The sequence below is a fragment of the Cupressus sempervirens genome, chromosome 3 (genome assembly GCF_028749045.1).
Source record: "Cupressus sempervirens isolate cs-2001-9-10 chromosome 3, ASM2874904v1, whole genome shotgun sequence".
NCBI lineage: Eukaryota > Viridiplantae > Streptophyta > Pinopsida > Cupressales > Cupressaceae > Cupressus > Cupressus sempervirens.
The window spans coordinates 707,305,974-707,378,062 of NC_143120.1; the positions used below are offsets into that span (position 1 = coordinate 707,305,974).

The window sequence follows — 72,089 nt, forward strand, 5'->3', positions numbered from 1 at the left end:
TGACATAGTCTCTTCTAGACCATTGAAAATATGTTTTTTGATAATTCGATACTTATGATTTCTATGCAGAAAGTGTCTATTCTCATCGAACACCTACTTTCTTAAACTTTTTGAATGATGAGATTTTGTCTTTGGACCACAAACTGGACATGCAAATTTTTCCTTTGTTTGAAGACCTACAAGATCATGTATAATTGGATTAAATGTGTTAACTTTGACATACCAAAAAAGAGGTGTCAAGAAGAGAACATACCACAAAAATGTGTTAGCCCAGGGGTATCATGTATTGTCCATACAAGCATTGCACGAAATTGAAATTGTCTTTGTCCTATTGGTCTATAGATGTCATACATAGTAACCCCATTCTATAACACCACCAACTTGTTGATAAGGGGTTCAATATATACGTTGATATCTTTAACTTGGTACTTACCTAGTTGAATGAACAAAAACATTACATAATTATTATGACCATTTGATGGATTAGTAATAATAAATTAATTTAGATGACCACTAAATCAAAAAATACGTAGAAAAATCAGTCTCAACATTATGTACTCTCTCTTTATGGACAAAAAAGGAGGTATGTTATTGTTAATAACAAAAATAGGCCACACCGAGTAAGTAGATCTCATCTCTCCCAAAGGATTGACATTGTTTGCTACCAATGAAAGCTTGAGATTATGAGGTTCTTCTTTAAAGTGTGGCCATTTTTCCTCTATTTCCTTACATGCCAAACCATATGTAGGCATTCGCATAATGTCATCTTGACTTCTATTGCATACATGGTAATCCATAAATTGTGCCAAGCTATTGCACCTAAATAATCATTGCAGACATGGACTAATGGGAATATGCCGAAGAACCTTGCGAGGCACCTTTTTTGTTAATTGATTTGATTGATATCTACTAATATAACAAGTAGGGCATTGTGTTGCAAATTCATGTTGTTTATGATATATAATATGATCGTTCAGACATGCATGTATTGTTTGATACTCCGTTCCAATATCTTTCATGATGGCAGATAATTCTCGGTATGAGTGAGGTAGAATGTTTGATGGTGGTAACAAACACTCACCTATCAACCTATGACCAAAAATGTAGTTTGTTAATTTAAAGAATATTAATTGCTACACAAACCCAATGTTTATTGTAAGGGAACTACGAGTAAAATAATGAAAGAAGATGGCATACCTTAACATACATGTCATTGCTACATTGGATAAACCATTCATAACCTTCAAGTTCACCAACAACAATACAACAACAAGAAGAGTTGTTTTGGAGCCTTCATATAGGGACTAGTGTGCCTTCTCAAGTAAAGGCACATCAAGCTCTACATCAGCATCATGATCATCTTGATCATCCTGATCATTTTGATCATCATGATCTTCATCATCCTAGTCTCTTCCATGGTATCATTACCTTCTACTTCAATATTCGAACCTCCATGTTTACTCGTTTAGAAATCCACATTCTTCAAATTTTCATGGTCCATAACATGAAACAGGGACATTGACCTATATGAAAATGATGACCTTATATTAACCATGACCATGATGTCATCATCAAATCATGTCTTATGTAATTTATAAACTATTAAAATACATATCAATGGGTGATACTCATTTCCCCCTTCAATGTGACCATGTTGCCTACAATGTTGCTCAGCTATTGTGATTAGATATCTTCGAGTCTTTAAGCCCTTACACATTTTGCAAGAACAATAACATTTTCCATCACCTTTTATTTTTAAGTTAGACCACAGTCTAGCAATTGTCTCCCTATTTTTTTGTATATTGATATTGTCAGATATGGTCTTTCTTGAATGGAATGACTCGTTGGTGGAAGAAGGATGATTTGTTTGCAACCTACAGATGGAGTAGTAAGAGAAAAGACACATATAGAAAGGAGTTAGGTCTGTGAACCAAGTAGGAGTTAGGACATGCTGGAGTGGGGTCAGCCCAAGATATTTTGGAATCTTGAAGAACCTGGTAAAGGGTATCTAGAAAGGTGAAAATAAAAAAGTATTTTTACAGCTACAAAGGAGGAATCGAGAGCATTATAAATAATGAAGAAGAAACTTAAATCCATATAGCTTCACCTCTATTTACAATTTGACCTTTCTACATGTGAAATATGACAATATACAAAATTTCTAATCACATTTTCACTTAAGAAAGAACACCAAATATACCTTTGCTACAATATCTTCTTCAGATTCTTCAAAACTGCAAGCTCCTGTGCAGAAAAAAGATGAGATGTACTAAGTAATTTTTGATGGGCAATATTTAAACAAATCAACTATCAAAAAAATAATTTATGAATTTTAGTTACTTTATTATGTACTGAAGACTTGACAAGATGTTCCCACATCTATCTATAGAATGCCTATCTGCATGGTTGTTTGCAAATAGTCTAGTATGGTGCTGCTTTTGAACAACAACAAATGTCATTGGGATTGGTAATTTGGCTCAAGAGATGCACAATCCTATTGAAACCATAGAAATTTTAGTTTATATAGCATTTAGCTATATTCTTTAACAAAATCCAAAGAGAATACAAACAAACTAATGAGCTATGTCTCAATTGAATAGCAAGTACTATAGTGAGTATTAGGAAACTGACCTTGCAAATAGCATCCAGTTCATAAAGTAGAACTTGGTACAACTGTCCTTCACTTACACCAACTCTAAAAAAATACCAAAGAAATCAGGAGACATAAGAAATGCATAACTAAATCTCACCACAAAAACCAATCAAAATGAAATAAATTACCTATAAAATATGATTCATAGAGGCTTTTGTCTTGTTGCTCTACGAAAAGAAATTAGTAGCTCCCTACAAAGAATCAAATTGAAATAACCATTCAAATTTCCTAATGATCGAGGAAAAAATTATGCTCTAGAGGGTTTTCTCCTCATCATCATTTAGTAATTCAAAACACGTCCCTAATCCATGGTGTGTGAAGTTGTAAAATTTTTCCCCAAGTTAATTCTTTGTGACTTTAGGCCAGTCTTGGGATGCAACCACCTGACATTTGCACCAAATTCCCAAATATTAAGATAAGCATTTCTCATATGAATTGTGTGAACCAGAACAACAATAAACAATGATCTATATTGAAAACCTACTACTGCTATTGATGGACTAGAATCTTCTCCAGGGTGTGGATGTCTAACATTTGCCTCACATGAGTCTAAAAGACATTGTGAACTTTTTAATCAAGTAATGTTTCTTACCTGAAAGAAAACCTCAGAAACACAAAAGTCAATAATCTGAAAAGTTCTCGATAATTGCACATTAAATAAATAGCAACGAATTTGCAAAATAATAAAAAGGAAACTCAACACCAACTTGTATCGAGAATAATTGATCAAATTTGGATCACCTCAACATGAAAATTCATTTAAGATATGGTGATTAAAAGTTGGGTTTTTTTCTCAAAATAGTTGCAACTCAGAGGACCAAATCTTTATTGATTAGTTTAACATAGATTTGTGAACAGAAAATTCATAATAAAAATCTAATTTTTTTCCACACTTGTTCAAACCATATAATGAATGACAAAAAATGAATTGTATACAAGTCACTCCAAATCCTTAGCTTTTAATACACTTCATAGATGAGATTGCATTATATGGTTTGAACAAGATGTGGAAAAAAATGAAATGATAGAGTCACTCCAAATTCTTAGCTTTTAATACGCTTCACAGATGAGATTGATCATGACTCTGTTGATGATTTGGAGTGATAAGGATACAACTAGAGTGTAGTTGCTTTGTAAGCTCATGGTTGAAGGTCACTAAGTTGGAATAGTCAGAACCAAAGGAGTGTATGGAATAGTCAGAGCTTTAAGTAATATATGAGATCTAAAATCACTTGTAACATTAAACAACCACTTTGATATGGCTTAGATAACCTAAAAATCCAAACATTATAGGGAAGCATCCAGCACAAACAAAGTATTTTTCACATACTTCACATGGATGATAATTTTACCAACTTGGAGACAAATAAAGCTCACTTAACCTTGAACAAAACTAATATTTGTTCTTCAAAAGTAATGAAGATAGTAGAATACCCAAAAAACTTAACTTAGATTTGGTTGAATTTAACAAGAAGGTTCTAAAGACCATTCATTAGAGAAATCAATTCAAAGGTGATGTCTTGTTGGATATGGTAAGAGAATTTCACTTTCTAAAAGAAATAGAATACTTACTAGCTCTGTGACACATTTTGATACAAAGAATTATAGTGACTAGTCAAAATATCAATATGCTCAATTTGGTATTATATGTCAAATTTTATAGTGCAACTTGAATTCGAAAGGCATAGGTACTATCATCAGTTTTTTAGTTCCTATTATTTAAGTAGACTTTGATGCAATGAAGCTTGAACTCTATTCTGAAAAGAAAAGAGTTATTGATTATTTAACTTCCACAAGTGCCACTTATCCAATTTATATAAAAAGAATACCATCAATATTTGATTATAATTTCCACGATAAGTTGATGTAAAAAGAAGTAGAATGAAAGTATAGTAATAGTTCAGATTGAGTTGAAGACAAATTTATGGTATTCATTGATTGTGAAGGATATCAAAATCATATATTATAGATTCAAAATTTTGAAATAGACAAAGATGTGAATGTTAATTTTAGTTCTAATCCAAAATATAGTTCCAGATATTTTTAATGGTTATATACATACTCTTGTCAAGAAATAAGGTTATTACTTTTAAAATAACATTTAATTTTCAAAGCCACCCAAATGAAAACACACAATATTTTGGTCTTTTTGTTTCAATAATCCACTTATCTAATGATAAATCATATCATTAAAAGCTTCATTACAGTATTTATAAAGGTCTTAAATTTTGTTAATTATAATTTTCCATAGAAAGAAAAGAAGTTACCAATTGCCCAGCCTAGATAATTTTGTTGAAGGAGATCTATGTTGTGGAGCACTTCCAAGAAATTTAAGCTACACTTCAAAACAAACAAAGAAACACAAAGTCAGATGGTACTTTTTGCTTCTATAAATTCCATTAAATCCTAATATTAACATAAAATAGAACTAGTTTAAATGACCATAAACAAATTGTCTTTAGAAACTTTCATTAATTCTTGGAAATTTTTGAAACATTTAAATTGAAACCCAAAGTAAAATGAATATTTGGACTTAGTTATCAAACCTTATTTTAGTAGCATACAGAGGACTCCAAGAGCCATACAGCAACCAAGGAGGGTGGAAGTAATCCACCATTGGTAAGAAATAAAGATTGCATGTGCATATAGCCTCAATCAGAGAGGATGATCTTAATAAGAACATCACATAAGAAATGAGATTAAATATCAGAAACATCGATAAAAAACTTCAGACTGGCCAATATATCAAGCCATCATTTGGATAAAAAAGTGGGTCATCACATACACAAAATTGATGAACATCAGAAACAGTGATGAGCATATTACTTTGAGATTGATTTACAATTCTATATTTGATTGATACAATATAGAAATAATATTCAACAATATAAAACCCTTCGCAATTAGCAGTAAAAACTTCAAGAGATGATACCAAACCTTGCTGTAGCCCTAGGCTTCTTATAATTTTTGTTGAATTTTTTTGTTCTCAGATTCAATTAGGGTTCAAATACACTTTTCTATTTTAGTGTTAGTTGTCACTCTAAGAATGATGCCATCAATACTTCTTGATATTGTAGTCAATGTCATGAATCTCTCTTATTAGTGACTTGAAAACCTCACTTTTCTTTTACAGATGCCTGTTATGTTGCTGAAGTTTACAAAACCACCTTAAAAGTGCATATAAACAAAATAGTCAATTCAACCTGTTTGATGTACCTAAGAAGAGAAAAGTCATCAATCCTTAGGCTCAAATTTAAAAGATCGAAAGAAAATTTTATAATATGCAAAGTCTTGCCTCAAGAAAGTCTATCATTATTTACTTAGAATGCTTCAGCAAGAGAAATCGCTCAAACAATGAGTGGTTTATAAGATGTGTAGACTATCAATAATTGATAACTTATTATGAAATATATAATATAAACTACCAACAATTATGCATAAATATGTATAATACATAAAAATAATAACCAATGTAACCTACAACATGTGCCTAAGGAAAGAAATTTTCATCAATACATGAGAACATTGTAATGTGCAAAGTCTTCTATCAAGAAAGTCTATTCCTATTGCCTAAGTATATTTTCAAAAATCTAGCAGTTTACTAAACAATGATTGGTTATAAGAATGTAGTTACCAACAATAAAAAAGAATAAAGACATTTGTGAATGCAATAAAAATTTGATTGAACATTAAAGATCACGATGATGCATAAAACAAACTACAGTCATCTCTCACAAAATTGTGTCATCATGTGTGTGCAGTGTGCATGCCTGCACACTGAGACAAGGAAAATTGTTTGATAAGAGGTGACTGCAATTGTTTTATTCATCATAATATTCTCCAATATTTATTCATCACTTTTATTATACCAATTCATACCTGTATATTGTCGATGGCTATATTAAATATTCACTATTTGATGAAAGAAACTAGATATATCCATCGTGATGTTGGAAACTAACTAACTAACTAACTCTGTGTGTGTGTGTGTGTGTGTGTGTGTGTGTGATAGCTTTCTCTTTGTTACTGTAGGGAAAACCCCTACTTTCCATAGCCTAGTCCCGCACGAGCATCAGGTTCTGGTCTGTACTTGTATATAAAGATATATAAATACACTAAGTGTATAAATCATGAAAGGCCATTGCATTTTGTTTACTGCATCATTATGATCTTTAGTAATCATTTAACATTCTTATTTCTCTCATTCGTTGCCTTTTCCTATACATATATCTATGTTGATTACCTATAAACTACACACTAATTAATGAACTATTTCTCTTCTAAGCATGTGTGGACTATTTCTATAGTTGATTAAAATTGATATGTTTACCAGGAGCTATTGGGTGCATCCAAAGACTTATGATATAGAGTACTAGTTCCTTTTTTGCAACAATAACCAAGGTTCATATACCATTAGTGTGATAAGATAATCCCAGAGAGTATGTGCTAAAGTGGTAATGTAATGTCAAACTCAAGGTAAAATTACACTATTAAGCACCAAGTTTCTAACATAACCATCTATATGACATTGATCATAAGAAGAAATACTTTCATCAATTTAGAGAATCAAGTCTCCAACATAAGCATCTATATGACGTTGATCATAAGCATGTATATGACATTGATCATAAGAATCTAATTAATTTTGGAATAGCTTAGATCGAATTCCAAGGGGCAAATGTAAACAGATCGATACCCAAAGTCTCTTAACTTTTTAGTCTCTTCATTGATCTGATTATTCCATGAAACTAAGGGCCCATTTAGCTACAAATAAAACATCATTGCAAATAGTTTAAATAGATCAAAAGGTAAACATGGGCAACTTTGGTTAATGCAAATATATCGTACATTGGACTCACCCTACCAATCACGGTCAACACATTGGTGGGTGAGTCAAGGCATTTTATGGAGACCTTGCTCCAATTGCTGTCTACAACCAATACTGGCACACTGACCATATTAATTTTGTACAGGTGATTATGCCTTCTGAACTTGAAAATAACACTTATTTCTTTAATCATAGTATAGAGTATGAAGGAAAATTAACATCTTAGTTAATGATACAATAATACATTTGAAGTAATAATCAATTGAGTGAGAGTTCTGTGAAATGGAGGTTAAAGGTTTAAATTGGTTGAGATTAAACCTAAAGTGAACTTGTTCATAAACATTCAAACTTAGGGAAAAGAATTAAAAGATAAATCATTATCCTTAACAATTCCTTTTAACTAAAAGAATTTTTACTGAATTCTGTCTTGAAAAAAAATCTGCGAAAAGCTACTTTGTGCCAAGAAAGAAAAACATAAAGAATTTGTGCATGAGCAAAGGAAAAGGGAGAAGGAAAAAAATATGCTTTTGATTGAGTCAGGTGTAAGGAATGATTTTACTCTAAAGAAAGACCTTAATAACGTAAGATGAACAACTTCAAGTTTATCTTGGAAACAAGTAATCAATTAGGCATCTACCTTCCATCTTGTCATACTGATGTAATACTTCCAATACAAGAATAAGAGTTCAATATAGAATATTATAATCTATAATCATATATCGAATAGTAAAACAAAGCTATTTATAATATAAAGTCCAGCATAAAAAATGGCCTCACTATGCAAGAATGAAACTGAAGGCAAGTTACTTTAAATATACATCATGTAACCTAAGAAAAGCTTGGATAAAAGAGATGCTTTAAGTAAACACTAAAGACATTACAACATTCAATAATCACCTTTATCAACGATTTGATATGGCTCTATTATCAAAGTAGAAAACAAAGCTTGAAGGATATGTGCTTTGTGTCTATACAAGTGAAAAGACATTGAAAGGAATTAGATAGCATGTTCTTTTTGAGTAAAGGTGCTTAAAATCTTGGATAAAGAACAATTTTTTTAAGCTCTTCATTATAGAAACATGTGAGGGGGGTAAAATCTTTAATAAAGAATAGTTGTCTAAGATTTTCCATTATAAACCCATCTGAGTTACTTAAACTCATGAGGTGAGAACAATTTTTCAAGCTCTTCCACTATGAACCAATCTTAATGTACCTAGAATCTTCAATAAAAATCAGTTTCTTATGATCTTAAGCTATTAAGCCATCTTAGTTTCTATTTTTCTCTTGGCTATCCCTAAACCCTAAACCCTATCGCAACCTCTTCTATTGCATCCTAAGGACCTAAGGATGGATACTTGGATAAAATTCCCATGGTCTTGTGCCATATACCTTGCCTCCCCACTGGAATCAAAATATTCTTGACAATGCCATCTCCATTCAAATCAAACACAAACACATAATCCACTAAAATTTTTACTTGTTACATCCCTACACAATGTCGAGTCCTCTCTTGTAGAACCCCCCTTGAAAATCTATGCCCTCATGCGAGCGAAATGCTGGAATGCAAAAACATATGTACTAAAATCATTGTGAATTTGATGCTATATAATATTATTCTAAATTTAAGAATATTAAAGACCAATGGAAAGGATTTATATTTCCTCATCAAATTTTTTACACATTACTAGGAAACTAGTGGGAGCAAGCTTTTATCGCTCAATAGAGTAGAAGGAATTGAAGGAGTTGTATTGCCCTTGGATTGATGCAGGCGGAACCATATCAAATCTCTAGACATACCATTAACTCACTCAAGAGTAGAGCTTTCAATTAGCAGAAGTTTTAACCTGCATATATTTTGACTTTGCAAATACTTTGGAACCCTTGACACCAAATGAAATGTGATATTTTAGCCCATTTTTTTTTGGTTTTATGCTGCGGTGTGTATCGCAATTACGACCAAAATAATTGGTCACAATTGCAACCAACATAGGCATGTTATTAAAAAAAAGAATTTTCTTTATAAATCGACCAACCAACCCATTTAAAAGACTTAGTCAAAATTTTTGGTCAAAATTTTTGGTCAAAATTTAGGGTAAAATGCACTAGTGTCATCACCATCTTGATGTACTTTTTGTGGGTGCCATGTATTGAGCGTTGTTTATGCATACACTTGAAGTATAATTGTAGTCTTATTTTTTTTTTATAGAGGGTTCACATCCACAAATTTGGTTTACATATTTCGAGCATGAGCTTTGGCTCATCCCAAATGAACATCTTTTTTAATGTTGGATTCTTACACTCAAGAAGACTGATCCTTGGTAGGATCATTAAGAACCTTTCAACTTTAGCAATTGACTAAGTGCCCATTGCTAGTAGTCTTAATTTTGATTATTTTGTCAATAAAGATAATATTTTCTCACTTATTGACTTTTAAATATTGATAAAATTAATATATGTCTAATCCATTAAATTGAATAATTTTTAAATTTAAATTTAAACTATTTTATTTTATATATTATGAATATTATTTCAAAGTGCAACTATTGTTATTTTATACATTATTTAATTATAATTATATAGACTAAATAGAGTAAATAATTTGGAATTCAAACCATATATTAAAATTCAAAAGAATTGTATGAACCTTCTCTTACTCATATAAATAGTAGACATATTCTTTTTAAGTTGCCTACTGATATTCATAATTTTATTTCACAATGTCTGACAAACATTATAGATGAATTGGTCTTCAAAAAGAACTCTAAAAGAAATTTAAATGATTAGTCAAAGAAAGGTAAACTTTTATCTTGGGACTCTACCATGTTTCTTTTTAACGAGTCAAGATAATAGGAAGAAATTAGAATAATCTATAGGACTCTACTATGCTTGTTTTTTTTAAGGGGCAATTATAATACTTTTCTTGTCCCTAAGGAGCTCTCTAGGAACCCATGAGTACTTTTTATTGTCCCTAAGAAGCTCCATTACAAATTAAATCTCAACTTCCATTTGTTGACATTTCTCCAAATCCTTCTCTCATTTCTCTAGAAGACTCTAGATTTCAAATCCCTTTACTATTGTTTCCCATTTCAATAAAATAAGATCACAACTAATTTGAATCTATAATTAATATTTTTCCACTCTTAAAGTCCTAGTTTTTGTAGCAAAATCCACAAGAATAGTTGTAAATTTTCTATGATTCCATATTTTGTAGATATAGGGTAGATACATGGAAAGATTATTAAAATCTATCTTATATTATTCTATTGAAATGGGTTGAAATTTTCTAAAACCTTTTCATCAAATCGAGTTTGTGCATAGTTTACATAGGTGGCATCTAGGTGATGACATATTTGTTAGCGTATTGTTAAACAACCCTTACACCTTATTTGTGTTCCCAAATCTTGGTTTTGAATGTGGTATCACTATAATAAATCCTCTATATTCTATTCCAAGGCTTCAATATTGGTGCATGCAGATGGGTGCTGCAAAAGGTTGGTGGATTTGGCTATACACCAGCTACCAATGTAGTTGTTTGAATAGCCATAAAAACCATAAATGGTCTTGCCTTATCCTTTTAGGGAATAGTCAACATCCATGGTTGTAACATTCTTATGACAAGCATTTAAAGTATGAATAAGTACATCTTTAGTCCCAATCTTGTCACCCTTTCTTATGAAGTCTATTAATTTCTTGACTCTAGGATGTGCACACACAACTAACACATACTAGGTATATGGTGGGTAATCTTTGGTAAACTCTATGTCAATGAAAAATAAAAGTTGGGAGCACTATCTGGTTATGTGAGCCTAAACTAGTGGGATATGCTCTTGATGAAAAATCCTTTCCGCTTATAAGGGAATAAATGTATATGAAAGACAAAAAATGAACATATAAGACAAGAGTTGTAGGGAAGCCAAGTTCTTTCCAAATAGATGGCATGGATACTTTGCTTTTGGGTCGATGTTTAGAACAATATTTGGACACATTGCTTTTGGGTCAATGTTCAAAATAACAATAACACTTTTACTACTTGTTCGATAAAAGAGCACATCATCTTCTAGCCTTGTAGCTATTGCGAGCTCTTCATTAGCAAGATCTTGTATAATTTAGTTGTATTAGAATCTACAATTCCTAATAGAAACTTGACCAAATCTAACTTGAGAAGACTACAATTTTTTTTTGGAATGCATCCCGATTATCCTTATTACCAGATGCGAGATTAACAATGGTGTAAAATGTGGTAAAGTAATTTCATTGTGAACAATATTTGTACAATAAATAAAAATATGTATATCTATATGTATATGTATATACATGAGTTTTCTTTATTAAAAGTTAATCATGCAAAATTATTTAGATAATTCATAGCTATTGACATAATGCAAATAATCTATTCTACTATCTTACAATTATCTTCTTAAAAAATAGTTATAGAATAAAGAATAGACCACAACCATGTTTAAATATATAGAATTAAAGACAATAATTTACTATATGAAAATATTTGACATAGTAGGGTGATGAAACCTAAATTGTTTAGAAATGAAAAATTGAGTATCACAAAGTTGGATCTCATTCACTCAGCTAAATGAATGCCAACCAAAAATAGCTATACACTTAAGAAGGATTTAAGTTTTTGTTAAGTCTGAATACATCATGCATCCTTCTCACATAGTTTTTCCTTGAAAATTTGGTTAATGGAAAACTAGGCCCTCCAAAAATATTTTCTCTAATTCAGAGTCTAAACATCATGTATGCAAATATGTCAATGATACCTTATTTTACCCTTTATCTTAGTTCATATTGATCTCTTAAGCCATGAGGTACCCAAGGATACAATAGGATAGTGTTACAAATTACATAGATGGACACACACACACACACACACACACACACACACACACACACACACACACACACAGATATATATATATATATATATATATAATGATATAGGGTGTTCTTAGTTGCTCATTAAAAGTGGTCTCCAACCGGCCATAATCCTAACATTTATTTGCACTAGATAGGCATCTAAACTTTCTTATACAAATGTTGGGATTTGACACAAGTCAAGAAATATAATAAGCTTAAAAATAGAAAAGAATATATTGATCCTTATAATAGACATAGAAAGAATTAAGCAATACCTCTGTTTATTTACTTTAAGAAAGAAAATACCTATTTACTCTAACTAGGATAGATTAAAATTCATTACAAGAGAAAGAAAAATAAATTAATAGTTATGAATGAATTTAATTTGACTTGACATATTCTTACTGCTACAGTGTTGAATAAACCAAGAACTAGAGCTTTTGCATCTTGAGTTGAGGTAAGATTGAGTGAAAGTTGAGTTTTGTGCTTGATGCAACTAACAACTCCTTGTTTGTAATTCAAAATCCTAATCATCCCAATCAATTTCCTATTATTCATGTATTAATTAACCAACTTACAAATTATATATGAAAATAGGCATGCAAGTTAGAGATGTACATAAACAGACTAAGAATGCAAATTTTCTATGAATACTTTCTTGAAACAAAATTGATCTGCTAAAGTTTGGTGTTTTCATTTTGTACTAGAATATCATATATATTTAGTAACAAGGGATTTGATCAATACAAAAAATTGAAAAAGGTCAAAATTGTTCACTAGAATTAAATTTTTTATAAAGAAAATGATACCAAATTTTATTTTTTTAGGAAGTGGCATTCATCAAATAACTTTTGAAAGGTAGATCTTCATACAACATTGACTATGATCATCCTTTTGTGTGTGGAAGATACTACCAAAAAATGTAGGATTAATTCAAATTCCCAAATATATCCTAAAGCCTTTGATATAAAAACTTTCAATGTTCACTTTGGTATAGAAAATATTAATATGTTGGCATCAACAAATGCAACTAATATAGCTAAACATGAATGCTTTTTAAAAACAAGTCAAAGTATGTGGCCACCTATTTACCTAACTTTATCAAAGCTGATTTACCTTTAGTTATTTTCCAATGGGAATGTACAATATTGTAGCAATAGTAGGTGTGAATAGTCATCAGGTAGGGCATAGAAGTAAAGTAAGTCTATTAATGAATGTTTTGGCAAACAATGTTAGCATGCCAGATCATGTGAGGGCTTTTGTAAGGAAACTTGGCAATAAAGAATATAACCGTTTCCACATAACCCATAATAAATCTAAAATAAACACGGAATTAAAATCCACATGCAAGAGAATAGACAACATACCCACAAAATTGTGACACAAGATATACCCTGGGAAACCTTCATTGAGGGAAAAACCCAACCTCCAAAAGCATCCATCACCATGTATTATTCAGCAAAAATACCATTGCCATACAACCATGAAAGCCTTCATGGCCATAGCCACGACCGAGCAAACTATGTGAACAAGCATGAATCCACACATCCCATGCCATGCTTCCAACCTTCACAAATGCTCCCTTGGCTAACTTGTCAAGCTTTGTCTTGCTCGACTCTTTCCTTTTGTCTTCTCCCTGTCACTCTCTCTCTCTTGTCTATAACAACTACCCTTGTGGCTGCTTATATAGTAGCAAGTCCCACAAAACCACCAAGTGGTATTACATAAACCATGTGCTACCTAACCCACTGACCCCACATTTAATATTGGGCATTTAATTCTTTTCCCCAATATTAAATAATTACATAAAATATTTTCACAATGTTACAATACAACTCATCAAGAATATTCCATGAGAATCTTTACATGTTGCACGTCCATCTAGGCACAACATTAATAAAATAAAATAATAAAATAACAATATTATGCAATGTGTGCAACACCCATTATCTTAACAATCTCCCACTTGTTGTATACATTGCATAGGGTCAATCTGTAGCCACATAAATGAACAAGGGAACAATCCCTCCCAGCACATCCACCATCATGGATAAAAAATACACCAAGTACTCCATCCTGGTACCCGCAAAAAAATCAAAGTATCCAGTATCTCAATCATGAATGATCTCACCTCCTATTATTCCACTACCACTAGACATACATAAAAGCCATCCAAAGAGAAAGCCACCCAACTTGTCACATTAGAAGATCATAAAATCCTGTACCAACTGAAATGCCAAGCACAAAAAAACCTGATCCAAAGGTAATCACATGTATCCGTAGTTGTCAAAATATCCATAGCTGAAATAGCACCCACAACAAAGTGCCAAATCCATCCAACTATCCATACCTCAAAGGTATAACAAGTGAATCTCATATCACCGACATATCTAATCTGCAAGCTGCAATCACAAGCCTCAAGAGCAATACCTACCACATATATACCAAGAAGCTCCCACTGCAAAAGGTAATGTCAAATCTATAACCAATCCACTCACAACATCTCAAAGAAGTGAATCCATGTAGTATCAAGGACATCCACAATACATAAACTGATATCCTACAAGAACAACTCTTGTAACAAGTCTCCAATAGTCTCCAAGTTCTCCACAACCAACAGAGGAAAGAGAAGGAAATAACCATGTCATCTCTCACATGACATACATGAGCACAAACCAGTGATCATAATCTCTAACCAATCTCAAATCCAATGTAGGCAAAACTGAACATCCAAGAAGATAACCAAGACTGGAGAAACCATGCAAATCATAACATGTATCATGTCCTTCTACACACACCTCTAGATGTAAACTGTGCAAGTATGATCTCCTCCATAAAACCCCAACAAGAAGCCTCAACAACACCCAAACCATACCATATAACTCATTATGGATGTAAGCATCTCACAAGAAGATAAAACTCATAAACCATTCCTAAATCAAGGAATAACCATTCCTAATCCAAGGAATATGCCCAATATAAAACCATCTCCCAAACTCAACTAGCATAACAACATATGCACATGGAGATAACCAATGCTTAACCATCTCTCAAATGAACCCTCCAAAACTAACTCATGTACCATAGCTCAAGATCCATATCCATGAAAGACAAGCATACATATAATGCAACTGAGAGAAACATTGGGCTATACCTCTCAAGTAGCAAACCACCGAGTAGACCAAGAGTGGGGAATGAGAATGCTCATCAAGATACCCAAGTCTCCAACCAAGACTCATCTAAGAACAATCTCCTCTCAAGTCCATATCAGGTGACTGCCCCTCGAACTTCTTGCTGAAACCATCAACCGTCCTAACAAATACTTCTCTAATCCAAGAGAAATGAACATCACCACCATCTCTAAGTATCCATGAGCACCTGTAACCAATCAATCCATGCCAACTCCAAATGCAACATAGAAATATCATGAAGTATCCAGCTTATGATCAGTGTACTCAATACCAAGAAACTAAACCAAGATCAATGTCAAAGTTCCAACCATGGCCTTAGGAACATAAACATGACAACATGATCTTACCATCTCAACTAAAGAGATAACATGCTCCATATGAACACACCATAACATGTCACAACTCTAAACGCGTATCAAGAGTATACCATGACATAATAATGAAACCATCCTCATACCAAGGATAACATGCCAAATAAAAAATATAAACCACACCTTTGCCAAGAACCCTATGAGTCCTCAAGATGCAACCATCTCCACACACCATGAAGAAAACCATCTCCACATACCAGGAAGAACCATCTCCATACACCATGAAGATAACCAAGAACTCCATGAGTCCTCAAGATCTAACCATCTTCAAACACCATGAAGATAACAAGTGCACCATGCAAATGTCAAAGACACTTCTGCAACAACAGGATCTAAGACAAACCTCCAATATATGCAAACACTCAATAAATATATCAATGCCAAAAACTCCCACTCAACTGTGGTACCAAGTCACCTATGGCATCATAAAATCCATCTTCTACATGAAGATCTAAATCAAACCAGGAACTAATCCTGCACTGTCACCCCATCACTGTCACAAGCTCCCACTAAACCGTGTATCCAAGCTATCCATGACATATGATGAACAAATCCATCCTCTAACCATGAGAATCAACCAAGGCATTAAACTATCAAAGAACTCAAAGTGCACATCATGAGCTCCTCAAAAGAAACCAAATAACCATGATCCTCAACCAAGAAGATATACCATCATAACCAAATCAGAAAATCCAAGCTAATGAACATCAAGGATGTACCTGTATAACCAATCATGTCATGCCAAAATCCATGACACCATGATCACATCCATGAACCAAGCATCAAGCTCTCAATATGTCTAACCTGTCAGCATAAAATAGTCAACCACAATCCTCCACCATGACTGTCCTTGGTAACAACATCTCATCCCTTCTACATGAAGAAAATAGTAAATCATGTGACTTAGGGCATAGACAACCCAAATCCAAGCCACCAATCTGAATATGCATCAGTAATGAAAGATCAATGGGCAAAGACAACCCATAACAAGCTATAAATGCAACCTGTAAGTATAGACTGCTTACAACACTACATAACTTGTAGACCCAACAAGTCATCATGCATATCCAAATCCAAACACTAATAACCATATCATCATGAGACCAATCTAAAAGATGAACTGAGTATACAATGACATCACAACTTAAATATCCAATGCCATAAACTCACAATGTTACCATAGTCAAAATATACTTATAAGCTGTTCAGATCAATATATCAACAAATAAATCATGCCAAACCTACACCAAATCTGAACCAATGTGTAGAGCTCTCGAAGAGCTTTTCGTTGACTACTCAAAGTCCAAAATCTGACTCCGTATGCCCAAGTTATGCCCTAATCCGTGCTCAAAATAAACAACATCTGAATTTAGGGCTCTCAAAAATTGACAAAATATCAAAATCATAGAACCAAACCTACATCATCTTGTAGTGCTCTGAATTAGCTTTCCAACACCTATAAGAACTCTGAAATCCGATATTCTGAGAGAAAGTTATGGCCATTTTACTAAGACAGCCTTTTTACCATTTTCAGTACAATTTTTCATTTTTAATTTTTTCAGTGACGAAAATTCCGACGGGATTAAATTTGATGGCCATCATGGGCTGAAACCAAAAAACTCTTTCATTTCCTCTGAACATGGCCAAACTAGGGCATATTATATATTAAAATTTATGGAAATGTCAACCCAAATCCAATGGTGAGGTCTGTTTTTACCCAAGAGGTCATTTCTGCATGCTACCCCCCAAAACCCTCATTTTAAATGAAACATCCAAAAAAAAATCCTTTTGTCCAAAAAATTTTACATGCCCAAATATTTTAATATCCCATCATAACAACAAACCCAAAACTCTCAGATTTGCAATAAATCATTCATATATCTTGCCCTTTATATTATCCTCTCATGCATTCCCATGGATTCAATCTAGGGTTACAATAATAAAACCATAGCTCTGATACCACTTGTAAGGAAACTTGGCAATAAAGAATATAACCGTTTCCACATAACCCATAATAAATCTAAAATAAACACGAAATTAAAATCCACATGCAAGAGAATAGACAACATACCCACAAAATTGTGACACAAGATATACCCTGGGAAACCCTCCCAGCCTCCAAAAGCATCCATCACCATGTATTATTCAGCAAAAATACCATTGCCATACAACCATGGAAGCCTTCATGGCCATAGCCACAACCGAGCAAACTATGTGAACAAGCATGAATCCACACATCCCATGCCATGCTTCCAACCTTCACAAATGCTCCCTTGGCTAACTTGTCAAGCTTTGTCCCGCTCGACTCTTGCCTTTTTTCTTCTCCCTGTCACTCTCTCTGTCTCTCTTGTCTACAACAACTACCCTTGTGGTTGCTTATATAGTAGCAAGTTCTACAAAACCACCAAGTGGTATTACATAAACCATGTGCTAAAACCATGTGCTACCTAACCCACTGACCCCACATTTAATATTGGGCATTTAATTCTTTTCCCCAATATTAAATAATTACATGAAATATTTTCACAATGTTACAATACAACTCATCAAGAATATTCCATGGGAATCTTTACATGTTGCACGTCCATCTAGGCACAACATTAATAAAATAAAATAATAAAATAACAATATTATGCAATATGTGCAACACCCATTATCTTAACAGCTTTGTGCTAATATGTACAATTATGTCCCAGTTTGTGCCCTATATTAACCATAAAAGTATAGTTTTAAAAATGAATAGAATCTACCAAAATTAGGGTAAAAATTGAATATAGAGATATCTCACAATAACAATCATTTGGGAGAATGATCAATAAAATGTATAATTGAATGCATGTACTATTTGTTTAACTTCAATTCAAACATGTAGACCATCATGCAAGTAACCATTAAATCATTAATGTCAAGTGTTATCTTCATGTTGCAATCCTTGGAAAGTGATGTTCCCAATACTTACTTTCTTTTTTGAAATTTACGTTTTCTCTAGCATTGGGAAACTCAAAATACCTGACAAACATCTGTAACTGTTAATTCGAACCAATGATATACAACCCAACTTTTGTTTGCTTAACTTTCAATCACATTATTATTTTTATTTCATAAGTATGGAATGAATTATGAGAAAAGTAAATGTTGATTGGTTGTAGTAATGAAGTTTAATCACAGTTTAAGAAAAGGCCTTGGGCAATAGTTCTTTGTATGGCAATTAGAACCAAAAAACTCGAACATAAAGACTGCTTTAAAGAAATAAGATTTATTAACAATAGAGATCTAAAGTAACATCAATAGTTCTTATTCTTTATAAAAATTTCCTTTTATCTTCACCAATAGACAAAGAAATAGGCAATGCTAGTAAAGAACCTTGTTGAAATCAAATCATTTAGAACTAACATCAAACAACTAGATAAGAACACCAATGATTGGCCACCCATAAGGTTTTGTAGGGGAAAAGCTAGAAGGAGACACATATGAGTGGCCTTAAATAGGCTAGGATGCACACTTCTACCTTTGATCCCTTTGGCTACCCAAGGTTGAGCAACTTTATTATCACATGTTGTGATCTTGCCTTAATGGAATATGTTACAAGGTGACTAATCCTAGGAAGAGGAAGGGACCTTTAGCCACATCACAAAGGTATTCCCCCATTGACAAGTTTTCAATAATTTAGAATGAAAATTCATGAAATATGGAAGCAATAAAGTTCTCTATAGTGGAAAAAAACCCCAAGAAACTTGGATGTAGATTAAATGCAAACAATTTTATAGTTAAAGTACTTTAAAAATAAAATTTTAAAGTGGCAAGCCTAAAATCATATGTATTGGTGTCCAACGCATGTTTTTACTATTGCAAAATAATTAGTGTAACTAATAATTAATAGCAACCAAGGCTACAATCGTGTTGAAAACAAGAATGTAAACACTACTAAGAGAAAGTAAGAGCAACAACACCAAAATGATAATTAGATCGCAAACAAGACAAAAGAAAGAGTAGTTAATTATAACTAACATAACCATGAGTGAATAAGTCGCCTTAAGAAACATTAATTAGTAGTTCACTAAAAAACACTAAAATCATGCTTCACTAAAGAAGATATAATAATGTTGAGCTTATAAAGAGTTTCTGATGCATTAGTATAATATATTATAACTAACAACTTTGTATTACAATGAATCAAAATCACACAAAATCTCATTAATGCTCTATATATCACAGAGCAAATCATCCTTACCTCTTTGGATAATTAGTTTTAGACGAAATGTTTAAAGATGATTGATTTTCTAAGTAAATTCAATTAGTCTTATAAGCTATTTTAATGTTTTATCAAAAAATTATGACAAAGAATACAATGAGACAATTTGGAAAAAAAATATTAAAGTTTAATATGATTTTAATTGTATAGAGATAACATAATAAATACATGTAGCATGTCAAAATCAACTTAAAAATAGAAACAACTTTATGTGCATTTTTAAGATATAATTTTCATATTAATAATTTAATTTTGACTAATTGATTTCTTAAATCTTCAATCATTAATAAAATCTCTACCAAACACCTAACATCCTACAAGTTTCTTATCTAATTAATTCATTTCTTGATTGACCTCAATCATCAACAAATTCTCCTTAAAAACCTAACTTCTTAGAAGTTTCTTACCTAACTGATTCTTTGATTGATTGACGTCAATAGAGGCTGCAGTCAATATTCAAAAATTAATTTAGAACCCATAAAAATCTTCTAATATTTATTAATTAAATTAATAATCTGAAACCACTATATTAAGTGTTTCAATAGAAAATGGTCAATTCTGCCGGCTGGATATCCATTTTCTGCCATTCATTTCCTACCACAATAAGTAACGTAAACATTTAAGTGTTTTTTGGAGCCTAGGTAAATGTTGACTAACTAGCTGTGCAAGACTAAATTCAAGAACATGGAAATGGGGCAGATTATAATAATTAGAAACGTCCAAGAAAAGAATTATGTCTGAACTGTCTGTACAACTCAGAAGGTTTCCATTATCTTCTTCAAGAAAAGCACAAAGAGGATGGCCGAAGAGGAGAGAGTGAAGGGGATATTAGCATATCCGATAAAGAGGACTTCAAATTACTGTGTAAAAGCAATCCTTCTCCTCGCCCACAAAATTATTCAGTTGCAGAATCGAGTTAGGGTTAATTTGGCCACAAAGATCAAGCCCAGACAGAAACCAGCCCAGATCAGTCTACCCCACAAAATAGCATTAAAAAGGTATTGGTTTTTTTATTGGTAAATGGTCGAAGTCTTATTAATTATTGTAATTAATTATTTTTGTGTTAAGCGAATTTGAATTCAAGACCTTCCACATGAAAAACTCACAAATTACCATTGTGTTGTAGGCTCTTGCCTATTAAAAGAATATTGTTGTTTATATTGTGAATGTTAGAATTTCTCATATAAAAGTATAGATAACTACTGAATTTCGAATATGTTTTTCATTCGTTGGTTTTATTAAAATTATAGATAACTTACAGAATTTGGTCCCTTGCCTGTTTTTCACGGTGCGCAGGACTGTAAAGATGTTGAGGATGGTGGATTGGTCGACGACAAGTGCAACGAGAATTATAAAGAAGATAAATGGTCTGCTCACAGTTCCTCTTTTACATTTTGAAGGGGGGAGAAAGCTTGTGAGGAAATTACCCCCTCGGAGCAGCAACTATAGAGGTTTCAATAGCTGTCGGTAGGTACCCAATTGCTTATACTCTTTCTTACACAACATAAAAACCTAATATTACTATGATGATGATGCAATTTTAATGTTTTATTAGTACTCTTTGAATGATATAGGGTAAAGTAGAATATGAGCTTATGAGTGTTATGTTAATAGCATCAACGGGTATGTTCAAGAATGGATGGCTTAAACATTACATATTAAAAGTGTTAAATAGTCAAAGTTGAATTTTTTTTCAAACTTAATTTCTTCCTTAGTGTGTGATGTTTAAGGGTGGCCGTTAAAGAAGTGCCGAAGGTAAAATAGGGAAAATTTTAGATTATTTGTGTGATATCCATGTCAGTTGGTAGACTATTTAAAAAGTGATTTTTTTTCATATAAAAAATGTATCAATACACGAATGATAGCTTTATGACTATATCCAATTATAAAGATGCAAACATGACTAGAACAAAGCCTCTATATCTCTTCTCTTTTATGATAGCTTTATCATAGTTGGATATTACCCCACATTGTCCTCAGAGATGGACATTGATTAGTCTCCTACTTCACTTGATTTTTTACAATTTACAATTTAGGTTTGTATGGGCATGTGATGGTTTCTTTGAGCTTGGAGATTCCATTTTAAGATTTTGAAGGGATTTCTCCTACTTTATGATAGTTTCTCCTACTTTATGATAGTTATTACACCAATGTTGGCACTTCATCTTTATCTTTGGATCTTGTTTAAAATTAGTTCCATTGTTTCCTTTATTTTTGCCCTATATTTTGACTGATCATGCACCTAATTGGTTTTTGGCATCGTCATCATCCAAGGACTTGGTGACATATGAGAAACTTGTAGGGACTTCATCATATAGTTGGATTCTACTTCCTCTCATTCTTTATCTAGAATAGGAAGCATTCTTGCATTTGTACTTGGTTTATCTTTTCCCCAAAGGGAGAAACATTTCTTGTAGGAAATGGATAGTATGTTTTCTTCAAGAACTCACCATTTGTATAGGACATTACACATTTTGGATGGATACTTGGTCCTTCTATGCCATTTATTTTCATTTTCCCTTTCTACAAGAACTTCTTAAATAGTAGCTACTGTGCAAAGTCAACACTATTTTTTATGGAGAGTTTTGTTCCCTCAAGATTTTCCACCTTTTCTCTTTCTTTTCAATAGGATTTTCTACTTAGTTATACTTAAGGGGGCTGCTTATATTATTGCACACACATCATAACACTTTGTTTATTGTGGATCCACCAAAATAGCTACTCATTGATAAAAATCTATAAAGAGGAGCTTTTCTTGTGACTTTTGTAAATTTATGATATTATGTAAATTTATGACTTATACAAGGCTAGCTATAGAGAAGCACACATTATTTTATTTTCTCTTCAATACATGATATTATAGTTTTGACTACTACAATTATTTAGTCATTGCAAATTATTTATTTTGTACATTGGTTAATGATAATTAATTTCTTTTGTGTGTGTTTAGCTAGACTATTTTCCTTCTTGATTTTATTGGAAGTTTTTCCTTCTATTTTTCTACTAGATCCTATTGTGTAATTGCAATTGTGAAATTTTACACAACCTAGCCTAACACTCAAAAACACATGTACTTTATAGTTATAAACCAAGTAGGTTTCTATCAACAAGACGCAAAACCATGTCTACTTTAAAGTTGAATAGAATACTATCTCTTTTGACCTCAAAGAGGCTTGGGAAGTATAGTTTTCATATATATTCTTCATAAAATGAATACCATATATTTATCTTTGAAATTATAAATACTATACTTAGGACTAGAACTATCATTTAAGATAAAAGGTTTCCCATATGGTAAGAATAATATAGAAATCACCCAAAAATTATTTAAGAAACACTCATTTGTAAGCAATAAATAATTTCACAAGAGAAAAAAAACCTACAACCACATATGCTTTTCTACGATAGGCGATTTGGAGAAAAAAATAAGCAATGTGCTTCAATACCATTAAATATTGAAAATGAATTGGACATGCCTTTAAAAAATTGCAAGAACATTTTTTAGCAATAGGATAAACTTGCCAAGTTGAATTTGCAAGATGTATATAACTATAAAATTATAGTCTTGTGGTTTAGTCCAAATATGAAACCCAATTACAAATCAAGGATACAAGTATATTTAGGGTGTGGTCGTATGAGGGGGATTTCAAGATTTATTTTTATGGATCAAGATTATTATATTTGGAATATCATATTCAAATGTAGAAAAGCCTACTTTTAGGACTGCGGGGATTCAAAATTGCACTGTGTTAGCTTAGGTTTTTCCTACTCTACTTTCCAATAATATAAAAGTTTTTATTTCTTACGATTATTATTTTCTTTTTATTTACTTTCACATAAATTGAATGTGATAATTAAAAAAATGTGACAAATTTCAACCCTCTCCAATATTGCTCAAAGGTAAATTTCAATTGTATCCCTACCTTGGTTTCTAATCAACATAGCACATTTCTAATGGATCCTTCACCATAGAAGAAATAAAGTGGATGGTGTTTACAATAGGGTCTGATAAGACATTGGGATTGAACAAGTTCTCTCCATTATTCTTTCAAAAATGTTGGAACTTTATGGGGGAGGATATTTGGAAAGCTATGGAGGAATCTAGAATCCATAGTTTATTAAAGAAATTTAACACCACTTTTATCACACTAATTCCCAAATTCTCCCAACCTAATGCCTTTTGCATATTTTAGATTGATTTCATCATTTAACGCCATTACAAGTTTTTTACTAAAGTGAAAGAATATCACTTCTCCAAGATAATCCCTTTTATAATTTAAGAGAAATATTGGGGTTTTGTGTTAAGTAGAGAAACAATGGAGGGGGCACTAGTAGCACATGAGGTTGTCCATTCATTCACTTCAAAATATCTTCAACTATGACTTTAAAACTAGAAATGATAAAGGCCTTTGATAGGGTAAGTTGGTTACTCTTAAGATGAGTGTTGGAAAAAATGGGTATTGTCTTGCATCATGGGGTCAAATTTTTAGGTTAATGGATCTCCTTGTGGGTATTTTCATACTCTTAGGGGGTGAGGAAAGGGGATTCATTATCCCCCTTTCTATTTATTATTCTCACATAAGGTTTAAGTAGGCTAATCCAACATAAATAAGATTTTGGTCTTGGGAAGGGTGTTAACATCCATTATTCTCAACTATCCCTTACTCATAACTTATTTGTAGATGATTTCCTAATGTTGGATAGGGATGTCTTAGGGAAGCCATAGTTATTAAAAAGAGACTGTGCAAGAGTATTGTAATGTAGCATGTTAGAAAATTAATCCAAGCAAGTTAAAGTATTCTTATCTAATATGGGAAAAATCAACAATGTTGTCTATTTAGAGATCCCTTGGTTTTATTGTTGCTCAAAACTTGTGTAAATATCTAGGAATACCTTTTTTTCAAGGGGGGATTAAATCATCACATTGGGAAAATGTTGTGATGTAGAGCTTAATTAGACTCAAAGGTTTATTCAATGTAGTTTCCCCCCAGATTATTTCTATGGGGGTTTGGGGGCAGTGTCCCTTGTGGGGTTGAGGGGCAACACCCTCGAAGCCATTTAAATGACTCTACTATTATCAAAGGCGTCGTCTATTATTTTTCTATTGGATGACTTATTCTAACCCTAATTTTGTAAGCAACAAAAGCTTGTATAAAATGTCTTAGGGTTAGGGATTTCATAATGTATGATGATATTGTAGCTTCTTGTAGTAGTATTGAGCTATAAGGGATTGTAGACTGTAATCATTGGATAATAATAATATTTGACTTATTGTTTATGGACTTATCCCAGGGATTGTGTGAATCATGTTAAATTCTTGTGTCCTATGTTCTCTTCTATGCGATTTATTATATTCTAGATATCAGTTATATTTGCACATAATTGTTTTTTTTGTCCATGGTTAATACTAATATAAAAATAATCCAATTTGTAAGATATAGAGTTGTGATTTGGAAGGAAAGGTGGCTATCATTCGTGGGTCACATATTAATGGTAAAATTAGAACTTAGTTCTAATATAGATTATGTTATGCCAATCCTTCTAGCCCCTAAAGGTACTATTGAAATTCTTAAGAAAATTTTGAGAGACTTTATTTGGAAAGGAAACTTGGGTGACGCAAAAGAATTTGCACTAGCTTCCTGAGACAAGATGTGTCAATCTAGGGTTGATGGAGGTGTGGGAATCCATAAAACATTTGAGATAAATTTGAGGTTAAGGTCTAAATTGTCTTGGAAATATGATGAAAACTCATCTTCTTTATGCGAACAAATCATCAGACTAAAATTCATAGATGAGAATCCTCCTAAGAGGATATTCACTATGAGGAACCCCTACAAGGGCTCAAGCATGTGGAACTGTATGATAATGTGTAAATGGGTCATTTTGTGTCACTTATCTTGGGTGATTAATTTGGGAAACAAGGCCCTTTTCTAGACTATCTCATAGTATAATTAACCCCCGATATCTTTATTATGTAATTTCCCTATAGCTCATGAAGTAATAGTTCATTCATGGGGAGAAAATGTTAGATTAGGTGAAAAACTAATCTCCCAAGAACACTTGCATGCATAACCCTATCACATGGATGAAGCAATGAACAGAACAAAGAAAAAATTATGGAGGCCAAAAAGCCAAAGACATCTTATGGACATGCAAAGAGAAATCTCTATTATGATCCAATAAGTGAATGAATAAATACAAAGAGGTGAATCCTTATAAAAGGAATCACAAAACCCTAACTAGGTTTACACATTATAATTAATATAAAATATTAATTATATGCACCTAAAAGCAAGCTTAAGAACTAGAGTAATAAACCACTTAATTAATTAAATCAAGATGATCTAATAAATAAGTGAAAAAAAATAATTACTCTAACACCCCCCCTTAAGTGAAGCTCGGGAGGAAGCTAACCTAGCAAAGCTATGAAAGCAAGAAAATGGGTCCTGGCAACAAGGCCTGATCAGGTACCCAATACAAGGAAATGAACTAGATGAAGGAAATAAAGCCTCCAATCTAGGAAATGTCCCAAAGAAAGGAACAAGAAAGAGAATGAAGCATCTCTAAAGCATGAAGCTGCAAACACTATCAGAAGAAACTGTTGGAACCCCCACTGAAATAGTGCATGACCAGGTAGAGAAGACAAAGTTTGAAGAGATGACCAATCAAAGAGGTGACCTCCAAAATTAGGAATGAATGAGTGTCTATATAGTAGATGAAACATCTCACCGAAATGCATAGGTGCCTAGCCACTGCATCCGCCTAGTACATAGGAACAAAAACTGAATACGTAGATCACTCAATCGAACCAAGGAAGCAATAGAGCCAACACGTGAACCCCCTCTAATGCTAAACAGGGAGAGGGATGACAGGAACACTGAAATGCAATGCCAAAAACATCTGCAAGAAGAATAATCAAGAACACCAATAGTGCAATAGAAGTACAAGCACAAGATAAAGGGTGGTGTCACCGACACACAACATGGGCTAATGTCATGGAAGGAACACTCACTTGACAAAGGTGGATGAGCACAAAATGGAAAAACATCATGACCCCCATGGCACTTTATAACTAAGTGCGAGTATAAACAAAAACAAGGTGTACAAGATCCCAGATTAAGAAAAAGTGAGCACTTTATCTCAGTGCATTTACAGAAAAAAGAATGCAATAGAAGAGAAGCATACAATGCTCAGAAGATAGAAAGAAGAGTGAGCCAAAAGAACAGAAGAAGAGATCCCAGGACCTATAGAATCCAAGTAATCCGCCAAACTGTGGCAGTGCAAAAATAAAAGAAGAAAGAACTTGGATTAGAATCTGGAGAAAAGACCCCTACAAGTGAATAACTCATAGAACCAGCTTTCCAACGATATCTGGCAAGCCCAAAAAAGAGTCCGGATGAGTGAGATATGGCTCTCAGAATGCAAACCAAAACATCTGGCTTTGACTGCTGAAATAGGAAACCAAACTGCATCAAAACTCAAAAACACCTATACCAACATCTCTGTCTCAGAACTAGCTTTTTGGCGCATTTTTTGGATTGAAAAAATACGTTTGTATGCTCAAGTTACGGAAGAAAAACCGACAGGGCCTTTGAAAATGCATGAAAAATTATTATTTTTTAATAAAAAAATAATTTAAAAAAACAAAAATCTTTTTAAAAATGCGCCACCCCGGGAGCGGAGGAGGGTGGCCGAGCCATTGGCGGTGGAGGAGGGCGGGAGCTGCTGGGCGGTAACCGCCAGCGGTGGTAACCACCAGCAGTTCCGCTGCAGTTAGTAAACCGTCGTGGGTTTAAAAAATTGCTTTTTAGTTTTTTTTGCAATTGTTTTGTAAAATTTCACCTCGTACTACATGCAGAGGCTGTACAACCCTGTACGACAATTTTTTTCCTCCTCCTAGACCAACGTTGTCCAAAATGGACAAATTTTATATGGATTCTAGAGTTTTTGGGCACTTTGAACGCAACGGTGATGTCTGTTTGAGCCCAAAGTGACTAGAAACAAAGGTCCCCCCTAAATCCACATAAAAAGCTTCTGAAACCCTTGAAAAACTCCTACTTCTGAAACACTTCAACAAAACATGAACATCGAGCAGCAAGATGGCTCTAATACCATGTTAGATTAGGTGAAAACTAATCTCCCAAGAACACCTGCATGCATAACCCTGTCACATGGATGAAGCAAAGAACAGAAGCAAGAAAAAATTATGGAGGCCAAAAAGCCAGAGACATCTTATGGACATGCAAAGAGTAATCTCTATTATGATCCAATAAGTGAATGAATAAATACAAAGAGGTGAATCCTTATAAAAGGAATCACGAAACCCTAACTAGGTTTGCACATTATAATTAATATAAAATATTAATTATATGCACCTAAAAGCAAGCTTAAGAACTAGAGTAATAAACCACTTAATTAATTAAATCAAGATGATCTAATTAATAAGTGAAACAAAATAATTACTCTAACAAAAAAAGTGTCAAATTATTTTCAAGTAAGAATATTTGATTGTTCTCCTTTGGCTAGATGGAAGGATTTGGATGAGGTCCACATCCCAATCAATGAGAAATCCTAGTTAGTTAATATCTTGAAATAAAGAATAATCAACCTTAATATGGAGAGTGACAATCTTATTTTGGAAAAATGTACTAGTAGTAAGTACTCAGTGAAATAAGGATACAAATCATTAATCAAGATGGGTGTTCAAAATGGAAAGAGAGAACTAAAATATTGCTAGCATGGTGCCATTCTAACCAAAGACCAAGATTTTGAATGGTTGTTTATCTAGCATAGGATACTCTCTAGTAAGAGACCTAAAAGGTTGGGAATCACGGATCACTTCTCTTGTGTTTTATGTAGAAAGACAAAAGAAGATGTTCATCATTTTCAGGTTAAGTGCAAGTTTTCTCAATATTGTTGGAAATAATTCTTTGGTAAATTAGGCTAGGAAGGTCCCCTCTTCTCCATTCCCTAATTTTTTTTACTTGGCTGGCCCTTGTTGAATAAGAGGTCTTTTTTTTGCAAAGTTTGGAGGATTTATCCATCTATACCTATATGAAAAATTTGGTGGGAGGAACAAAAGGATATTCAGGAGCAAATATATGAGAGTTGATAAGGTGTGTGTGTTCATATAGAGTCTTTAATTTGGGAAATATTTAATACCTTTTCCATGAGATAAAAAATCTTTTTTCTCTACATTTACATATACATTAGCAGATAATAGAATTTAAATAAGTGGCAAAAAATAATTATGCCATTCAAAGGGGGCCTAGTTGGTGGAACATGCAAGGAAGAAATTAGGAAATTAGTAAGGTGAGAAAAACCTATTGATTCCTTTGTCAAAAATGAATTTCAATGACACTTCCAAAGGTAACCTAGGAGATTAGGGATAGGTGTTGTACTTAGAGATCACAGAGGCCATATTCTCAAGGCATTTTTTTTCTAGAATTCTATATATTACAAAAAATCTAGAAGAGACTATGGTTGTTTTAGATAGTGTTAGAGAAGAAATCCCATCCAATATTGGTCATATTCATATTCAATGCAACTCACAAATTACGATTGGTGCCCTCACCTCAAAGCAAGTGGTCAATTGGGACCTCTAGTATGTGATGGGGGAGGTGTGGAATTTTCTTCTTTACTTCCTCAAATTCAAAATTTCCAATTGTTATAGAGAGGCCAATACAGTTGTAGAGTCATTAACCAATCTAGTGGAAGCATTGGAACATGGGTCCTTTATTGTCGATCTACCCCACCTCTACATATTATGTTTGGATTGAAAATTTTCCACCCCTCTTATCTCAAAATTAAAAATGATGATTTCTCTAATTAGGGTTTTGGAGGTGTCCATTATATTTACAAGACCAAGGGCTACATGGTCCCTTTGAGAAAATTCTTATATTCTCTTCCTTTCTAAAATTCATAGATATTTTCCTATAACTAAGCTATTCTATGATGATAATACTAGTAGATCATGTGAGGTGTTGACCACCAACATCACATAGTTTGCAAGGAAACCCTTAAACATCACACACTAATGAAAAAATTAAGCTTTGAAAGAGTAAGTCAAATTTGACTATTTTATACTTTTAGCCTAAGAATCAAGCCTTAATGAGTGATGTTTAAGCTATCTAGATTTAAAGTGTCTTTAAGGGACCTTGCAAAGTCGAGAGAATTAATTGAGTTTGGCATCTTATAAATCTTGGGGTGAAATCTTTGCATTGAACCACCCACCACCTTGTGCTCATTGCACCACACTCCTTCACTTCCATTCTATATTGTGTTTTAATCGTTGGTCCTCTTAACATCCATCACAACTTGCTACCTCTAAATTTTCTATCGGTTTGGTACTAGGGGAGATCATTTATGCATATCTTGGTGTTATTCATGATCTACCCTCCTTGTCTTATTGTTGCTCGAGCTCAAAATTATGTTGGAAATCCTCTACCTTTGTTGGTAGTTATCATGAATCCTCCTAAGGTAAGGGTTTGAAACATGTTGGTGGTATCTGTGTGGGTTTGAATTGTGTTGTTGAGTTCCTACCTAACTGCTTGGGTTGTGTGTTGCTCCTACCCTTTTTCCCTTTGTGGTCTAATAGGAACTCATCCCTGGGATTTGAGCCTCTGTATGTTGTATGCTATATACATGTTTTTCTGCCACCCTTAAACATCACACACTAAGGAAGAAATTAACTTTGAAAAAATAAGTCAACTTTTACTATTTAACACTTTTATCCTAGGAATCAAGCTTTAGTGTGTGATTTTTAACCTGTTTGAATGTTGTCTAACTTTCATCTATCCTAGTGTTTTTCTTCCTCACACTTCCAAAAAAGGGATTAAAAAATTCTATGATCCTAACACTGGCCAATTGTCACCTTCATCCCTTGCAAAATTTATAATATGGGTTGTGAATACCTACAACAACAAAATTTGCTAATTGATATAATTGATAGAAGCATTTCACTTAAGATGAATGAATGGGTCACTTGTCTTGAGAATTAACTTTTACAGTCAATATTGACTATTATTAACATGATGTGTCTAATTTTGAATCACTTCCAAGCATCCCTTATGTGTTTTCTTGCAATGTGCTTGATTCATTAGGATCTTGTGGCTTGGTTAATGTATTGGCTTCCTATTTTAGAATTATTATATGTATGTGAGAAAGGATAGGAGGTTTTCTTTCCCATTCTTTCTCCCTTGAACTCTTGAATTAGTTTCAATTCAATATTGATATCTCCAACTAATTTTAATTCAATGAAGTATGGTGGCTTGTGACCTTTATTCAAAAAATAAAATTTAAGCATTAACTACACCACAAAATTCATGGAACTCTTGAACTATAAAATAATCCTAAAATTCTTATCATCGCCCTCTAAATTTTTATAGGAAGGTACCTCCATGGAATGCTACTATAAACTTAGATTAAGTTGAGAATCTCAATTTTATTAACTACCTTTTTATCCAATAGAGTGGAAAAATCAATATTCTCTAACAACAAATGAGTCAAGAATGAGGTTCTTGGGGCTTTCACAATGAGTTCATAGACCATAAGCATCAACTTTAAAATCTGATTTGAATTTCTTTCCACGATGCTTTGAAAGGCCCTTGAGAAGAAGAAATTCAAGGCTTGACTTGGTACCACCTTCAATTAATTTGGATACATGAAACTCTTGTAGACCCATCTAGTTGTCTACCACCACCTAGTTTCTACTTAGACACAGATCCACAATCTTTTTACGAAAAAAAGGACCTAAATACAATAATATCACCATTTACAAATTTAAGAATTATTTTATTTTAAAACTGTCTTATTTATTTCCAAATTATATATTGTAAATTAGAATTATTTTATTTTATTTATAATATTAATTTATTTTTATATTTTTCATTTATGAGTTAATTGTAGTTATAAAAATTTTCTAGAAAAAATAATGTCTTAATTTATATATTATTTGAATGAAAAAATAATTACAATTTTAATTGGATATCTACATAATAGCCTATGGATTTTTATTTATTTTTATCAAATAATATTATACTTTTGAGTTTTTACAATAGAAATAAATTCTATTTGTTTCTTATCATAAAAAAAAAGATAGTGTTGCTAATAAAATAGTTTTTTTATATTAGTATCATTTAAATGTAGGAAAAAAAATTCTTCTAAATTTTCTCTTATTGATATTATATTTTTATAAAATATTTATGATATAATTTAATATTTTTTACACTTGAGCAGGTAAACTTATTGTTGCATTAAAACTTGGAACAAAAGAAGTATTTAAAAACTTCACTAGTGTGACAGCTTCACTAATGTTTAATAGGTAATCTCTATTCTCTTTATAATTTAATTTCTTGATACATAAACAAAAATAATTTATTTTTGTCAAATTTAATATATAGTCTCTATACTTTCTCATAGATATGGTGAGGAGGTTGCTCTTGTGACCAATGACTACATGGAAGCATCAACACATGTGTTACATATTCTATGGAATGCAGTTCAAATATTGGATCCAATATCTCTTCCATTAGATGTAGTACCGAAATTCCATGACTTGTATGAAGAGATTGGTATAGAAGATTTTAAAAAGGAAATGGATGATGCAATAGATATCCATTGGCCAAATTCAATAGAAGAGATAAATAATATTGCTGCATGGGAAGCTATAGCTACTCATAAAAAGAAGGAAAATTCTTCTAAAAATTACTCTTAAAAAAAATGAATCACATCAAAACACAAAACTTGTTATAGTATTTATTTTGATTCAATGCTACCTAAACCAATGGTGAAATGACTATTCAATTGTTGTTTATACAATATTTTATCCAAACATATTGTAGATGCTCATGTCAAGTTTTTTTCCATCGACATTTCAAATAATATTTTAGAAAAAAAAATATTTTCTTTAATATTTCCTTCAACTACTTTGAGTTAAATCAATTAATTTAGTGAAAGTTGGCACTTGGACTCACTCAAAAAACCTTTCCTTTCTCATCATCATCATCATCATCTTGATTTACTTTTTGTTTGTGCCATGTATTGGGTGTTCTTTATGCACACAGTTGAAGTATATTTGTAGTCTTATTTTTTTGATGGAAAGTTCACATCCACAAATTTGTTTTAGATATTCCAAACATGAGCTTTGGCTCATCCCAACTTCATCTTTTTGAATGTTGGAGTCTTACACTCAAGAAGACTAATCCTTGTTAGGCTCATTAAGAACCTTTCAACTTTACCAATAGACTAAGCACACATTGGCAGCAGCCTTAAATTTGATTATTTTGTCAATAAAGACGATGCAGTCTTAAGTTTGATTATTTTGTCAATAAAGACGATATTGTCTCACTTATTGACTTTTAAACACTGATAAAATTAATATATGTCTAATCCATTAAATTGAATAATTTTTAAATTTAAATATATACAAATATAAACTTAGAATTCATTATTTTATTTTAATCTAAATTATTTTATTTTTTATATAATGAATATAACTATTGTTATTTTATAAATTATTTAATTATAATTATATAGACTAAGTAGAGTAAATAATTTGGAATTCAAACCATATATTAAAATTCAAAAGTATGAACCTTCTCTTACTCGTAGAAATAGTAGACAGTAATCTTTTTAAAGTTTCCTACCGATATTCATAATTTTAATTCACAACGTTTGTTGAATTGGTATTCAAAAAGAATTTGAACAACATGGCTTTCAACATGGCTGTCATGTGAGTAAATTGCCTTTCGGAGCTGCTAGGAACCTTCAATAACCGTCGATAGGCAACTAATTATTTATGCTGCTGATTACAATATAAAAATCTTATTAAGCTGATGATGTTGCAATTTAATCTTTTATGATTACTCTTCTTATGGTAGTACGACGTGGAATGGGAGCTTGTAGATGTTTCTTTCATTTTTCTAATAAAAATAATAAATTATACTTTAAAAAGTTAACAAATATTTATTTTTGAATTTTTTTTTATAATGATTAGTTTGGAGGAATTTAGTTTTAATATAAATATATTTTTTAGATTCGAAAAATTAGTTCTAAACATTTTAGTGATCTAGCATCACATAGACTCATACTTTACCATAAGAAACTCTTGCCAATTAAACTAGATCCTAAATCTTACTTCAACTTAAATATAAACTTGCACTATCTAAGATCATCATTCACTTAGATAACTAAATTAGTTCAATACCTTGCTATTTGAATCCAATCCAAGATAATGAATAAAAGAACTAAAAATTATGACCAAGTGTTAAGAATATGTATAAATTGAACTAGTTGAATTAGGCTATTTTATATTTCTATTCCCAAAATATATCTAGCATGAAATAAATTTAATCTAATATGATACAAATTTCAAGGTAGATAATTGTATTATAATTTGGCACGCATTAAGTGGCTTTGAATAATGTTTTCCAAGCTCTATGTTTATTATTTTCCCTTCTTTATTGCCTTGTGGTTGTTGTAAAGCTTTGTGATTATTTGTGGTGTTCTCCCAATTAAATATCTCAAACTTCAACATACTTTCATCTACCTTACATGTTGAGAAAGAAATGTATACAAATTTAACTAATAAAGAAGAGGAACAAAACACCCAAAATAGGGGCAAGAAGACATACAAATAGCATGTTTTGTCCAATCTCAAGATACACCCATCAAATAGGGAATTCAATATATAATTATCTAGTAGATTGACCTCATCTTGGGAATGGTGTCCTGGAATCCCCATTGAATTATTTTTTATTTATTTTGTTTTTTAAGAGAGTGGCGGGGGGGGGGGGTTGTCGAACAATAACAATAACTCACAATAGATACACCACAAAAAGTCATATCCAAAAAGTACACCACCAAAGGAAAATACAAAAACCATGAATGAGACTTAGGCTACATACTCAGGAGTGTCATCATATGGTCAAACTACTTGAGTTACCCCAAATTGGTCTCTCAATAGACCTCAAACCCTCAAGCATTGAGTTACCATAGATTGGTCACTCCCGACCCTAGACCCTCAACATGACATATACAAAACTAGAATACCCTCTCATGAAGATGAAGAAAATTAGTCATAACTCTCACTAGGAATCATTCCATTCTCATCCTTAGCTTGTACATGCACTTAGGGCGTGGTGGGGCAAAATCTCTAACTTATCTTTTTAATGTGTGTCTAAATATTTTAAATTACTATGTTATCACTTATTACACAACTTATAATGAGTTATCCTAGTAGCCACTTTGGGCCTCGACCCCTATTGTAGGACACTCTCATAGGATGCACATATAGACTACCTTCCCAAAAACTCACAAATCAAAATTGTGTCACATACCACAAAAGAACTAATAATTGAATTTGGTTCCATGATAGGCAACTCAAAATGCATTGGTTCTGAAGACCCAAGTCATCATAAATGCTCATAATGATAAATCTCACAAATATAAATCTCAGTTTGAATCATAAAATACATCATGACATCTAGTCAAATAATCATAAAATAAATATGAAAAGTCTATAGTGCACATCCTAGTTTGGCCAACTATACAAATCACATAAAACCATCATGAAACAAATATCATGAGAATTTAAACAAAGCATAAGAAAAACATAGTTTTTCAGCCATATGGTTTAATTCTATCATTTTCTATGTCTAGATTGAGTCATAAAGATGTGTTAATAAATAAAGTCAGAATATGCATGTTTAGATAAATCGTTTAGACTAATATACTTATTTAAATGTCAATTCTTTTTGTGCATATAAATTATCATGCAACATTATCATGTCATTAATTTAAATAATCTTAAATCATAAATGAATTATATTGGTAGATTAAATAATTTTTTAAATATTTCAGTTGATGATAACATATAATAATATTAATTTAAATATTTCTATCCAAAATAGAAAGAGTGAAGAAATAGTAAATAGAGAAGATTCAGACGTTTTTAGTTTGGTAGTCAATAATAAACAACACAAGAGTTTAGAACTTCCTAGTAGCTCTAACAACTTGAAATTAGTATGGAAATTATAAAGAATTAGATAATCATAACAAACTAAATACTCAAGATTTAGATTTGCATTTAGATAATCTAGCTACTAGGTATGTGCAGGATCATGGTGTGCCAAAGAGTGGCAATCTAAAAAATCTGTAGTTCTGAAATATCTCAAACCATTTCAAAATCTATTCCAACTTTTTTCCCACCCACCCTGATACTAAATGAAAATAAATAATATCTTTATAAAGTCTACTATATCTTTTGATACCAAACCTATATGTTCAACTTTTAAAAAGTCCTAAAAATGTGCTTTTAGCCTATTTTTATGTGATTTTTACTTCAAACATGTAGTTGATGACTTTTTTTTCACCAAAATTTAATGAAATGAAAAGGGTTTCTTAAGAATGTTTTTATCTTTCCATAAATGTAAGGTTTTTCAAATTATGAGTTTAGTTAGTAATTATTCCTTATTTTCTAATGGAGTTACATATAAAGTGCTAACTAACACACTATTTGAAAAATAACTATAACTTTCAAATGGTACAAGATTTTTTAAATCCAAAAAATGCATAACATTCTATGTTTCTTCTACTATAAGGGAAAAAAATGAAAATTTGAATTTTGCAAAGTTTTGAATTACTTAAGGTGGTTAGACATGAGAGTTTTTTTATTTCAAAAATTCTAAAGTCAAAAATTAATTATTAATTATTTATTTAGAATAAAAATACCCAAAAATATGTGTCACATCCAAGCATGAGTCTACTACTTATATCTATAATATTATTAAAAAATATTATCATTTGATTTTGATTAAAGTGGTTAGACATATTTCGACTTCTTATTTTGGTTATAAATTTTTTGTAATATTGCATTAAAATTCAAAATTTTGACCAATCAATTTTTATTTTTTTGAGATAAGTCCTAGTAGTTTAGAAACTAGATTCAATTTTCTAGAGATTCTTTTCTCTCAACTTTTTGATATAAAGTTAATAACAAGTAAAAAATTGCACGTCAAGTTGACATAACCTTGACTTTTTAAGTTTTTATTGCCACTTAAGAGCATAGTTTGGTTGACCATGATTCTACACATACCCTACTATTTCAAAGGAAATTGCAAACAAGAAACAAATAAATTTTGGCAAATACCCTTTGGAGGAAAAAAATTATTTGAAGAATATAATATACTATTTTCTCAAATAGAACGACAAGTATATCAGATATCAAATTCTAAATTAGTCTTAGAAGAAGACAAGTGTGGGAACTCAAACTTTGAAGATGAAAATAGTGATAAAGAAAAAAAAGAGAAAGAGTGGTTAATAGAAAAATATCATTGAAGTAGATAATAAGGAGAAAGAAGAGATTCTTTTGGAAGACTTTCAAGAAAATCTTATTTTAGAAATTTGTAAAGAAATAAACACTCCTATGTTAAAAAATTAAAATGAATTCAACTCCTTTTGAAGAGATAAATTTAGGAAATTGTATGCCTTCTAAATAAATAATAGTTTTTAAAATATATATTTTAAACGAACATGTAATCTATTATACCAGGTTATTAGGAAGATATAGACCAATTTTTTTAATCTCAAAATTGTGTTCATATCAAGGTACATAAGATAAGATAAGATAGAATAAATCTATTAATGTCCAACAAAAGACCACCAAGGGTCTAAGGGACTGAGAGCATACAAGCAAGGAAGCAATGGACTACGAGACACCAAATGGTGTCTAGGAAAGAGCAAGCAAGAACAAAATAAAACAAAACAACAAAGGGGCCAACATAGAAATAATTATGGTATGAGATAAGTAATTTCTTAGAATCAAATCCTTCTTTAAGTGTCTTTATTGGGGGAGACTTTAATGCAATCCTAGATCCTAAAGAAAAAATAGGGGGATCTTCAAACACCAATCAGGTCATGTTAGACTTTACATAATAGTTTGAAAAAAAAATCTTTTAGATATTCCAACCTCTAACAGGACCCTTACATGGAATTATATAAATGTTAGTTTGTGGTGATTGATCAAGAAAGTACTGTACATACTTCATAAATTCTTTGGGGGAAAAAATAATTTTGGGCCCCATTTTATCAAGATTTTGGGCCGACATGTAATTCTTAATTATAACCCTAAAGCGGTAAAAATATATGTATAAAAGGGCTTAGGATTAGGGATTGTTTTAGAAGGTGACGTGAAAATTGGTTCTTGTGATGGTATTGAGTTGTAAGGGATTAAAAATTGTAATTAGGTTGTAATCACTGGATCATAAAAATATTGGACTTTCTATTTGGTTGATGTAGCCTAGCATTTGGATGAACCACATTAAATCTTGGTGTCTCATGTTCTTTTCTATGTGATCTATTATTTTTTGATATTGGTTATATTTGCATTTAATTTTTATTTTTGTCCATGGTTTAATCCTAACAAGTGGTATTAGAGCAAGGTTGTTTTTCAGTTATCCTCTACAAGAAAGTCTCACAGTTGAGTGGGAGCAATGGAAGATGAGGGTTGATAGGTTTAATGGGCAGAACTTCTAGTTATGGAAGATGCAAATGGAAGACTATCTTTATCAGAAGGATTAATGGAAGCCGTTAGAAGGCAAAGCCAAGAATCAGGGATCTATGTCAAATGATGAATGGGATCTTTTGGATAGAAAGGCACTTGGAAGCATTTGATTATGCCTAGCACCATAGGTGGCATTTAATATTACAAAAGAAAAGACAATAGAAGAATTGATGCAAACCCTAGCAAAACTATATGAAAAGCCCTCTGCTTCAAAAAAGGTATTTTTCATGATGTGTCTATATAATATGAAAATGGTAGAAGGTGGATCTATTGCAGATCATTTAAATGAGTTTAATACTATTACTAGTCAGTTATCTTCTGTGAGTATCAATTTTGATGAAGAAATTAGGGCTCTCTTGATTTTGCGTTCTTTTTTTAAAAGTTGGAATGGCTTGGTAATGGCTGAGTAATTTTGTTCCAGGATCTAGTACCCTAAAATATGATGATGTGATCAATGTTGTTTTGAGTAAGGAAACTCTTAGGAAAACCTCAGGTGGATCTACATTAGGAAGTTCTTTGAATGCACAAAGTAGGGGTAGAATAATTGAGAGAGGAAGTAATTCTAGAAATCGTGGGAAATCAAGAGGAAAGTCAAAGGGGAGGAGGTCTTAACTAAGAGGATCGAACGACTGCTAGTACTGTGGGAAACCAGGGCATAGAAAGAAAGATTGTTGGAATTGAAAGAAAAATGAAGGAGATAAACCAAATGGAGACGATGAGGCAAATATGGTAAGTAAGAAATTTGAAGAGGATGCTTTGCTTCTATCTTTAGAAAGTGTTGATGATTCATGGGTTTTAGATTTTGGTGCTTCATTTCATGCTACACCTCATAGAGGTTATTTCATTGATTATGTCCAAGGGGATTTTGGACTTGTTTATTTGGGAGATAATGAACCCTGTCAAATTGTTGGAAAGGGAAAAATTAAGATTAAGTTGTAGAATGGGAATCATTGGCTACTACATGAGGTAAGACATTTTTGAGTAGGAATTTAATTTTAGTAGGGCAACTCGGTGATGAGGGCTGTGTAGTTATTTTTAATGATAAAAATTGGAAGGTTTCAAAAGGTTCCCTTGTAGTAGCTAAAGGTGTGAAAGTAGGCATCTTATATCTTTGTACAGGTCATATTGTTCCTTCTACTTTAATTTTTTTAGAGAAAAATGAATGTTTAGGAACAATTACTAGAGTTGAGCAATGAGAACAAATAGTTGCTGTAGATTTTGATACAAAGTTGTGGCACAATAGACATGGGAACATGAGCGAGAAAGGTATGAAAGTACTTCATTCAAAGAAAGTTTTACTAGGTCTAAAATGTGTGAACATGGATTTTTGTGAAAGTTGTGTATGGAAAATAAAAGAGAGTGAGTTTTATGAAGATTGGGAAGGAAAATAAAAAGGAGAAATTAGAGCTTGTGCATATAGATGTATGGGGACCGGCTTAGGTATCTTCCCTTGATGTCTGTAATTACTATGTTACATTCAGTGATGACATAACTAGAAAAATATGAGTTTATTTCTTTAGATAGAAATCTAATGTTTTTCAAACTTTTAAGAAATGAAAATGCTTGGTTGAAAATGAGATTGGTAAAAAATTAAAATATCTCAGATCTGATAATGGTGGTGAGTATTGCAGTCATGAATTTGAAGATTATTGCTCCACTAATGGTATTTGTAGACAAAAAATTGTTCCAAGGTCTCCATAAGAAAATTGAGTGGCTGAACATATGAACAAGACTATAATGGAGCGTACAAGAAGCATGAGGTTGCATGCTGGGTTGCCCTTACACATGTGGGTAGAGGCTATTAATACTACTGTATATTTGACTAATAGAGGTCCCTCTACTCCTTTGGGTTGTGGTATTCCAAAGGAAGCATGGACTGGTAAGAAGGTGAGTTATTCTTTTCTCAAGACCTTCGGTTGTTAAGCTTTTGCTCATATAGATTTTGAAAATAGAACTGAGCTAGAAACTAAGTCAAGGAAATGTGTATTTGTTGGATATGGCATTCATGAATTTGGTTATAGGCTTTGGGATTTTAAAAATCATAAAATTGTAAGAAGTAGCAATGTCATATTCAATGGAAAAGTGTTGTACAAAGATTTGTTGCAACAACATGAGAAGAAAGGAGATGATTATGTAGTGCTAGATAATACTCCAAAAGATGATGTTCCAGCCATTCCTCATGATGTGCAACAACCACAACAAAAAATACCACACACACTAGTAAATGCTAGACAATCAACAAGGAAAATTAGATCTCCTGAAAGATTTTCTCCCTCTTTGTATTCTATTTTACTTACTGATGCTGGTGAACTTGAATGTTATGATGAAGTTGTGCAAGTGGATACTAAGATTGAGTGGGAGTCTACAATGAAAGATGAAATGGACTCTTTGCTGACGAATAAGACATGAGATTTATACAAGTTGCCTACAGGTAAAAGAGCTTTAAAAAATAAGTGGGTTTACATGTTAAAAGCAGAGGATGGAGGTATGAAAAGATTTAAAGCCAAGTTAGTTGTGAAAGGATTTGCACATAAAAAGGGCATTGATTTTGATGAGATATTTTCTCCTATTGTTAAGATGACTTCTATCTATACTATTTTAAGTCTTGTGGCTACTGAAGATTTGCATTTAGAGCATCTTGATGTTAAAACAACCTTCCTTCATGGTGATTTGGATGAAGAGATATATATGGCTTAGCCACAGGGTTTTGAGGTCAAAGGTAAGGAGAACTTATTGTGCAAATTGAGGAAAAGTTTATATGACTTGAATCAAGAACCTCGACAATGGTATCTAAAATTTGATAGTTTTATGCATGAGCATGGATACAATAGGTGTCATTTAGATCATTGTGTTTATTTTAAGAAGTTGGATGATGACAACTACATTATTTTATGTTTATATGTTGATGATATACTTGTAGCTAGGTCTAACATGGATCATATTAAGGGGCTAAAATGCCAGTTAGCACATGCATTTGCTATGAAGGATTTGGGGGCAGCAAAACAAATCCTTGGTATGAAAATTTTTAGAGATAGAAAGAACAAAAAATTGATGCTATCTCAGGCTGATTATGTTGAATGCTAAAGCGATTAGCACACCTTTACCTAGTCATTTGAAGTTGACTAAGGAGATGTGTCCTAGGAAACAAGAAGAGGAAGATAAGATGTCCAAGGTACCCTATGCTTCAGCTATAGGAAGCTTGATGTATGCTATGGTATGTACTAGGCCAGATATTGCACATGTAGTGGGAGTTGCTAGCAGGTATATGAGTCATCCAGGAATCGAGCATTGGAATATAGTTAAATGGATTCTCAGATATTTGAGAGCAACATCCAATGAGTTTCAAATTCTTACTTTAGGTCAAAAATAAAGATTTGTTAATTCTACTTTAAGAAGAGGAATCAGAATTGTTAATTGAAATTGAAATTGAAATTAAAACAAATTTAAATTTTCATTTCTCCTCCCACAAACTCAATTAAGATATCCACAACCAAACAGGTTGCTATATTCTACATCCTCCTCCTCCTCCTTCAATATGTTTTTGAATTCTATAAAAACAAGTGCCACTTAGCGGCTTAGTACTTGCCTTTAAGTTTTAAATTAATTTAATATTTATTTAATGTATTAAATATATTAGTTTTATTTGTTCTATATTTTAATAATTTTTTTTAATGTACATTTTTAGGTGAGATTAGTTTAGTTTTATAATATTTTATTTTTGAAATTTTATTTAATTTAATATTAAAAATCAAATAATGAAAATCAAAAGAACTATTTAATAAAATTTGATATTAGTAGACAATTATCAATATTATAAGCATGGATATAAATAAAAATATAAATCATAAATGATATTTATTCACCTAATTAAATATAAAATACGTAAATAAAATAAGAAATAATAACATATATTAAATTAACACTTTTATAAAATATTTATATTATAACCTTCTTATTTTCTATTTGTAAATGAATTTTAGGTTTGCTGACAATTAGGGGTAAAATATATCATTCAGATAATTTCAACGATCAAGTGGGTGTTATAATATATTTTATAAAATTTCAAAACATACAAATTCATATATACACAATATAAAGTTAAAAAGATAACATCTATATTTTAGAAATGTAATAATTATAATAAAAAGAACAACTAGAAAAATAATTGATTGATCAACTCCAAGCTCATTTAATCACAACATTGATAATCCAAAACATGATACAATAGTACTTAGCCTATTGACAAGCACTAACAAATTCCACTCTTATCTTTTGAAATAAATTAGTTGTTCATCTAGATAAACTAATAAATTTAAAAAAGTTAAAAATAAATTAAATTTAAACTATTTAGCGTTACAAAGAGACTTTAATAAAAAATAGTTAATCACTAGAATTTCCCTAGCCTTTCCAATCACTACTTTTAGATGCAATAGAAATGTTGCAATGTCCACAATTTTACCTCGTGTTTTGCAACCACATGAGATTTGAATGATTCTTCTCTAAATAACTATTATTTTGTATTTGATAGATAAATGTGAAAAAGAGAAAGATAAAGCAATGAATATCTAGAAACTTGATTGTCTGAACTTGAAAAAGAGAGGGAAGCAAAAAACAAAATTCTATAAAAAGCGCTTCAGAAATAATTAACATAATATGAAAAGAAAAGAAGAGTTTGGATCAATAAACAATTTTTATGTCAATTTCTTATTTTGATTCTATTGTCACTTCTAATGGAGATGTTTGGTTTAGAGATGAACTTTGATGAATTTTTCACGAAAAACTAGTCCACGAGCTTGCCCCTGCTTTTGAAAAACTAGTCTTCAATTTCTTGTTCATCTCATTTCAACACATTAGCAGCACCTCACCAGCACTCCAAGCCATATTACATATATATAGGCTAGGCACTCAGTTCCAAATGTGAAATTCCATTAGGCTAGGTGCTGGTGGGTAAGGTGATTTCTACTGCCCATGTCGTGCTTCAGGGCATGGTTGGTCTACCTACTATCTAGTCTAGTGGGTGGTCCCCTAAAATTCTATGGGCAACTGGTGAGATAGATGCAGGGATGCCCTCTGCTGCATAAAAAAACTCATGATTGCTAAGTGTTGTCTATTCCCACTCTAAGGTCTGTCCGAGCTTCAACACATTCATAGTATGCAATAGTTCTACCAAGTCATCCTACTATCTATAGGCGATTATCTATCCTTTGACTCTCTATGTCCATAGAGACCAACTATAGCGCCCTACTATTATATAAGGGCTCATTTGGTTGCAAGAATTGTTGAATGCAACATTAATCTATGCTGGAATAAGCTCTCTTCTAGTATTCATGCATTCTAAAATAAGTTTTGGAATATCATTTGGACCTGCTTGGTTGACTTGGAAGAGGAGTTGAAATATGCATATTTTATGTTTGGTTACAACAATTGAAATAGGAATTGGAATAAGTTTTGTTAAATAAGTTCTGAAATATCATTTGGACCTATTTGGTGGACTTGGAAGAGGAGTCGAAATATGCATATTTTATGTTTGGTTACAACAATTGAAATAGGAATTGGAATAAGTTTTTTAAAAAAAATTTTAATAGTTATATTTTTTTAATTTGTTAATATTTTAAATAAACAAGATTTTTTATTTATAAAAACTTATTTTTTATTAATTTTTTAAAAATCCAAATTATTTTAACTAGCCTTTATTTTATTTTTTAAACTGACTATATAAGTGAAAAATATACCACAACCTTTGAAATTCATCAAAATTCAAAGGACATACTATATTGTATATTATAAATTTAATTCTAAATTAAATCAAAATATTTTAATGAGTATAAGATCAACACTAAAATCACTTTATTGTTAAATATATTAAAGAAAATAAAAAATACAAATAAATCGAGATCATTAATATGATATTTAAATGATCTTTCAACATTGTTTTAATTAGAAGACTAAATACAAGATTTATTTGTAAAGATAATTTTATGAAAATTTTAAAAAGATATCAAATTTGATATTAGTCTTTTTTGTCATTTAAAAAAAAAACACATATTAAATGTTAAATAATGTTGACCTAGTTTATATCTTATGATGAATGGAGAAAATAGTCCAAAAATGCATTTGATTGGAAAAATACAATCAAATGACAAAGTCGCAAACCTGACAACCCATCAAATTGGGTTTATTATAAACTAGAATAAGAATAAGCTATTCTTATTCTATCTTTTTTGAGGAATTCCGCTATGCTCATTTTGGGGTCAAATTCCGATAGACGAATTCTAGTCCCAATTTTGTATTTTGCAAACAAATGTCAAATTGGCAAATGCAAATATTTGGATTTTCATAATCCCATCCAATTCCTACAACCGAACGGGACCTAAAGGATTGAGAATTTGTTATTGGCAATATCAGCTATAGTTGGGCCCGGGCCCACCCGATAAAAGAAGGAAAGTACTACCCCACCCCTATATTCTATCGCCCCCGCCTTTTCTTCATAGGAGTGCACGATCCTTTTTGGCTAATTTCGAAAATAGAAGATTTACAAAATTCATATGAATTTGTCCCAGATAGTTTACTAAAACCCATGTATTAATTCATTACAACGGAGATTTGCCAAATTCATATGAAATTCTCCTTCACATTTTACAAGACTCTCAAATCAATTCATTTCTAGAGTGCATATGTTTCTAAATTCAACTAGTTCAACTTAAAGTAGGTGAAGAAAATGTGTATTTTTTTTTGGCATTTTGAATGTTAGATAGATATTGTTAAATAAAATTAAAAAAATAGGAGATTTAAAACTGTCACATTATACTATAGAAATAGACATGAAATATAAAAGATTATTATTTCTTATCATGAATATCAAATAGACATTGTCACATTATACTATAGAAATAGACATGAAATATAAAAGATTATTATTTCTTGATCATGAATATCAAATAGACATTGTCAATTAAAACTACAGAAACATGAAAGAGTCTTAAACATACTACTATCTGTACAAAAAAAGAGAAATCTACATTGTTTCCTTGAGTTTTAAAATATTGTTTGAAGTTTCAATTATTTATTCTCATTCTTTTTTTAAGACTTAGTTCACATTATAATATATTAATCTTATTGAATCTATGGTGGACCTATAAATACTAAAATATCTAATGTATAAATAAGATTTTATTTTACTTCAAAATAATCTTAATAATATTAAAATATAAATTCTTAAGAATGATTAATTTTATCTACTAATACACACATTTAAATAAATAATAATCTAATCAATATTTAAAAGTTAAGCAAGTTGAGTATTAAGAAAAAATATTATTTTAAAGAAAAATTAAAATTTTAACCAATTATTTATTTTTTACATATTTTCTTATTATTACCATTTTCAAAGACATTTTGAAATCTTCACTTTCAAAAAGATTTAAAAAAATATTAAAAATATTCATATCATTATATATTAACTACTCATATATTTAAATCAATTGATTTATTAGAATATGATGAATATACTTATCCATACTTGATATGTAATGTTAATATAAATTTTCAATTAACTAATTTAATTCTAATGTATTTTTAATTTATTTATAATCATTCTAGAAACATTAGAAAGATAAAATATTTATTATATTATTATAATATTTAATTTTAATAATTGTTTATATGAATTTTCTAAACTATTTAAAAATCTATGTAATGCAAGATCAAATCATTAATTATAGTATTATAATGTAGAGTTTCAATAATTATCTATATGAATTTTCAAAAGTATTGTAAAAATCTACATGCAAAACAACTGAAGAATTTTAATTTATTTTTCAATAAATAGATCATCTAGACAATATGGCATATAATATGGACAAAGAAATGTGTCAAAAATTAGGGATAAGAGGAACTAATTTAAATAATTTATAAAGAAAACATATCTTATGATTGCAAATCTGCATATAAAAGTCCAACTCATTCATCCAATCAAAATCTGAAAAAATAACATATATAAATTTTAGAGTTAAACAATTGGCATGTGGTTTTAAAGAAATATACTACTTATAAAAAAATCATTAAATAAAATGAATTTCAATTGGTGAAAGAGAGTTCATTTAATAACTAGTTAATATGAGTATTCCAAAAAGTGTCACAATAGTACTTAGCCTACTGGCAAGTACTAATAAGAATTTGAGGTGAAAAAATAAGTCTCTGCTTATAGAGACTAATAAGTCTTTGCTCGCGACTAATAAAGTCAGTTACACTACAAACATCAATTCAAGATAATAATAATAATAAAGAGAAGATTTGTTTTTTGAGTGATTTCATGTACTAACTTTCACAAAATCTAATAACTCAACTCAAAGCACAAGAATAAAATATCTAAAGAGAAGTATTATCTTAACCCTACAAAAAAATCTGGTTTTTTCTCTTCTTTCAATTTGTCTCTATCATTATTCTGAAGCACAATAAATGTCAAAGGAAAAATTACTTGGCATAAACATTCAAAATAATAGTAGAAAAAATAATCTGTGACTAACAATGAAACAATGACTTCACCATGAATCCACAAAATCAACAATAAAATTGTTATGTTTTCACACACTTACTTTTCTTCAAGACTTATTTTAAGAAGATGCCCCCTTCTTTTCACGGATAGCTACAGCTTCCCACGAAGAACTTTTCTTCAAGACTTATTTCAAGAAGATGCCCCCTTCTTTTTACAGATAGCTACAGCTTCCCATGAAGAAATATCATTCATTTGTGGTATTGGCTTTGGCCAATCAATGCCTATCGCATCATCTATTGCATGTTTTAAATCTTCTATACCCGTCTTATCATAGTAGTCCTCAAATCCAAGCACATCCTCTAATGGAAGAGATAGTGGATCTAATATTTGAACTACATTCCAAAGAATATGCAGCATGTGTCCCAATGCTTTCATAAAATCATTATTATTAGTCCCTGCCTATATATAGCTTCCTTATCAATTAATTTTTACTATCAAAACTATTCTATTTCTAAAGTTTAAAAACTGAATTATTTTTAAATTAATTTCTAATCAACAATTTTAGACCTTAATTTTCCTAGAGTTTATTATGGTTTTTTGCATTAAAAAATGTTAATAAAATCTACAAAGTCTCTGGAAAGTTCCACAAGCCTCTGCAACTAGTTGTCTAGAGCTCCACCCTCATCAGCGACAACAACAATAGAGCATTTGGGAGTGGTGAAGGAGAAGACGACTTCTAGTTTTCCAATTGCCGCTCTTCTCCGCCTGCTTCTGCAGCTAGTTTGAGCAATCCCCCAATCTGTACTCTTTATATACATTCTTCTCTACAAAATATCTCGCCCCTTGTCGGGTGACCAAAAATGCCACAAGAGTGAAGCAGAGCAGCAAAACTATGAGGAAAAACATAGGAACGAGATAAATGCAGAGCATCCATTAAACCCTAAAGCATGTTGCAATGAATCCAATCAGAGAGAGAAACAAAATAAAAAGATCCCTAAACAAAATGACTAGCCACCAAGAGAAATATTCAGAGTCAAATTTTTCTCAGCTAGCCATATGCAGCAGAGATTATGGTAATCAATAGCAAAAATATGAGGAAATTGAGGGTTATAACAAGGTTTCTCAGACGAACTTGGTGGTTGTGCTCATGTTTGAAGCATTCACTAAACCTAATTGTGCCCCAAAACTTTCTATGACTGGACCAAAGAGAGCTCCTCGTTTGTCAAACTAAAATACAAGTAGAGATAAGGGAAAACCCTCAATGCAAAGTACCAGATTTGTTACTTCAATAAACCTTGCCTCAATAGGGTTTCAATCAAAGCACCCAATTTGTTGACAATTACCGTACCCGAATATCAAGTTGGATCTTACATTGCCCCATTGTTTGAGTCACTTTAGTCATCATGATGAAGAAATGGCTTGAATAAAAATGGTATTTAGAATCTTTGATGGTGAACGACACAAAAAGTCAAAAAAGCACATTTGAAATCAGAGGGATAGAACCGACATTGAGGAAAGATTGATTATAATGGGGGTCCTATTATCCCACTATTGCACAACGAACCTAATTTAAAATCTTAGCCTATAATTAATTTAACCTTTTGAATTATAAAATCACTAAAATAATAAAGATTTGTTTAACTATTTTAATTAATCTAATAGAGCATAAATAAAATAAATTACAATATTGTATTTGTTTATATGCTTATAGTGAAATATACGTATATCTAAGGTAAAAATTAGTATTTCACTTTTATAAATGTGAAAATTAATTATTTCAATTATGAAGAAATTAGAAAATATGATTAATTTAATTAGTGAAAGTGAATTAAAGAAATAATATTTAAATTATAAAAATATTCAAAAACTAAATGATAGAAATATTTGTTCAAGAATATATATTCATAAAGAAGTATGTTAATTGGTACTTAAAACACTCAATGGACACCTATCTATTATTAATAATAATATTTTTTCTTTTTTCATTTTTTAAAATATAAAAATTATCAAAAAATTTACAAACATATAATCTAATTTCTATAAAACAATACTTTCTAAACTAGAAACTAAGCTTAGAACATATTTATTATAATTACTATATTAAATTACATAGATTTTTAGTATTGCTAAACTTAAAATCTATTTTTCAAATTATAAAAGAAATCGATATTTCTCCCAATCTAAAATCTAAATATAAAGAATGTGAAGTTTATAATTTTTTTAAAAAATATTTTGTAAAAATATTTGTATACGAAAGAGGAAATTTACTATTTGTTTCAGAAGTTAATACTATAACCCCAAAAAATATTGCCTTGATTTTAAATTAATTCTTTTTCCTTGCCATTCTATTCCTTAATAAGCAATCCAGGTATGGAGGGCAACGTGGAAGGATAGGTATTTGCATGGCAGGGCCTGGGATTTCTTCTCTATTGGTGAGAACAGATGGTTCTTCTCCAACTATGCATGCACTGCAATCTGAATCGTTTTATTCAGGGGAGAGCTCCAAGCTGAAAAAAGTTAATGGTTGTTTTCCGCGTAGCAATGATCGCCCTGTTCTGGTTATTCCTCCAACGGCTGTAATGGAGGACATTGCTTATTGGACCAAGCATGCTTTGATATGCAAATTTCTTGGAATCTGGATTTCCCTATCCGCTCTTCAGGCATGGATCTGCCGCTCATGGCAGGTGGAAGGCGATATGGAGATTATGTTGGCGGGGAATAGTTATTTTTTTGTTATATTCTCTTGCATGTCTGATCGGGATCATGTTTTTGAAGGAGGCCCTTATTTCTATAACCATGTGGGGTTATTTGTCAAACCTTGGCATTCAGGTTTTAATTCTGCTGAGGATCTCCCTTCAACAGTGCCAGTTTGGGTTCGCTTGCCTCGTTTTCCCTTGGAATTTTGGCGTGAAGACATCCTTCGACAAATTGCTGCTTTGTTGGGGAAGCCGACTATGATCGCACATCAATCCCTCGATAAAAAGGTTATTTCTTATGCTAGAATTTGTGTTAAAATTAATTTGAATAACCCATTACCAGATTCTTTGGAAATTTGTATGGGGGATTTTTCTTGGGTGCAGCAGTTAGATTATGAATCTCTCCCTTTCGGTTGCCAGATTTTTCATGAGTATGGTCATTTACTACGTCAATGCCCCCGTAACTCAAGTTTCAAAGGAGTGGATGGTTCTACAGCTGTCAATACTGGTGGTTTGGCAGATACTATAGGGAAAGGACAATCTCAAATGGCTAATACTACCAAGGGGATGAATCCGCAAGATGCTACAGGTAAGGGTAAGGCTCAAATGCAGGATAAGGATGGATTTACCCCTGTTCGCCCTTGTGCTAAGGGTCGTGGTCAAAAGAGGCCTTTGAAAGAAAGATTATCTGATTCAGGTTTTAACCGCTTTGAGGTGCTAGATAGTATGGTTCTAGAGGAGGGTATTCCTCCTCCTATCTCTTCTGATCCAGTTTTCCCAAATGAGAGATCTGTTTCTAATGATGCTTGTGGGGCATCCCAAGTTGTAGTATATCAGAACTTTGAGGTCCCTGTAGCTCTTGTGATAGAGGCTCTGGTGACTCCTGCAGTGTTGGAGGATAATGATGTTGTTTTAGCTGACTTGGTTAAGGATGTGCTACCATCAGGTAAGGGCAAGGGTTCTCCTCTCCCCTTGGGGTTGATGTCTTGACCCTTTAAGCGGGCTTCTTCTACTCCTCCTCTAAGGAGTGGGCACAAAACAGACCAAGAGAAGATTAAACTCACAGGAGATATATTGATTGAGTCTGGTTCAGTGAAACCTTTGGATTCTCATTTTCCCAATTCTACCCAATGATGATTATTCTCTCATGGAATGTAAGGGGGTTGAATAGCATCCCTAGACAAAAGGCTATTTATAACTTGGTGGTTGATCATAGCCCTGATGTTTTTTGTATCCAAGAGACTAAGCTCTCTGTGGAGTCTATGGTCCAACATGCCTCTAGTATTTGGTCTCGTGGCCAATGCTAGTGTGTTGGGGCAACAGGCAGTGCAGGTGGTTTAGCTATATTTTGGGATCCTCAAAAATTTTCTCCTCTTGGTTGGATGTCTTCTCACTCAGCTCTCTCTATGGTAGCTTCTGCTCTAGACTCAGGAGAGGTAATCATGGTTACTAATGTGTATGCACCTGTTGATCTTGTGGGAAAGGAGGAACTTTGGGAACATATTCAATATGTTAGAAATTGTCATCCTTATCATCCTTGGGTGTTAGCAGGGGACTTCAATTCAGTTTTAAGTCTGGAGGAGAAGCATGGTGGTTTGGCTAGATTGGGGCCTTCTTCTGCTCTTCTTTGGCAACGTATATCTCTTTTGCATCTCTCTGATTTTAAGCCTTCTAATGGTCTCTATACCTGGAATAATCGTAGGACTGGTGTTGCTGCTATCTCAGAACGCTTGGATAGATTTCTTGTTTCTTGCTTCTGGGTTAGTGGCACCCTTACTATCTCTTCAGAAATCCTTGATTGGAGGGGTTCAGATCATTGGCCAATCAAATTTTTTGCTATAGGGGCTTATGTTCCTAAGCATCCTCCTTTTAAGTTCCAGTTGATGTGGCTTCGAGACTCCTCTCTTCATGATTGTGTTTTCTGTTGGTGGAAAGATGGTGCTCCTGCATATGGTACTACAATGTTCTCATTTTCTAAAAGGATTCAATATGTTAAAAGGCAGCTCAAGATATGGAATAGGGAATGCTTTGGGAACCTTCACTTTATGAAGAGGCTTGCTCAAGAAGATCTTGATGTCATCACAAGGGAGATTAGAGATCGAGGTTTCTCAGAGGATCTTGGCAAGGCTGAATCCCTTGCTTCTAGAGCTCTAGAAGAATGGGAACTTCGAGAGGAAATTTTTTGGAAGCAAAAGGCTAGAGTTGATTGGCTCCAGGAAGGTGATCGTAACACTTCCTTTTTCCATAAAAAAGTGCAATCTCGTCGAAATCAGAGCACTATCTCTTCTTTGGTTAATTCTCAAGGTATCCAACTGAATTCCTTGCCAGCTTTGTTCCAGGAGGCTATTTGGTACTTCTCTACCCTCTTCTCTGAGGACTCTCCTCCTACTGATAATGAAGAAAATCTTATTTTGTCCTGTATTCCTTCCCTTATCACTCAGGAAATGAATGATTATCTCATGCGTCCTATTTCTTTGGAAGAGCTGGAGGAGGTGGTCTTTGGCATGCCTAAGGGGAAGGCTCCTAGTCCTGATGGCTTTCCAGTTGAATTCTTTCAGGAATTTTGGGACATCATTAATCATGATTTGTTGGAGGTGGTTAAAGAATCCTATGCTAGCAAGCAGATGCTTTGAGCTTTGAACTCTACATTCTTGACTCTTATTCCTAAGAGAGAGGGTGCTAATCAATTGGATTTTTTTAGACCAATTGCCTTATGTAATGTGGTTTACAAAGTTATTACTAAGTTGATTGATGAGAGATTGAAAAGGTGGATTCCCATTATTATCTCAGACGAACAAGGTGGTTTTGTTGCTGGAAGACAAATTTTGGATGGGGTAGTTATTGCTACTGAGGCTATTCACTCTATGGCTACTTCAAGGGAGAGAGCCATGTTTTTTAAGCTGGATATGGCTAAGGCCTACGATAGAGTTAAATGGAGCTTCCTAAAGAGTATTCTTCTTTCTTTTGGATTTAGCTCTGATTGGGTGAGTTGGATTATGAGTTGTGTTACTTTTGCCTCTTTTTCTGTTCTTATTAATGGTCAACCTTCTCAACTATTTGGCGCTTCTAGAGGCCTCCGCCAAGGTGACCCTCTCTCCCCATATCTATTCATCATCATGGCTGAAGGCTTGGGCAGATTCATTAAGTATCAGGTGTCCCAAAATTCTATTCAAGGCTGGCGGTGGGGTAATGGCTTACCTTCTCTTTCCCATCTTCAATTTGTTGATGATTCTGCTCTTGTTGGTCTTTCTAGGATCAAGGAAGCTGAAGCCTTTCGACATGCTTTGGACGTTTATTTGGAAGCTTTAGGCTAGAAAGTTAATGAGCACAAATCTTCCATTTACTTTTTTAACACTCTTGATTCTATTCAGCACAAGATTGTTGGTATCCTACGGTTTCAGATAAGATCACTTCCTTTGACTTATCTTGGCATCCCTATTGCTTTTTCTAGGTAGCCACATCTCTTTTGGCAAAATTTGATTACCAAGCTTCAGGATAAGGTAAATCATTGGACTCATAGATGGCTTTCTACTGCTGCCTGGGTTACTCTTCTTCAAGCTGTTATCCAAGCTCTTCCTACTTATCGAAGCATGGTTCACGCTACACCTATTTACTTTCTCAAGGAGTTTGATTCTCTTTCTCGACAATTCCTTTGGAGTGGTAATTTGCATAGTACTAAATGGAGCTTGGTTAATTGGGCAACTGTTTGCAGGCCTAAAAAGGAGGGTGATCTTGGTCTTCGATCTGCTGTATTGAGTAGTCAAGCTTTGGCTGCTAAACTTTATTAGCGATGGTGCTCTAGACAACATCAACTTTGGGCTCGTATTATCACTCATAAATATTTTCATGGTGCTGATCCTTGCTCTATTTCTACATTTCCTCTTGAAGGTCGTGGCTCAATGGTTTGGCATACTTTGAAGACAGGTGTGATGTTGGTAAAGAGGGGTCTGTTTTGGATATGTAAAGGAGGTTCTCAGGCTTTGTTTTGGTCTAATGCTTGGGATGGATTCCCTTCCATTTTATCCATATACCCTCATCTTCAGCCTCTTTGTGACTCTTTTCTTGCCGCTGGATGGGATAAAGTGGCTCATTACAAGACTCCTTATCAATTGGGACCTGTTGTTGGTTACAGATGGAAGCATTCTTCTGATTGGCCTCCTGGAGGTACAGACATGGATCATCAGGAGCTTTCTCAAATTTTGGCCTCTAGAGAGTGTTCTTCTTTGCTTGGTCCAGATGTTTTGGCTTGGGGCGGTACCTTGTCTGGTAAATATCATGTCTCTGCTGGGTATCAAGAGATAACTAGACAATTATTTGGGGATGCTGAGGTCCCTTGGTGGAAGCAAGTTTGGAATAAAGTTTCTTGGTCCAAGTGCAATTTTTTCATGTGGCTAGTGGCTCACAACCGTTGTCTTACCTGGGATAATCTTTGCAAACGTGGATTTCAGGGCCCCTCTTATTGTGTTTTGTGTGGTAATGGAGAGGAGTCTGTCTCCCATATGTTCTTCCATTGCTCCTATTCTACTTAGATATGGCACCTTTGGTGGAGTTCTTGGGGTTGCTCTTTTCGGCATGCTTCCTCTTTGCCTGAGTTCTGGGCTCGCTTGGGTACTGCTCCCTCCAAGTCTTCTTTTCTCCATGCTGCTTGGATTGCTGGCCCATATTTCATGCTTTGGCATATCTGGTTAGAGAGGAATCGTCGCATATTCCAAGATGTTCGGCTTGGTGTTTTGCATCTTTGGTGGAAAATATCACATTCTCTTCAGGAAACTATTCTTGTGAAGTGGGAGGTTGATGGGGGTATGGATCTGGTTGATCTTGCTATCTGTAATCGCCTCAATTTTCATCTGCAGGATGGGGCTGCAGCTCATAGGTTTCCTTCTATGTCCAGGAAGCTTCACCATAAGAGGAAGGGTCAGGTTAACTGGGATGGGCACTGGACTCCTCCTCCCTGTGGAGTTCTGAAAATTAACATTGATGGTTCTTCCCGTGGGAATCCTGGTCTGGCTAGTATTGGCAGAGTGGCTCGTTGTAGTTCTGGGGATGTTAAATTTTTCTTCTTAGTTCATAAGGGTGATTATACTAACAATCTCATGGAAGCTCAGGCTATTTTATATGCTGTGGAACAGTGTTGCTTGCGGGGATGGAGTAAGATTATCTGTGAGTTTGATTCCCAGGTGGTGGTGAACATGCTTTCTTCGCAAGAGCTTGAGGATGTTAGTTGGTAGCTGGCCACTGTTGTTAAGCAGATTCTTTTCTTCTCTTCCTCTTTTCAGTTCATTAGGTTCACGTATATTCCTCGTGAATGGAATAGAAATACTGATTGTTTAGCCAAATTGGCAATTAGTCATGATCCGGGTTGGAATATTAGGGATAGGAGGCAACTGTCCTTTGAGATGGTGCAAGAATTTGATGATCTTGTTGCTCAGGATCAAGCTCCTTGTTGAGCTCTCCTTGTTGTATTCCTTTCTATCTTAATAAATTTTTACCCCTCTTTTTGCATATAAAACAACTTAACAGGCACTCACAATTTGCCTCAAAACATTTTTTAAGGTACAATTATTAAAAATAGGAAAAAAAAAAAAATCAAGTTTTAACAACATATTTTAATTAGTTTCCCATCTAGTATGAAAGTAATACTTTAAATTTAAGATATAGTTTTAGAGGTCCTTACAATTCAAATTAATTATCCCAACCATCATCACTAATACCTCTAAACATTTCTCAATTTATATTATTTACTGATTATTATTTTTTAAGTTAATATTTATATTATTTTATTATCAATGAAAATAATACAACTATCCTAACAACATATTCTACAATATCCTTATAAAATTCAAAGACCTAAAAATACTAACTATTATGAAAATAGAGCATAGACTATGATTTTGAATCACAAGATACACAAACAATTAATTAACTCTTCTAACTTAGAACCAAGGTCTATCAAACTCTCCTAGTTTACAAAAGGAAAAACTAGATATAGATGTTATAGACAAGGAAAATTGGTAAGTTAAAATAAAAAAAGATAGCAAAGAAAATGAGCTTCAATCAAAATAGCAAGATATAAATGCTACAACCGAAGATGACCTTCAAATATATGAATACAAATTGTTTGTGAAACCAAATAAAAATGCTTATTATGCAAAATATCTTCAAGTTCCTATGAAATGCAAATCCACATTCTATTTCCCACTAGCTAGGGACTCTAGCTCCACTAAAGCTCTTGTTGATTAGAGCAACCTGCTCTCCATACCTGTGGGAATAGGTAGAAATAATCAATTAAATTTAACAATAATATAAATTTTATTTTTATGTATCAAAAGTACAATATAATGAGAACAGAGATAACCTAATCAACATTAGTGAAGTTGTTACACTGGCAAAGCTTCTGAGTATTTCTATTATTGAAACTTTTAATGCATCAATAAGGCTTCATGTACAAGTTTAAAAATTAAATAAATTAGATTATGAAATTTTATAATATTAAAAATTACAATTGTATATCAATAATCATCAATTTTTATTATTATTAGATTAAGAAATCAAACTATAAAATGGTGTAATTTTAACCTATCATAATATATATATATATATATATATATATAAAATCAAATTAATTTAAAATCTTGACATCTTCTACATGTATCTTATCTAATATAATTATGATAAATAAAATATATTTTTTACAACAAATCAAATATTCTAGAGCAACAAATATAAATATGTAATGATAACTTTTAAAGATAAAAAATAAATGTCACTTGTTATCAATATTGAAAGCTACAAAAATGTTAGAGAAAATACTAATTTTATTAATTTTTCATCCTTCTACCTATCGTAGATTTTTTATTTTCATTTATTTGATCCTTCTCTTCCCAAATTTATTTTTATTGGCACATTCTTCAAATCATTTATGAAAGTGTTTATGAAACAACAAAAAATAATTATTTTATTTCATAGAATGCAAAGTCTCTTATACTTATAACAAAATATATGTTTGTATTGCAAAGATAATCCTATTCCAATTTTCATACCTTGGGAAGGGAGCACCGTGAGATAGAGATTCAAGAGGATAATTGGGATTTAAAACTTAGGAATTGAACACAAAATGATGAACCTAATTTTTATTTAAAGTTTAATGATTAATAAAGACAAATTATTTGATATAAAATTTTTTGGGAGTGTCGTTTCTACTGGCTATAATATGACTATAATATAAGTACTCTAGACTTATATTATACTAATATAAAAGAAATAAATAAATGTAAAGATTGTACCAAATTTTCCCTAATTGCCTTCCACACCTCTTTAATAGGTGCTATTTTATTTCAATCCTATCTAGGAAACATGCACAAGCTTATTTTCCACTTGGCACTATCATTTAAAGGGCACTGATAAAACTGTAATAAAGCCTACCGACTGCCAATGAAAGTTGTATAGTTCCTTCTCCCAATGGGAATTTCCTCACAAGCTTCTTTCCCCCTTCAAAATGTAAGAGAGGAACAGTCAGCAGACCATTTATCTTATTTATAATTTTTGTTGCACTTGTCATAGACAAATTCACTCTCTTTAACATCTTAACAATCCTGCACACCAAACAAAAAAGGTATACAACCAAATTGAGAGATTTCAATGAAAAGAAAACACCATGATGAAATATATATTTAGAATTCAATAGTTATAATCTATACCTTCATATGAGAACCTTCGTTTTCAAAATAAATATAATAAAAAATTCAAAATTCAATTGTTTTCCTAGTAAGTATAATAATATACACAATACCCTTTTAGTGCTATTTTGAGGGCTCAACTAGTCTTGGGTGGTTTCTTTGTGGGTTTGATTTTGGTAGCCAAATGAGCCCCAAGTTGATTCTACAACTGAATAATATTATGAGCAAAGAGAAAGATTTCTTTTACATAGTAATTTGAGGTCCTCTTAATCGAATATGCTAATATGGCTTCTTTCACTCTTTGATCTTCGACTATCTTCCTCTCAATTATTTCAACTTATAGAGTTTCAATGGCAATGGAGATCTTATGATAGTTATGTGAGTACCAGTATCTTCTTATAGAGTTTCAATGGTTGTGGAGATCTTATGTGGCTAGCACTCTTTTCTCATGGAGTCAATATAACGTTCCTCTCCTCTCCTTGTACCTTTGATGTACACAACATTTTCTCTCTCTTTGAAATTTCCAAGATTGGGCTTCTTCAAACTAGTAGAGACTTAAAATGATTTGACTATTCAAAAAATGGAAAAGTATGTCAAGAAAATACTTTTCTTCATCTAGTTTGAGTTAAAACATTCGATCTAAGAGAAAAAAACTAAAATTGGCCTTAATCAAGGATCATGGAATTAAACAAAGACTTTCCAAGTCTTGAGTATTATTTTGACTTGATTCTTATTTCTATGTGTACTTATTTGAAGTAAATGTGTAATCTTTTTCTTTTAGATTATTATTAGAATAGTTCAACTTTTAAATAGTTTTATTTGAAGGGTTGAGATAATACTTTTCTTCACCTACTTTGAGTTAAAACACTTGATTTAAGAGAAAGTCCCTAATCTTAATCAAGGATCCATGATCATGTAATAAAATATAGACCTTTTTTCTCTCACTATTGTTGACATGAATCTTACTTCCACATGCACTTATTTTAAGTAAATGTGTAGTCTTCTTCTTTCATTAGTTTGTAGATTATAATTGGAGTAGTTCAACTTTTAAATAGTGCTTATTTGAAGGGTCAAGAGAATATTTTTCTTCACCTATACGTTGAGTTAAAACTCTTGATTTCATTAAAATTTTTGGGTCTTATTCAGGGACCTAGGACCATGAAATCGAACAATAATCTTTCTTCTTTCATTATTGTTCACTTGATTCTTACTTCCACGTACAATAATTTTAACCATAAATTAAAAAGGATCAAGGCTTTCTTGAAGAACATATTCTTACTATTAGTCTTTGACCATCTATCTATCTTCCCAATTATTTATCTCTTAGAAGAACATAAATGAATCCTTTTGAGAGATAAATCTTTTCTTGGGTGTTTCTAATATTCGACTATGTGTATTTCTATGCTCTTACATTTAATCTGATCCCACCACTTAGTCAACATTTAGGTAAGATGCAAGACACATAGAGTGTTGATGCCAGCATTGTGATGATGTAATAAATGCATCATTTATTGAACTTCACAAACTTGAAAGGTTGACAAAAATGCAATGAAGCTTCCTTTTAGTGCAAAAAATGGATTTCCAACTGGCACAATGGATATTGCATGCCTAGAACTCCTAAACTATATGCCAATTTTTGTACCTCAATAGAATATTAAAGAGATTAAAGCTAAGTTTTCAACTTTTAGGTATTCACGGATCTCTCTATACCGATCATGGAGCAAAAAGTGGTCAAAAAGCATCATTTCAAAATGCTCACCCAATACCTGCTATGTTCATGCATCAGTAGTCTCCCACCTTAAAAACACTATTAAGTATGGCTATATGTCTTAGTAGTCTTTATGGAATGCCTCAATAGTAGTGCACAAATTGGCCAATCACCAACCAAAAAATATTTTCAAAGCTAAGAAAATGATAGACTAAATTAGTACATGTATTTTCTTTTTTAGGGGCTCTTATAATAATAGAAATTGGGGGTATATATGAAAAAAGTATCACAATTATTGAACCCCATATCTATTACTAAGTCTCTTCCTCTATGAAATTTTAAATCAAATTCATAATTCATGTTTGATGCAATGTGTTCCTTTTATTAGAATAAACTATGTAATTTTCTGTGCAATTTTTTTAATTCATGATTTATGACTAGGATTTCTTGTTATCAAGATTTAATTCTTAGTTTTCTAATCAAATTTATTGATCAATGATTCGTGACTAGAAATCCACAAAAACTCATCTCTAATGAAAATGATTAAAGTATCACTTAGCATTCATTGAATTTAGGTATGTTCATAGAGGTGAAGCATTGGGCCCACCTAAGATGTTAGCCATCTCACTACTACTCCAACTCAAACACACTAAGTCATTGAGTTTCCTCCAAGATTAAGCCCCATTTTAAAATCCTATTTGAAAATCCATCATTGAATATTATGTCTTATTAAACATTCATTGGAACAATAAAACACTCATTAGAAACTTAGGTGATTCTTTCATGTTTTAGATTATAGTAAAAATAGGTTTTGAGGGGACCCAAAACCCCTTACAAACAACAAGCAGGAATAAACATTAAAAGTACCCTAGGTTTTACAAGGACCTAGAACCTAAGGTTTAAAACATCTACAAAAGTCTAGGTTTTACAAGGATTTGGAACCTACCAAATAAAAAATAAAAGTTCAAAACTAGGTTTTACAAGGACCTAGAATCTAATAGAGTATCAAAAAAATAGAAGCTAGAAAAAGAATAGACACACTGAGAACCAAGACTAGCAACCCAACTAGCAACCAAAGCCCACAATTAATCTATCTCTTTAATTATCTTAGATAATTCATTACCAGCCACCACAGTTCCTTGAAGAATGTCCTCCAAGGCCAAATCCAAAACTTAGCAACAATATTTTTCTTTGTACTTTTCCTAGTTCTCTTACTAGGGCCACCATACAACTAAACAACAATAGGGGAGATGATTTCCTTATTGCTTCTTCTACTGATGCTCATCATAGAAACACATAGACTTGAAGTAACCATTTCAATCCGTTATCCACTATTCTTAACTAGTTGATGCAACTCCATTTCATACACTTTTATATTCTTAGGGATATTACCCACCTAGTTCTCTAGATGAATTCTTTTAGCTCTTTCATTATCTAGGTCATTTTGAAGCTCCCTCATTTTTTCTTGAGAATGATAATCTCATTATAGAGCCAAGAATAAACCTAGAGAGAAGTATCAACTTTTAGTTTAGCCTTATGGAGGAAAGTAAGCTTCACCTTACTATTGTCATCTTTAGTGGCCTCATCTTCAAAAAAATTCTCCAAGTTCATGGTAGCATCTTGGGTCTCATCTAGCTTTAACTGATTATCTTTGTCTAAACTCTCCAGAGTAGTCTTATCCTCCTAGTTTTCCTTGTTCATATTCTTATCATTATTCACAAGGTCATTTTTCTCCGCAATCTGATCCTTTTCTGAATCAACCAAGAGATTCACCTCATTAATCTCTATCTAGGTTAGCCCTTCACTTTGACTCATGATAGTACCTTTATCCTCATTCTAGCCCAAGGGTTCAAAATGTGGTTTAAAATGAGAGCCATGACTCTTTTATGATATCTATAACTTACAATTAAAGTTAAATTGGCTTTTGAATTTTAATTTAATTAATAAGTATTAAAAAACTTGTCTAGTGAATTTGAGTGTGAGCCCTAGGATGAACCTCTTTGGCTAAAATTTGTGGATTGTGAGGTATCAATTCTACCAAATTTATTTCAATCTAGGGCTAGGGGACTATTGACATCAATACCAATGATAAAAATCAATTGGCTTGGGAACTTCTACAGAGTTAGATTTAAATATTTTGGTAATGATGGAGATTTAATCAAGAAATCTCTTACAATCAAAATTAAGTTATCAACCTTAAAAATTGTATCTTAAAAGTGAATATTTATCTCAAATATTTTTAAAAAGTAGTAAATTTGAATGAGATGAATTTGACATGCTATATGCATTTACTCTATTAAGTGTATTAGGCTCACATATGGCTTGACCACACACTAACTCCATAACTATATTCAACTAAATGATAATTATTTTAATAAGCATAAATCATAATCACATCTAATATTTTTAATATAATATTATTATAACATATGTTTACCTATATATATTATGTGGGACTATGAATCTCTTACAATAGTCAATAAATTTAAAATTTAATTATCTAATGAAAATATAGCACAATCCATAACAAAATTAGGAAATGATCCTCCATGGTATCAAATAGATCATTAAAGCATGTTAGTGGCTTTTCTCAGTTTTACTTTTTAATTAGGTCTAATTGAAGTACACATCAAATAATTCAAGAAGTATTAATAATAACATATCCATATTTTGAATCAAGAATTTCTTTAATTTTAACATTTCTTGTCATATAATTACTTTTTAATTCATTATAATGCATTTCAATATTATTTTTCTTTTGTGGACACCTTAAATTCTTGCAACAATTATTTATTATAAAAAAATCTAGATGATTAGATCACATAATACCTAAGAATTTAGGAAAATAACTCTCTTTCTTAGAAATGTACTTTTAAAAATAAGGAATGAATTAGTGGATTCAACATAGGAGTTCACCCTATAAACACTCCATGAAATGTGTACTCAACCATTTGTAATTTTCATTTATCACAAGTTAAATTTTTGCATGAAATAGATGAACTTACCTAAGCTACCTAAAAAATAACTAAGAGGGGGTGAGCTAATCCATAGCCTTAGCTTAGAAAATTATATTTTTACAACTCTTTATTCCTAATGGATTTAAGCAAATGTGTGCACACAATTATCAATGGTAAAGATCAAGCATTAATTAACTTCAAATAATTAAATTAATTTTCCTTTACTATTCAATCGAGTGAAATATGTAATTTTATTTTTTCATCGTTAATTTTTTTTAAATCAATTCAAATCTGTAAGGCCCCTTCCCTAGTACCCTATTGTGCACCATAATAACATGAATACGATTAGAGCTAGGAAGAGTAAGGGTATGAGATGTCATGTCCTTGTCTCTTGTGTGTAGAATGTAAATCATATATTGTTACCATACATTTTATGGTAGAACGATGGTAAGAAGGTTTTGTGATCTAACTATCTTAGAATTGGTGTTTCCTTATCAATAATGAACATGAGATCTTATTGGGACTGATCCACATTTTACTCCTTGTTGTGTTAAGTATCGAATTTAGAATTATATTAGGTTGATAAGCTAAGACCTAGGAAATAAAGGCTTGAGATGTCATAACCTAGAAGCTATGTTGATGGTTCATGATATTGTATGGGCTATTAGGATAATTGAATTTTGGAAAGATAAATTAACATGCACCCTATGAACATTACTAATTGTCATAGATGAGAATTGTTATCAAAAATTGGATAAGGGTCTACATAGTAGAACTCATTATGATGTAATGAAATCAGCCAATTATTGTGCAAGGAGTATTAGGTGGATATGTTGATATTCTCAAGGATAGATTTTATGGCTCCATAAAATATAATAGATTTATTCTATGATTGATTTTGAAAATTATGCGACTATACAAACCTCCTGACATACCTGACATAATTGATACACCTTATTAAGTTTTTTATCCCATAATGATAACATGACACTGTTAGTAATCAAAATTTATTGAATCAAAGGATATTAGTCATGATGTTTACATTTTGGTGATTTTGACCTAAGGTATGTATTCAAAACTAATTTTCATATTGGTTGACTTAACAGTATAGATTCAACATTTCATCACCATGATAGAAAATGGAATATAATATGATTAAGAATATTAATTTGATCGTGATATGGGAAGATTAATGTTGATATGCAGATTTTGATATCTTAATGTTTTGAATGCTTTTTATATGAAAATGATTAGAAAAAGAAAGGTTAATTATGAAAATTTGAATATGTTGATCTTGAAATGTTAAAATTGTCATGCATCCATACACATGTATTTTTATGTGATTTTCATTGGACTATTGATGCTTGAGTTTAGTGTGTAGGCAATTGAAACATGGAATTTAAATGGGGATACACGGTCCAAACTTATGTGGATACAAAATAGCCAAGGTGAATCTTTGGAAGATTCAAAAAGCCTCGTTGTGATTTGTTTATTTTGTAAATGTAAGTTTGCATGTGTGTAATAAATATTTGTCATTGTGATGTCTAGTATGTTTTAATGTGTCACTTGATACTTGTAAATTGTTTATGTGTCAATGACATGTCACCAAGGGTCTAAGTCATGGTTGCACTTAACTTTAACTAATTGTCTTTCAAAAGATTTGGGAAAATCCACTTGGAGAAAGGATAGGATGGGTCACCATTAAGGGAAATTTCGAATTCAAACTTGACAAGAATTTTAGAGGGGCAATAGGTGGTCCCAAAGTGCCATTTTTGTAAAAATAGGCTACCCATAAATTAGCATAACATGTCAAAGGCCTAAATTTGACCATTTTAGTGCTTAGCTAGCCTAGCAGACCCCTTAACCAATGCACTCTTCCACCAATCAAATTTTTGGGTTTTCCCATGAGTGTACCCTCACACTTCCACTTGGTCAAAGTTCCTTTTTAGAAGGGACAATAATGCAAGAAATAGGGGGCTGGATGTTTCTACCAAAAAGGGGGATAATAGAGAGTCTTTTTAGTGAACTTCGAAAAACTAGTGGGGTGTTCAACCAATCTCTAACTTTAGAGACAATTAGGGTATGGAGGAGGAAGGACCAAGGGGAAAGGATCTCTGCAACAAATTTCATCCTTGCCTTTCACTTGGACCAAAGATTGGTGCCCATGCCATAACTCTCATTACACTTGCTCAATGATAATGTTCTTGTTCATTTTGCATTAAAATCCATGGGATGTGTTTGTGCTAAGATTGTGGGTATGTGCCATTATTTGTGATGGATTTCTCTTGAAGTTTTTATTTTTGTTTGAGTGTTTATTGTAAATGGATGTGAAGGTTTCACTCACCCTTGGGAGGGAAGAGATGCCTTGGGTGAAGGGGTTAGTTGGGCTCAATGTTGAAGTTGAGAGATTCTCCTCTTGGAGAGGGTTTTGTTGTTCATGGAGTATGGGCTCCATTGAAGAAATATTCCTTTCTATTATTATGGGAGGTATAAGTGTATGAATGTGATGAGGAGGATATATTTTGATAGCCTTGAAGAGGAATTATGCAATTGAAAATGTATATGTATTTGGATATGGCATTCTCCTCACTAAAGAGCCCACCATCACCCATTGTTTCATGATTCCAATGGTGAATCATTGCATTAAGCCATGGAAAGGAGTTTATATGTGTTGAAAAAATACATTGTATGCATTATTGGTTGTTTGAGTTTAACCCATTTGAGCCTTGTTTCCCTAGGTCAATGGGTGGCTTCTTAGAAGCCTAGGATGGGAGGTGAGCCTCCATGGTTCTTGTAAAAATGTTTTGTAGGTTTTGTGCTTTTGGATCCAAGAAGAAGCTAGGATGGACCCTTGGTTATGCTAAAGAAAAAGTATTATGTATTGATACAATGTGGTTGAAAGGATAAAATCTTCTTCATGTCCTTGGTGTAATGTATCTATAAAGACAAATGTCCATTGTTGTCCTTGGTATTGCATGGATCTATATTGTGTGAAGAATGGTACCATGAATTAAAATAAATGAATTGTAGGTATTACCATATGTATTTTTGTTGTAAGATTTAATTCCATGTATTAGATGAAATGTAATGGAAGATAGTTATGGTTGAGTACATAAGAGAGCTCCTTCCACAAGAAATTGTCGATTAGTATTTAGAATGAATATTCAAGTGTAGGATCTTACCCATTTTAGATTTACAAATCAATACCAAAATATGCATCTCAAAATGGTTTATACAAAGAACTTTCATCTGCACAAATTCATTGAGCAATTACATTTAAGTTCCAATGGTATAGGAAGATGAATAAAATAATTAAGTTACCTTGTTCAATTGCATTATGGGGTTAGATTTATTACCATCAAGGAATTCAAAAATAACTTCAATGATTTAAAAATAAAAACGGAAAGGTGTCGAAAATGGAAAATTCTTACAATATCTTAACTTTGGGACAAAATATTATGTGGCCAATTAGATAACATAATATGCACTTTCGTAATAAATGCAAGCTGTAGAAGTATGTTCAACTCTCTATCTTTTTTTTGGAGAAATGAAAATAAACTCAATCCCTATTATAGTCCAATATAATATTCAAAAAAATATTCCCTAGATCTCCTTGAGAGGAAAGGGACATAATAAGAATGTAGTGTTACCTAGGAAAAATAAATCATAGCATATAATTATCTCGAACCCCATAGATTCATATAGCATTGCTTAACCCTACCCTATAAAAAATATAATATATATAAATATCCTAACAAACCTCTTTATTCTCCTTGTCCCATCAACATGTACTCAACATGGAGGAAGATCTTGATATCTAATTGAAAAAAATCATTTGAAAAGAGATTAATAAGGAGATTGTTGAAGAAGACTATGTGTTTCAATCATTGTTTTGTCACTAATGTCAAACTTGCTATTTGCTAGTAAGACAATTGCTTATAAGATTCAAGTACTATCACTTAGTAGATTGATGAGGAGGATTTGATCAATAAGATGTAACAAAAGTTCCTAGAGGAAAGGTGGAGTTATGATTATGTAATGAAGTACATGGATCAGTTAAGACAGTGATAACATGATGTATTAATGATCTACGTAAGGCTAAAAATGGCTGGCTACATTTAGAAAGTTTAGAAGAATAAGTTAAACAGAGTTTATCTACCAAGCTTGACTGAGTGGATAGTAGGTACCAAGAAAATTTAGTGCAAACCAAACAAAAAGTCAGTTGGAGTCAAGTGAAAGATAATTCTAGTGGATGTCGAGCAAGATAGTAGATGCTGAGTAAATTTTAGTTGATGTTGAGCACCAATAAAATCCAATTGATGCCGAGTGATGTAGTATGTGTCAAGAATTAGAAGATTGATAATGCTGAGCTGCTACTTTATGACAAAGATCAAAGATTCATCAGATAAAAGACAACAATTTTGTTTTCTTGAAACTTGTGAACTAGGAGGAAGATACGATTGATAAACTGGTGGCATAGAATTTTATGTAAACTATTTTGGAGGCGAATTCAAATGGATTCTAAGAGAAGTTTCTAGAGAAGATAAGATATGGGGTAGATACATTGTATCCTACCTAATCCATCCAAAACCCTAATTTAGATGATGGATAATGAGTGGAAAAATATTCTAATTTCCTTTATATAGGAATGTCTAGTCATGAAGCAAAAGAGTTAGAAAGATTGGTGTCATGTGCAAAAACTTAATGAGGAGAAGAAATTAAGGGTTTTTCTTCATTAAGTGACCCAAGAGAAGTGTATGCAATGGTGTACTAAGAAAGAAGGCTTAAGGAGATGAATGCTTGAAGGGTGAACAAGTTGTCAAACCTACAAAGTATGAAAGCCAAGCAGAATTAAGGACTAAATAGAGATCTATAATCTACAAGTGAAGTTGTAAGTTGTATCAGATCAAAGCTCTATTGTTACTCTAACAATAGTATCAATTTAGGCTAAATCCTTTAGATTAAGGTTGAATTAACATTCATTAGAAAATCCTTTAGTAGGGTGGCATTCTAAGTGGATGGCCTAAAGTCCTCTAACAAGGCTCAATTTTAATAGGGTGATTGAAATTCCTTAACTGGGTCACATTTAATAGTGTGTATTGTAACCTTTAACAAGGTCGGTCTTTCATAGGGCATCACTTTAGAAGAGTGAAAAGGAGTAGCATGTTACTGGTGGTTTTTCCCAAATTGGGTTTCCACATTAAATAATTGTGTCAAATGTGTTGATGAATTTGTTGTGTTTCATGTTTTACAAATTTCTGCAAGTTGATTTGACAGTAACATATAAGTCTTAGTAGATACACAATGAATGCATGCATGGGTATAAATTTTTTATGGCTTCACTAAATTGTAATAAGGGTTTTATTTTGTACATCTAGACCCTATCAGATTCATCTACTTAAGAGGAGTAGTTTTAAGGTACTAGAAGCACAAAGATCAAGCCATCTAAAAGAGAAGTACCCAAGCTCAACAGAGATAACTTTCTTGCATAGAAAATTTTGATGAAGCTACACCTTGGAGGACTTGGAGATCATGCACAATCTTCCATTCTAGTGGAGCATGTTGATCCAATAAGAGCCATAACTACTGAAGATATGAAGAAAAAGAAAGAACACAATCAAATGATGTTGGAGATTGCCTTTGCCCTAAGCTATGTCAAATTTGATGATATGAAAGGATGTGACACTGCAAAGAAGATGTGGGATACCCTAACCACCATCTATGGAGGAGGAAAAAATGTTCAAAGAGCCAAGTCTGAGAGCCTTAGAGGTACATTTGATGACATGAGAATGGAAGAAGGTGAGAGTATTGCTCAATATATTGCTAGGATAAAAGAAGTTGTTAGTGCAATAAAAGGTGCTATTGGTCAAATAGATGATAATACTATGCTAAGTAAATTCTTGAGGACATTACTGCCTATTTATGCTATTAGAGTTTTTGCAATCCAAGAGTTGAGATGTATACCAAGAAATAATCTAACCCTTGAAGGTTTGGTAGGTAGACTCACTGATTTTGAGCTATCTAATTTTGACAATCACAAACTAGAAAGTCTTGAATTAGCTTTCAAAGCTATATTGTTATTGAAGAATTCTAAGGAGGTAAAGCAGAAGAAGAATAAAAGAAAGATAAAATATGCATCCAATGATAGTAATACAGATGAGGAAGACATTGAACAATTGGAAGCACTACTGGTAAAAAGATTTCACAGAGGAAAAGGCAAGTTCAAAGGCAAGTTACCCATCATTTGTTTCAATTACAATGAAGTTGGTCATATTGTTACAAGATGTACACAGAAAAAGAACTACAGAGAAGTAAAAAAGCACAAAAAAATAAGAGAAGATGATGGTAGAGACTACAAAGACAAAGGCAAGAAGGCATGCTACATTATTGATGAACATTCCTCTGATGAACATGATGATGAAGTGGTGTATGTTGCAATGAAGGATGAATCTAATGGGGATGAGGCAACTGCACTTGTGACTTATGTAAACAAGAATGATAAATAGATCATTAACAATGGATGCTCAAATCACATGACTAGAGACAAAGTAAGTTCATTACCTTAACTTGTTATGATGGAAATAGTGTAAGGTTTGGTAATGATGCACCATGTTTGATAAAAGGAAAAGGGTCTATCAAACTCACATACACGATTTCATGTGACAATGCTTACTAGGTTGAAGGATTAAATTATATCTTGTTAAGTGTGTCACAATTGAACAATTTGGGATGCAAAGTTGAATTTGAAAATAAAACTACCAAGATATATGGCACAAATGGGAAGCTGATTGGAAAAGGTGATCAAACTAGAAGTAATGTATCTATTCTATCTAGATATAGAGGATGTCACTTGTCTTATTGCAAAATTTGATGATGTATGGCTTTGGCACAAGAGATTATGTCATATTAATTTTGATAATTTGGTTAGTATCAGTGACATGAAAAGAGTTAGAGGTTTTCCTAAGTTGAAGAAACTAGATAATATAATATGCAAACAATGTCAGCTAGGCAAAATGTCAAAGTCAAGATTTAAAAATAAAGCTTATACCTCTAAGGAAATACTAGAAATTGTTCATACTAACTTGTGTGGACCTATTGAAGTATAAAGCTACAGAGGAGATAAGTACATAATGCTATTTGTTGATGATTACTCTAGGATGATGACAATCATGTTTTTAAAACAAAATTTTGATGCTTTTCAAATGTTTAAGTGGTACTTGGAAAGAGTTGAAAAATAAATAGGTACAAGTTTGAAATTCTTGAGATCAAATAGAGGAGGAGAATTCACTTCAAATGAGTTTGAGATGTTATGTGATGATAGAGGAATCAAAAGACAGACATCTGCACCTAGGACCCCTCCACAAAATGGAATTGCTAAAAGAAGAAATAGGTCTATAGTGAACTATTCCATAACACTTATGATGGAGAATAATTTTTCTCTAAAATATTGGAGAGAAGCTATAAGTACTGTTATATATACCTTGAACCATGTGCAAGTCAAGAAAGGTACTCATTCAACACCTTTTGAACTATGGTATGGATATCCACCTAATGTGAAATACTTTAAGGTATTTGGAAGTATATGTTATATTCTTAAAGATGTTAGGAATGGAAAGCTTGATGCAAAAAGTGAAGAAGGAATATTCCTTGGTTACTCCATAAGAAGTAAAGCTTATAAGTGTTTAAATTCTAATGCTAACAACATTGTGGAAAGTACAAATGTGAATTTTGATGAATTTACAAAAGTACATGAGGCTGAACCTATAAAAGAACTAGAAGAATACAAATAATTTGTATACTTCTATGAAGGAATTTCTACTAAGGAATATGCTACAAATCAAGTTGCAAACTAACAACAAGTCTCAGTAACTACCGAGTCACAACCTGTGAATGTCAAGTTGCATTCAGGAACTGAGTTACATTCAGATGCCGAATTGCAGAATGAAGAAAAATTTCTAATTCTTAGGTCAATACACATGCAAGAGATGTTGAAACACCTAATAGAGATGTACTCGGTGACATTGAAGCTGAAAGACAAAATTGGAAACAAGAGTTAAGCCAAGATTGTCTAAATATGTCAAAATACATCATCCTATTGATCAAATCATTGAAAACAAAGATGCAAGACCAATGACAAGAAATGGATTGAGAAGTGAATCATGTTTGTTAAGTATGAAGGAGCCCAAAATAGTGAAAGATACATTAGAAGATGATGACTAGTACAAGGCTATGGAAGAAGAAATTCAATGAGAGAAGAACAAAACATAGAGTCTACTTCCTAAGCTAGAAGACAAGAATGTGATTGGCACCATGTAGGTATTCAGAAACAAGCTAGATGAGAATGGTGAAGTGACAAGAAATAAAGCAAGATTAGTTTGCAAAGGATATGCACAAGAAGAAGGAATTGACTATGGTGATACGTTTGCCCCTGTTGCAAGAATAGGAGTGATAATTCTACTTTCTTATGCTGCATACAAAGGTTACAAAGTTTATTAGATGGATGTTAAATCTACATTTTTGAATGGCATACTAGAAGAGGAAGTCTACATAGAACAACCAAAAGGATTTTTTGATGAAAATAATAAAAACATGGTATGTAGACTGCACAAAGCCCTATATGGATTGAAGCAAGCACCAAGAGCATGGTATGAGAGACTTCATTCTTATCTTGTGAAGATTGGATTTGAAAGGACTAATGATAACAACAATCTATACATGAAGATAGAAAAGGACAAAGGTATATTGTTATCTAAAATATTTGTTGATGATATCATATTTGGAGGACAATATGCTTTATGTAAGGATTTTGTAAATTAGATGAAGTGAGAATTTGAAATGTCCATGTTTGGAGAGATCAAATTATTTGTGGGATTACAAGTATACCAAATGAAGTATGGAATATACATCACTTAGTCAAAATATGTGAAAGAGATATTGAAGACATTTGGACTAGAGGATTCCAAACCTATAAGTACACCTATGGTGATAGGACACAAGTTGTCAAAGAATGATGATACAATTGAGGTAAATCAAACATTATATAGATCTATGATTGGAAAATTACAATATGTAGTACATAGCATACCTAATATTGCATTAGCTTTGGGGATAGTTGCAAGATTTTCTACTAATCCAAGAGAGAATCACTTGATGGCTGTGAAAAGAAGAACGAGATACTTGAAAGGAATAGAAAAGTTTGGTTTATACTATAAAAAGAATGAAAAGTTTGAACAAAGAGCCTATACTGATGTTGATTGAGCTAGAAATATTGATGATAGAAAGAGCACCAGAGCACCAGTGGAGGAGCATTTTTCTTAAGCAAGAGACTAGTTACATGGAAAAGCAAGAAACAAAGTTATATTTCCCAATCTATCGCTGAAGCAGAATATGTTGCTGCTATTATAAATTGTACAAACATTATATGGATTGAATAGCTATTCAAAGGAATGAAGGATGAAATCACAAAACCAATGACACTTTATTGTGATAATACAAGTGCTATCAATATATCAAAGAATCTAGTGATGCACACAAAGAAAAAGCACATTGCAATCAAGTATCACTATGTAAGAGAGTTAGTTCAAGACAAAGAGGTGAAGATGTAATATGTCAACTCAAAGGAGAAAATTGCTAATATCTTCACAAAACCATTTCCTAAGGATGCTCATGAGTATCTAAGAGGTAAACTAGGGGTGATACCCCTATCAAAGGCTATGCAAGGAACAAAGGAAGTGCCCTACATCAAACAAATTGATTTTTATATAATACAAATTGATGCAGTGGATCTTACTTTAGGAACTGCCTAAAGTAATCATAGAACTGGAACTAC

The 72,089-nt window shown here is 32.2% G+C and overlaps 1 protein-coding gene across 1 annotated transcript; it reads left to right on the plus strand.

Moving 5' to 3' along the window:
- The first annotated feature begins 20,813 nt into the window (after positions 1 to 20,813).
- LOC149568711 (uncharacterized) lies at positions 20,814 to 32,633 on the plus strand. The gene is made up of 4 exons (XM_089817613.1): positions 20,814 to 21,165; positions 21,464 to 21,634; positions 32,405 to 32,489; positions 32,588 to 32,633. The coding sequence occupies exons 1-3, from the start codon at positions 20,966 to 20,968 to the stop codon at positions 32,406 to 32,408; spliced, it is 375 nt and encodes a 124-aa protein (XP_089673739.1). The 5' UTR covers positions 20,814 to 20,965; the 3' UTR covers positions 32,409 to 32,489; positions 32,588 to 32,633.
- The last annotated feature ends 39,456 nt before the right edge of the window (positions 32,634 to 72,089 follow it).

Coding starts and splice junctions, on each gene's coding strand:
- LOC149568711 (XM_089817613.1), top strand. CDS start 20,966: ATGGCCGAAGAGGAGAGAGTGAAGGGGATATTAGCATATCCGATAAAG. Junction 21,166..21,463: donor CACAAAATAGCATTAAAAAG/GTATTGGTTTTT, acceptor CACGGTGCGCAG/GACTGTAAAGATGTTGAGGA.